At 52.1% G+C, this 70,192-nt stretch overlaps 1 protein-coding gene, 1 long non-coding RNA gene and 1 pseudogene across 4 annotated transcripts; 1 reads left to right on the top strand and 2 right to left on the bottom strand.

Moving 5' to 3' along the window:
• The first annotated feature begins 11,562 nt into the window (after nt 1-11,562).
• NEURL1B (neuralized E3 ubiquitin protein ligase 1B) lies at nt 11,563-46,263 on the top strand. 2 transcript variants are annotated; one of them, XM_040630289.1, is made up of 5 exons: nt 11,563-11,707; nt 29,215-29,760; nt 41,828-42,547; nt 44,665-44,790; nt 45,175-46,263. In XM_040630289.1, the coding sequence occupies exons 1-5, from the start codon at nt 11,677-11,679 to the stop codon at nt 45,417-45,419; spliced, it is 1,668 nt and encodes a 555-aa protein (XP_040486223.1). In that variant the 5' UTR covers nt 11,563-11,676; the 3' UTR covers nt 45,420-46,263. The 2 variants fall into 2 exon arrangements, with proteins under 2 accessions (XP_040486223.1, XP_040486222.1); XM_040630288.1 differs by lacking the exon at nt 11,563-11,707 and having other exon boundaries at nt 29,060-29,760.
• LOC121102745 lies at nt 36,843-37,526 on the bottom strand (annotated as a pseudogene).
• Nucleotides 42,461-51,428, bottom strand: LOC121102746. 2 transcript variants are annotated; one of them, XR_005834827.1, is made up of 3 exons: nt 46,381-51,367; nt 44,347-44,451; nt 42,461-43,179 (listed from the first exon to the last, which is right to left on the bottom strand). It is a non-coding gene; the product is annotated as an uncharacterized LOC121102746 (long non-coding RNA). The 2 variants fall into 2 exon arrangements; XR_005834826.1 differs by having other exon boundaries at nt 42,542-44,451; nt 46,381-46,487; nt 50,908-51,428.
• Nucleotides 51,429-70,192: the final 18,764 nt, after the last annotated feature.

The raw sequence follows: 70,192 nt of genomic DNA, 5'->3' as shown, positions 1-70,192 counted from the left end.
TTCCTCGGTGTGAGTGTATCCCAGCTCACTGACCGTCCTACTGTTGGGGCACGCGCGGGTTGTTCTCCGTTTGGGGCTATGGTGAAGAAAACCGCTCCGAGCAACCACAGTCTCCGGGGTCGTGCAAATAGGCATTTCTTTGGGTGTTTATCTAGGAGAGCTTCAGCTGGACCGTGGACTAGATACATGCTGAACTGTACGATTTTGCCAAATACTTTTCCAAAGTGGCTGTAGGACACCGCATTCCCATCAGTACCGCCGGTTCCAGAGCCTCGCTATTTCTTGGCATTGTCAAAATTTTTAATGTTAGCTAATCTGGCCAGGGTGCCATGTTGTCTCATTGTGATTTTAATTTTTTATTTCTTTGATGATTGATGAGATTCAGTACCATTTTATAAATGTATTGGTCATTGGAACATTATTTTTTTTTAAGATTTTATTTATTTATTCGACACAGAGAGAGAGAGTACGAGCAGGGGGAGCAGCAGAGGGAGGGGGAGAAGCAGGCACCCCAGCTGAGCAGGGAGCCCGATGCGGGACTTAATCACAGGGCCCTGGGACCATGACCTGAGCTGAAGGTAGACGCTTCATCGACCGAGCCACCCAGGCACCGGGGTCATTGGAACATTCTTGTTGTGAAGTGCCTGTTCTTCCCCATTTTTATATTGAGTTGTTACTCTTTTCTCATATCAGTTTGTAGTTGTGTTTACTCTGGAAACAAGTAAGCCCTTTGTTGGTATATGCATGTGATCTATCTTTTGCCACTCTGTACCTTCCTTTTTTATTGTCCTCTTAGTGTGTTTTGAAAAACTTCTAGGGGCGCCTGGGTGGCACAGCGGTTAAGCATCTGCCTTCGGCTCAGGGCGTGATCCCGGCGATCTGGGATCGAGCCCCACATCAGGCTCTTCTGCTATGAGCCTGCTTCTTCCTCTCCCACTCCCCCTGCTTGTGTTCCCTCTCTCGCTGCCTGTCTCTATCTCTGTCAAATAAATAAATAAAATCTTTAAAAAAAAAAAAAAGAAAAAAAAGAAAAACTTCTAATGTAGTTATTTTATCAATCCTTTTTTATGGTCAGCACTTTGTGTGTCTTATTTGAGACTCTTTCTACCGCTTGGAGGTTGGGAAGATACTCTCCTAGCTTACTTTCCAGGAGTTTAATATTTTGCCTTTAACATTTAGATTTATAATCCCCCTAAAATTGATACTGTGAATGGTGTGAGGTAGGGATCAAGTTTCATTTCCACTCTATATAAATTTCCAATTGACCCAGCATTAGTCACTGAAAAGGTCATCCCTCCTTCACTGCTTGGAAATGTCACATTTGTCATAAAACCTGTGTCCATGTACGTCTGGCATCTCTCTTCCAGCCCCTTGGTCTATTCATCTATCCTTGCAAAAAATATCACACTGTCTTGCCTACCAAGCTTTATAATAGGTATTGGTATCCAGTAAAGCAAATCTTCCCACTTTGCTCCTTTTTCAAAAAATGACTATCCTTCACCCTTTGTGTTTGCACATAGATTTTACAAGCTGTTTTCCAAGTTATATTCAATCACACACACTCACACACACACACACACACACACACAGGCACACACCTATGAACATTGTGATTTGGGTTATATGCATTGAATCTATAAATCAGTTTGCAGAGAATGGAATTCTGTACCATATTGAGTCCTGTCCATGAATATATGTCCCTCCATTTAATTTAGCCTTCTTGGATTCCTCTCAATAATGTTTTATACTTTACTGAGTATTTTTAGGTGAACCAATTTTTTAAAAACTAGGAAGGGAGTGGAAGTGCAGACAACATTTGGATATGGCAAAATCATGAAGATAGCAATGTTCCCAGAATATTTTCTTTGTACCCCCAGCCGGCTTGGTATCAAAAGTACTTGGAGCTGCACCTGTGTCTGGGCCCTGCCCCCACACCCACGTCCCATGCACACTCCAGAGAGGGCCCAACGCCCAGGCCTCGTGAATATGGATGGACTGAACGCTACCTGTCACACTCCCATCCCAGATCATGCAACTCATTGCTGGAAAATTGATAATCCAATCAAGGCCAACATGCCAAGAACAGAGCAGGCAGTGTTTCAGCTCCCAGGTAAAACTCTGTTCTTGAAAAGTAATTTATTGAATTCTCTCCTGTTAAAGAAGTTTCATACATGCTCATTAGGGAACATTTAGAAATCGCCAGCAGGTAGACAAAGGGAAAACATACCCCCCGTATTCCTATTACTTAAAGATAATCGCTGGTCATATTTTGGTGCATTTCCTTTCATCTTATTTCTATACACATTTTGTATTTGCTTATTTTGTTTTCACAAGCTTGACATCATTCTGAGTTTGCGGTTCTGTGTTCAGCCTTTCTTACTTAACATGAAAACACCAGCCTGCTCTCCTGTGACTCTAAACTCTTTGGAAACATCACAGCCAGGAGCTCAGTAAGGTTCTGTTAGTGGCACCTAGTTACTAACACTCGCTATGGTAGGAGATATTTGTGACTTTACGCTGGTATATGTAGTGGGAAGTGAACGTCGCTGGGCATTTATTAGCGTTGCCCCTATCTAGCTGGAATTACATCTTCAGGATAGATTCTTAGAAGTGGGGTCCAGACTCAAAGAGTGAGAAAAGGAGCATTTGAGGAGTTTAAAGCAGGAGTGGGAACCTGTGACTAGCTGCTCGGCATGTGTTTCTTGAGGGCTAATGATCGCCAGACACTGGGGTAAATGCCTCAGGCCGTTAGCTCATGTATTCTCACAACCCTCTTAGGGAGTTTGTATTATTTACCTCATTTTACAGATATAGAACCAGAGGCAGAGAGAAGTCACGTGACCAGCCCAAGGTCATAGTCAGCGAGCGCCCAAGCTGGGGAATACTGTTGGCTCTTGGAGATACTCAAATCTCCTCTGGTCGGCTTCTTCTTTTAAACTGAAGGAACCTCTTCTTTCTGCAAGTGAGGGTCAGTGCGATGGAGGGACCCAGCCGTAGGGTCCCCAGGATGGGCCCAAGTCCCCCAGCTATGCGACCTCTGCACATCTTTCACTCCGCTGACCTTCCATTTCTTCGTCTTGAAATGGGCAAAAAGGCCATGACAGGGAAATGGCTCTGTGAACTGGAAAGTGTCCCCAGTGTTGGGTGTCCACAGAGGATTCATCTGCATGAGCTCTGGGGGCTGAAGGAAAAAGGAGGTTCCCTCCCAGTTACTACCCCACTGGCCCAGGACCCCAGCTCTTGCCACCTCACCTTGACTGACCAATTCTCTGGAACCAGCTAGAGTGCGATGGGCAATCCTTGGTGGTGGCTCAGCGGGAGTGGCTGTGCATCCTGGGGTCCCCAGCGTCTGACACTAGGCCTGGCACAGAACAGGTGTCCCGCAATGCTGGTGGGATGGAGTTTTAAAGGGCCCTCCCGAGATTTCCACCCGGGGCGGCAGAGCAAGCAGGGACTAGGACTTGTCAGGCAGAGGTGGGGGAGAAGAGGGCAGTGCTCTTTCTACACCTCTGTGAGCACTGATGGCCCTTATTCATACAGGGTCCTTGTTCCCCAGATTTGGCCTGTCCCCGAGTCCCCATTGCTCTGAGACGTAGAGACAAGTAAGGCACAAGTCACATGGTAAGTAAGAAGGAAAGGCAGGATTTGAACCCGGGTCTATGTCGCCAAAGCCCGGGCTGCCAGCCTGGCCCTGTGCATTCGACTGTGGGGTTGAGATACCCATAGCCTGGATGTCACAGTCCCACTCCAATCTCGTCTGATCCCCATGACAACCCTACAACTCTGATTTATCTTGGCCATTTTACAGATAAGGAAACGGAGGCTTGCCTGAGGCCCCTGCAGCCCCGAGCTGATCGGGGGCTCTTCGAGTCCCAGTCAGTGCCTGAGCCCCTCTAGCACACAGACATCTCCCCTCGAGCTGCACAGGCAGCGATGAACGACAGAAACCTCGGAGCATAAGCCGGCCACACTGAGAAGGTTCCAGCCCGGGCAGGGGTCGTTTTGTGGATCCCTAAATAGAAGCATAGTCTCTCAGCACAGAAAGCAGAGGCCCTGGCCCCTTCTCCTTCTCCTCCTGGGACAGTAGCGGCCGTTCCTGAAGCTGAAGGGCTGCTCTGTGCCAGGCTCCCTGCCAGGCGCTGAGGCAACAGAAGGGCCACCTGGCCTCATTTACTTTTCCTATTAACCAGGGACACAGACCCTGCCACCCTTCTCATTTTTCAGGGGAAGAATCTTGCCAGAGGCCCACATGGCCAAGGAAGGGCAGAGTGGGGGTTTTGAATCCAAGCCAGCTAGCCCCAGGGCCCGAAAGCATAGCCTGCTGCTCCCGCTGTGGCCCCCTGGCTTACGTCCTTCCCCCCACTCATCTTGGCCCTCTGAGGTCTGCCTCTGATCTCCGGCCTTGTAACAGCGTCACCAGCCCCTGGCAACGCCCCGCGAAATGCCACCGAATCTTGCTTTTCCTCCAAAACACGAGCGTTTTGGAGGAAAGGGGTGCTTTCCACTGGCTCTTATGCTAAATATGAGCCTATTCTAACCTTAGGCAGCTGGGGAAACGAGGAACCTGAGGCTCAGAGTGGGCACGTGACATGTTCAGGGACCCCCTAGCTGGGCACTAGCAGGCTGGGTAGGCACTAAGCCAGGGGCCCAGAGCAGGACTTTTCCCTCTGTAGCAGCCCCTGCTGGAGCTGGAGGAAGCCCTGTGTCTGCCCCCCACCTCCGGAGCCCACCTGAACCCATCAGTGGTGCAAGGCACCCTGCGTTCTGAACAAACAGGACCCAGCACATTAAGGTGTGGTCTAGGAGGACACGTATGTCCCAGCTGCCCACGACCCGTCTGCTTCAAATCCTTGCCAGCCTGGACTCCCCAGCCCAGGTTCCTGTTGTGGCTCACATAGCCCTGGGGCCTTTGTGTCTCCTTTGATGCTTTGGGCCAGGGCAGGGCTGGCTGAGGGCAACTGGGACTGCCAGAAAGACCGCAGGACAACAGGCACCCAAGCGTTCCAGTGCCCCAGGTGGGACCCACTCCCCGTGTCAACCCCAGGCTGGCACAACCCCTCCGGTCCCCTGCTCATGTTCCCCAAACCTGGCCCGGCCCGGAGGAGCCGCCCCGAGACATGGAGACACTACAGTGTTCGGGGCCGAGAGAGGCGGCTTGCCCCATTGGGCAGACCCGAGTCCCCTACTCTATTCCCCTCCTCCAGGAGAATGTGCCTCTTTGCTGAGCAACTGACCTCAGGAATAATGATAATCAATAATGAATAATAATGGTGGCTTACTTTCATTGAGTATTGACCACATGCCAGGCACTGTTCTAAACACTGACATATAAGGATTTAATCCTCAAAACCATTTTATAAGGCTAGTGCTATTAGCCCACTTTATGCACAAGCAAAGTGAGGCACAGAGAAGTCGAGTAAGACGCTCAAGGTGACACACCTCTAGATACGAGGGAAGCCAGACAATGCGCCCAGCACCCTGATTCCAGGGCCTGAACCCTTGGCCAACACCTTGTGATCCGTGAGTGAGACCCAGTTCCTACCCTGGGATTCGCCTGCCAGTTCATTCGTTGAACATTTATTGAGCACCTGCTCCGCGCTAAGCACATTCCAAAGACAGTCTCGCTGAAAGTTTGTATCAGCCAGTAGGTCGGCATAATTGCCATCCCCACTTGAGAGATCAGGCAACTGATGTGCAGCGAGGTTCAGGAACTACAAAGACACATAGTCAGACGCCTGGCCGGCTCAGCTGGTTAAGGGTCTGCCTTCAACTCAGGTCACAATCTCAGGGTCCTGGGATCGAGCCCTGCATCAGGTTCCCTGCTCAGTGGGGAGTTGGTTTCTCCCTCTGCCTCTCAGTCCTGCTTGTGCGCTCTCTCTCTAAAATAAATATATAAAATCTTTAAAAAAATAAAGACACACAGCTGACAAGATAGGTGGGTCAGTGGAACTCGAGGACGCTGACGCCTGGTGTGAGCAGGTAGCATAGGCCGGGAGGCAGTGGGCCTCGTGTGCCCGGCCAGGTCTGGCCTGCTTGCAGATGGTGTCTCCATTCTATAGAGAAGGAGGTGAAGCTTCAGAGGGGTGAAATGACCTGCCTAAAGTCACCCAGCCAGGAAGAGGCAGAACCAGGGCTTGAACCCAGCCCACTCTGGCCCCATCTGGACCCTCTCTGCGGTGGAAAGGGTTTGGGGCAGAGAAGGGCCGCAACCAGCTTGTGGGCCTACAGGGGTGAGATCAGGAGTGGGAGAGCAGAGAGAAAGACGAGCCCTTCCCAAGCTCACCTATCCCGATCATTACTATACGCCAGGCCACTTCGATGGACACATCTACTCTTCCAAATACCCTATGAAATATGGGCTCCTATCAGCTCCATTTTACGGATGCAGAAACTGAGGCACAGAGAAGAGATGTAACCTGTCCAAGGTTGCCCAGGTAGTAAGCAGCCAGGCTAGGATCTGAACCTGGACTCTTAAGCCCTTCACAATCCAATATTCCAGTTTTTCTTTGAAAGTCCATGCTCCCCTGGGTGGGTTTGCCACAGGCCTAGGAACTCAGCAGGGAGCGGTGGGCTCTCATGGGGTCAGACCAGGGCTGGGCGCTGGAAACAGGCCTGCAGGTTGCTCTAGGTGGGCTGGGCTGAGCTCTGCAAACTCTCAGCTACCTGAGGGGCCAAGAGGAGGGGCGCACGGACTCTGAGGTCAGAGTGGGCTGGGTCCCCATCCTGGGTGCGAGGCCTAGGCAAATCACCACCTCTCTGAGCTTCCCCGCAGGCCCCAGAGAATGGAGATGAAGATTTTAAAAAGCAACCAATACAAGGGCTGGGATGCAACCCCTTACCCCTTAGCTCCCTTCCTACCTGGTAGGGTTGTTGTGAGGATGACGTAAAACAGGCAGACTGCTCTCTGCGTGTGTGCTGGTGGCCAAGCTACCTACACGCTATGGGCTTTGACTTTCCCCTCCGTAAAGTGGGCATATTAATACCACTCCTGCCCAGGGCTGTTGTGAGCTTCATACATCGAAAGGACTTAGAACAGCATCTGGCACTCAGTAAATACTAGCTATTCTTGTGTCATAATGATCACTGTAACTGCCCAGTGCAAGTCATTGGAATCATAAGTTAATTTCCCTTCAGCACCTGCCTCGCTCCAGTGACATACCCAAAATGATCACGGGTTTCAGAGTGTCTAAGCTCTGTCTGTGTTATGACAAAGCTGAGTTCCAGGCACCTATGACCCAAGCCTCTACCAGAGCGGCCTCTGTTGGATTCCAGGAAATGGCCAGCCCTTGATCTTTTCTGACGGTCAGCATGGGAGCCATCCAACGGAACGTTGCTGATGTGTCTTTGGGCAAACTCAGGAGGAAGGTTCTGCCCATCAGCCTTCCCACGCGCCAAGGAAGAGCTCCCTTCTGGCACCTGCTCCAGCACCAAGTGTACGTCTACCAGGGAACAGGACAAGGAGAGCATGGAATGAGCCTCTTTCCTTTTTTGCCTTGGCTGCCAGGGAATGCGCAGCAGATTCTGTTCCACACAAACATGACTGGTTCGCGGAGTGGCTTCATTGCTCTGAGCCTGTTTCCTCCTCTGTAAAAAGAGAGGACAGAGAACCCTCTGAGTTCTGCCTCCTCCTGGTTGTGTGAACCGGGCAGTTCTTTCCTCTCTCCTCTCCTGCAAGGTGGGAATTGTATCAACTACCACGCTGTTAGATTGCAAGGAGGGTCACTCACAGGGTACAGCCTGGTGCCCGCTCCCCTGTTGGCGCTTTGTAACCAGGAACTAAAAAATGTTGCTTTTGTGGGCGAAGACCTGCTGGGGCTGGGAACTGAGGGTTTAATAGGCAGAGTTTACTGAAAGGTAGAGCCTTCCTGTAGCAATTTAAAAACCCAGGTTTCTGGTTTTATTGCAACCTGAATTTTGTGTTGTGGAGTGCATTGCAGGGAGGAGTGTAGGTAAACACCCTTCGGTTCCCTGGAAGAAGGGGTCTTTTCACACATGCTCCCCCGAGCTCAGTGTGTGCCCTTTTTACCAGGTGCACCTGACTGCTTGCTATTGCACGGGGTGGGGGCGGGGGAGCGCCTGCTAGGGCATGCCCAGTGAGAGTAACACCAGTAAGCCTGGCCAGGGCCTCCCCTCTATACCCACTGCCCTGGGAGGCTGTGCCAACACTGCACGATCAAGAGAGCCAGCCCCACCCAGGGGTCCCTGCAACCCCAGCATGGGTCCTGGTGCTAAGGGAGGGTAGCGGAGTCTGTGGGGTTCTGGGTGTAGTTAAGGGAAAGGGTAGGGGAGCACGGAATTCAAAGCCGGGAGAGGTTATGACAGGAGGCTGCTGCCCAGGTCCAAGGATGCTTCCTCTGTCCCCTGCTTCTGTTTGCACGCCCCCTGTGACGGGGATCTCTCTCTCCCAAAGCCTCCTTCCCTACCTTTGTGGACCAGCTTTGCCTTGCTTCTCAAGTATGGTGCCCAGAGCCAAAGCATCTTCTCAAATGAGCTAATCAGCATGCCGTGGAGCAGCAAGCCCTGCTGTGTTCTAGAGAGTACTTCTGTGAAAGCACCCCTATTCTGCTTGTCTGTTTCTCCCCACACACATCACTATGGATCACACCAGAGTCCAGGGCTACTATCAACTAATTCTCATTCCTTCGCAGCTCTTTTCTCCTCCTCCCTCCCTCCTTTCCTTCTCTTCTTCCCTTTCTTTTTCCAGTTCAGAGGCATGCATCTCTGCAGTCAGTTTAGTCAATGGCGTACCGAGCTTCTGTGTATGCCAGTCCTGCTCTGCGCCCTGAGATTTAGAAATCAGTACTCCTTGGGTCCGGCCCACAAGAGGCTTGCCATCGGCCAGTGGAGTGGCTGGAAGGGTAACGGCTATGGCATGTGCCCTGAGGCTGTAATTGAGGGACAGGACACAGTGCAGACGCCCCTCACAGGGGTGAGCAACGACCACAAATGCATAAATATAAGGCAACCCAAGTAAAGGTTAAGGGCAATCCCTATTGTCCCAATGAGAAGATGCACAATAAGGTTGAATAATACAAACTTTAAAGGGTGGAGATAAAATAGACATCTACTTAATGTTTATTTCTTTAGCGAGACATGCAGATTTCTAATAATTTTTACATAAAATATTAATTTGGAGAGACTGCGTTTGTCTGCTTTCAAATTTCAGGAAAGGTTTGGTGCGAACTCTTCATGGGTGGCTTTGATGCCAGTGTCCCCATCATCTGGTGTGGGGGGGGTGCTTTTTTAGTTTCCACAGATTTTTTTTTTTTAGAGATTTTATTTATTTATTTGACAGAGAGACAGAGAGAAAGAGAGAGAGAGCGAGCGAGAGAGAGCATGAGCAGGGGGGAGGGGCAGAGGAAGACGGAGCCCAACGTGGGGCTTGATCCCACGACCCGGGGATCATGTCCTGAGCCGAAGGCAGATGCTTAACCCGCTGAGCCCCCCGGGTGCCCCTGCACAGCAGATCTTAGTCACAGGGACCAAGATGCTCAAACATGGCGCTTTTAGATATGATGTCCGTTGGCCACAGGACATTGTCTCCTCTGCAGGCACCACGCGAGTGACCCTGGGACAGTTGGGGCTTTATTTGCTGCAGCTGTGCATTTGTGGTCTGCACAACACAGCTGCTTCCTCGCATGCTCTGCAAGTGACCTTTAAAAGGTCTGTTTATCCCAACCTCCCTTGCAGTCACCCTTTGTGACCCTCTCTTTGTGACCCTTGTAGTCACAAAGTCCCATTTGCCCCACATTGCTTTGCATGAGGAAAATGTCCTTGGCTTCTTTGGTAATAATTCTGACCTCTATATGCATCCCAAGCTCATATGGATCGAGGGTGTTTTGAACCAATGTAGCTTTCCCGAACAGGACTTGTGTTTCAAAAATCCAGTAACTGAGAGAGCACCTGTAACAAGAGAAATTAGTAACTCAAATACAAGGCAACCTTATGTGCAGACATACACGAGTCAGGGTGGGTGGGGGAGAGAAAAGCCTTCCCAGAGGCTTTGAGCTAACCTTGAAGAATGAGAACCCTTTGGGTTGGGTCAGGAATCCTAGGCAGAAGACACTGGAGAGACAGAGCTGGGAGTTCTGTCCTAGATACCCCTCTTTCATTCACATAGCTCCAGGCCAGCTCTGCCCCTTATCAGCTGAGAGATCTTGGGCACCTCTTTTCCGTTCCCTGACCCTCAATTTCCCTATCTGTGAAGTGGGGGTAATAACACACATTTCATAAAGGATACAAGAACATGGAAAGTAGAGTTGGAAAAAAAAACTAGTTTAGAATTGGATCTTCCTGGATAAGTCATTGCACTTTCTGAGCCTCAGTGTTCCAATCTGCAAAATGGAGCCCAGTGAAGGCAGGAACTAGCAGACTTTACTTCGCGTTGAGTTTGGTCTGGGTTCTTGTACAGGAGAGCTGCTCGGAATACGTGTGGGGTGAATGAATAAATGGATGAATGAAGAATACATCCAGGAATATGCCCCCAGCTCTTCCCATGGCTGATTCCTTGCTGTTTCTTCAGATGGAGCTGGCACGCCCCCAGGTTCTCCCTGAGCCCCCCCAGACAAAGTTACTATTTCACAGTTATCTTATTTTCTTGTTGGCTTTGATCATTATATTGAGTGATCTAAATTGCTTGTTATTTTGGGGCGCCTGGGTGGCTCAGTCCGTTGAGCTTCCGACTCTAGGTTTTGCCTCAGGTCATGATCTCTGGGTTCTGAGATGGAGCCCCCACTGGGGCTCCTGCTGGGTGGGGAGTCTGCTTGAGATTCTTTCCCTCTCCCCCTCCCCCTGCTCGCCCTCTCCCGGTTCACTCTCTCCCCCGCTCTCTTTCTGCCAAAATAATAAGTCTTATAAAAAAAAAAAAAACCCGAAACTCTAAAAATAAATAAATAAAATTAAAACCAAAAAAATAAAGTGCTTGTTATTGCTGCTTTCACCACTTGCATGCCTTGCCTGTGGCTACGGCGTCCAACACGGTGCCTGGCATGCGCTTAATAAATATTCTAATACGTTCCCTCCTCCCAACCTTTGGAGACCGCCTGGGTTTCTATTTGTAGGTCCGCGATCGCACCCCCACACCACGGTCACCCCGACTGGATTGTCCTCAAGCCCTTTACACTGCCGTAGGGGACCTTCTGCCTGCGTGTACATCCCCCCCCGCCCCGCCCGCACCCGGCTAAGTGCAGCGCCAAGGTGAGGGCTTGGCCCCCGGTGGCCCAGCGCCTGGAAGAGGGCCCGGCACACACCACGCCTTATCGAAGTGCTGGGAGAAATGAGTGAAAGACCTGGCACCCCGAAGGCACCCAACTGCCGGCGCGTCTTCCTGCCCCTGGCGCGGGAGCGCCAAGAGCGGGAGGCTCGGCGGTTCTGCTCCCGCCGCCCGGTCCAAACTTTCAAAAGATGCGGCGGCCGCCGCCCCGCCTCTCCCTGCACGGTTGGAGGCGGCGGGAGGCGGAGGCAGAGCCGGCGGGCTCAGGCCGGTTGGCTCCGCCTCCTCCTCCTCCCGCTGCCACCGCCTCCCTCCAGGCGCCCGCCCCAGCTGCCGCCCGCCGGCTCGCCCGTGCAGCCGCGATGCCCCGGAGCCCGACCCTGGCCCGGGTCCGCGGCCCACCGCGTTATTAGCCTCCGTGCACCCCGAGCGCGCCGCCGCCAACGCCGCGCCCCGACCCAGCGATGGGCAACACCGTGCACAGGACCCTGCCAGGTACGCCGGGGAGCCCTGCCCGGGAGGCGGGCGCTGGGGTTCTCCTCTCCCCAGGGGACCCGCTGGGTGACTTCCGGAGAGCCACCCCACCCCTTTGGAGCCCTCGGCGCGCAGCCGGCTGGAGTCATCGGTGCCTCCTGGACCCCGGCTCCGCGCGCGCCCCTTGGCTGGGCTTTGCGCTCCGGGAGGACGGGTACCGCGTCCTGGTTACCTTGGGGACCCCAGTCCTCCTTCTCCCTGCTTGGCCAGATGCGCGAAGGGGCCTCTGGGGCGATGCCGCTCGCCCCCTCGCCTTTGTTTCAGCCCGAGGGCGCTGAGGAGGGAGCCCGGGGCGCCCTGGGGGGTGACTGGAGTCGGGCTCCCCAGGGCTTCCGACGGCCAGAACCACCCGTTGTGCCGAGACTGCAGCTGCTGAAAGTGGGGGGCGCTTGCAGGGGTACCCCAATTTCCAGCCGCCAGCACCCCCGCGGCACATGCTGCCTTGGTTTGGCCATGTTCCCACGCGCACCCCGGCTGCGCCCCCCTCTGGTGTCCGCTCAATTGGGGGCTCTCTAGTCCCTCGGAGTCACCGCTGCAGAGCGCATCGCCCCCTAGTTAACATCACCCTAGAATTTCCGGGGCCAGAGTAAGGGGATGGGGGTGAGGTGGGAAGGTGGGAATGAGGGGGCAGAGGCGGACTTACTAGAGAATACCTGGTGATTTTGGTAACCGGTCACTGATCACTGTGCTGGGGGCTCTGTGTCGGGCACTTTGCATACCCCAGGGCTAGGGCGGATGCAAAAGCAGCGCTTCCTTGTAAAGATGTTTATCCCAATTTTACAAATAAAGAAATTGAGGCTCAGAGGAGGAGAAATGACTCACCCAAGGTCATACTGCTAATAGAGGGTCAGTCTGGGTTGGGCCCCCTGTCTGCCTGCCCAGCCGTCGCCCACATCCCAAGTCTTTAGAAAAAGTCTTTATTTTGGCTTAAGGCTAGGCATTGGTAGCATCTTTTAGGCAGAAAGTGAGAGATGTGTGTATTTTTAAAGTACAAAGGCCCAGCTCAGCAGGGAAGCGAGTCCACTGCCGTGCACGTCTAGTGTGAGGTTTTAGGAGAGAGACAGATCACTGGTCTGTGCTCTGACACTCCCATATAGCCCCCACTTGTAGGCTTTATAACAAAAAAATCATTGTTTTTTCCTCTGGAGGGGATTAAAATGGATGATGCTGTGCCCGGGGTTCCCAAGCCTGGCCTGTGGAAGAGGAGCCAGCTCCTGCTTGATAAGCTTCTGGGCAGCTTTAGGGCCACTGCATTGAAAACCCCCATATTCTCAGACAGGTGACCCCAGCAGAGGGTCATCAGGTAGTCAGAGGCAGAGGTGGGATTTGAACCCGGGTCCATTTACCGGCCGGTGGCCTCCACCTCCTATTAGCAGGGATATTGGCTGGATGGGGATGGAAGGACCCACCCACCTGGTCTAGAAGTGTCTAGGGCTGTTGGCGAATATGGCAGCAGATACTCTCCCAGCCACAGACACCTGGTGGCAGCCTGGGCCCCTTTGTAGGATTTCTTAATTAAAAATATTTATGCTGTTCTAGTAAAAAAAAAAAAAAAAAAAAAGCCATCCTGCCACCTGTGGGTCAGCCTTAGGGTGGTGAAGGGACAGACACAGCCAGGGAGGCTAAAAATAGCTGGAGCTTTATATATGCTCCATCCCACGGGGCTCTGGCTCTGTGGACTGGGCCACCTGGGCTAGGAGCCGGGGGTTAAGGTTGTTACCCACTGCAGTAGCTAAGTGTGAAAAATTTAAACTCTCCACTGGGGCCGAAGCTTGCCCTGAGTTTGAGGAAGGGGACAGAGCTGGAATTCCTGAGACACATCAGGTTGCTGTGCTGAGACTAGGAAGGGCCTTTTATTGTTTCCAACCGGTGTATAATTAGTTTCTCACACACGCTATGCCGTTTTTTACAACTCTGTGACTAGCACATCATTCTCCCCACACTCGAAATATCCTTCCTTGTCTAGTCCGGTTCTTAAAATTCAGCTTAGTTGTCACCTCCTCCAGGAAGCCTTCCTTGACCACCCGCACCAATCCCACCTTTCGCTATGCTACCTAGACACCTTCTTAAGGCTCTGTTTGTTCATCTGACCACATTGCGTTGTCGTCACCACTCTCCACAACTTGCCTCGGGGCTGCCTGAGGACAGAAACCGTGTCATGAAGATCTTGTATCCCAGGTTGCCCAACCCAGAGCCTAGTGGCTGGCAGGGGCTCCGAAACCAGGGGTAGAGCTCACATGTTGCCTGCATCTTAGGCTGAGAGAGCACTTGGCTCAGCCTTGCCCTGTAGAAATCCTTGTGCTTTCGTTCTCAGGAAAAGGACACATGCGTGGGGTTCCTTCTATGGGACTTGAAATAGAGAGCTGGCATTTGCTGAGCACCTGGATTCCATGCCAGGCTTCCTGCATATGTGGCTTCATTTACATGCCAAGCATGCTTCTCCTTAAGGCTCCTGCACTTGCTGATCCTTCTGCCTGGAACATTCTTCCCCCAGACCTCCACATGGTTTCCCCCTTGCTTCCTTTAGCTCCCTGCTCCAGTGCGGATGCCGCCATCACCCCTGCCCCCTGGCATGCCCCACTTGCTCTCCCCCACTTGGTGTTTTTTCTTAGCATGATCACACATACACCATGGTATGTGTAGTTAGCTGTTTAATCACCTGTCCCTCCGGGGAGGACTTTGTCTTTTTATTCACGGCTGTATATTCAGCACCTGGGGCAGTGACTAGTACACAGATGTTCAGTAAATATTTGTTGAATGAATGAATGAATTGAATGCTCGCAACAGCCCTGCAAAGGTAAGGAGCATCATCTCCATTTACAGATAAGGAAACCAAGGCTCAGAGAGAGAAAATGACTCATCCCAGCTCATATGGCTCATCCAGTTGGTAGAACCAGGATTGGAATCCAGGTTGATTGAGCTCCAAAGTTCTCCGTTCTTCCTCCAACAGGCAGTATCCTCCCAGTCCGTGGTTCAGATAACATGTGTTGGGTGCCCCAAGTAAATATGTCATGGTATCGTGTGCAACAATGACATGTCAAAGAAAGGGAGGGTCCTTTATGATTGAATTGGGAAGCCCCTTGGAAGTCTGCACAAAGGACATCAGCAACTTCAGACGAATGCCCTATAAACAGAAGTGTCCAGGAGCCAGCGTGGAAACTCACCTTTGCCAAGCTCCTACTATTCTCTTTCTAGTTGCAGTTCAATTCTGCAAAGTACGGTGCCATTCTTCTCCGTTTTACGGAGGAGGAGAATGAGGCACAGAGAGGTTAAAACACTTGACTCAATTCACACAGGTAGGCAGTGGCAAAAATGGGTTTAGAAGACCGTGGTCTGTCTTATTCCTAATACCACACAGTCCATTTCTCTGGACTCCCTTTCCCTTAATCTGGGGTTTGTAAGGAAAAAAAATAAAAGTGTAAACAAGTGGGGCCGGGGGAGGATGGAATTCCAGGGCGGTGGGGCTCTTGCCCCTTCTTCTCTCACCAGGGCATTGCAACCCTTCCCTCAGCGCGCCTCTGGGGCTCACCCACAGTTCTGGTTGGAGAAGAGACTGAATTCAAACTGGCAGTTGGGTTTAATCATTAAGTTGGTCCATGCTTGACCAAGTCAATGGCCCTTTTTAGTGTTAGTTCAGTAGTCAGGCATCCTGGAACTTTGAGTGAGGGCAGTATGCTGACCTTGGTCTGTGCCAAGTTCTGAGTCAGGGGCTTTACCTACATTATTTATTTTAAATCCTTGTAACCATCATTTAGAGGGGCTATATTTAGCCCCGTTTTCCAGGCAGGCAACATCTGTGCCCAGGCTCGAGTGACTCCGGGGTCTGTCCTGCCCTGCATTTTCCTGAGTGTGTACCTTCATTCATTTAACTGACATCTTTGGGGCACCTGTCATGTGCCAGACCCTGGGGGTTCAGCTGTGAATGGGATGGAAGCCACTGGAAGCCCCCGTGGAGCTGGCCTCTAGTGGAAGAGGGATGAGATGCACGGATAGAATGGACACACAGCTGGTTATATGACTGGAGGGAACAAGGTGCTGCTGCCCTGTGCCTCAGGGAGGGGGGGTGGGGGCCCAGGGCCCCAAACAAGGCCTGGCCACCAGACCAACTGGTCTGTCTACTGTGGGTCATGCGTGACCAGCTTTTAAAAAAAATCTTTAATGACATAGAATAGAATTAAAAAATTATCAAGTGTGTTGAGGTAGTAAGGAGACTTTTTGCTACGTAGACTTTGTTTCAGTTGTGCGTGCACGTGAGTGTGTTGGGCTCTGTGGGCCCCAGGGGTGAAGAGTTGTAGTGAGACCACTCACTGGTCCACAGCAGCGAGCGGTCTGCTGTTTGGGTCAGAATACAGATCCTGGAGTCCAGTTGCTGGGCTTCAAATCTCAGCTGAGCCATTGCTCAGTAGAGTGACCCTGGGCAAGGTACTTCCCTCTGTGTGCCTCAGTTTCCTCACGGTGAAGTGGGGACGATAAGGGGAGCTCCCTGGTGGTTGGGGTGGCAAGAATGAAATGGAATAGGGCAGGTAATCTTAGCACAATGCCTGGGCCTTTCACAGTCATGGTTATTGTTGCCACTGTGGAAAGAGAGGACTTGAGTCTGCCCCTGGGGTCCCCGGATGGGGACGAATGACAGGTGCCCTTCACTTCCTGCCTCGAAAGCCCGGTCCCAGGTGATCGTGAGCCTTGAATCCAGGGCTGGATTGGGAGGCATCCCTTTCAAGTGTACTGATACCCGCAATTCCCAAGGCTTCTCCAGCTTTGTCTGGGACACAGATTTCTGATGAGAAGACTCTTCTTGGCAGGTTGCATTTTGCCATTTCCATTTCTTCACCAGACCTTCAGGCTGGGCTCTGTGCTGAGCCGGGGTCACAGCCTGGGTTTAGGGACTCAAGGTCTAGTGGGAAAGACCAACAAGGACAGGGCAGTTACCGGAAGTGGGGCAGGGGGGGCGCTGGGAGCCATGAGAGCCCAGAGCAGGATGCAGGAAGGCTTCCTGGAGGAGGTGCTGTCTGGTGAGACCAGAAAGCAGATAAATTAGTCAAGAGAAGGGAATGAGAAAAGCTGTTCAAGACAGACGGGCTACATGTGCAGAGGCCTGAGCAGAGGGAGAGCAGGGCATATGTGGGGAGCTGTGGCATTCTGGGGCTCCCAGTGCAAGCGGGGGTGGTCCTTGGGGTTAGAGTGGTGGGCAGAGGCCATGGCAGAGGAGGGGATGGTTTCTTGCAGGCCAGCCCACAGTCAGGAGGCTTAGATTTCTTAGCTGCCGCGCTCCCTGCCGGGATGATGTGCGGAAGTTGCCAGCAGGGGCCTAGCATTTTCACTGGGCTTGGCTGTGAGAACTGTTTAATCTTCCCTACGGACAAGAAGAGTCAGCTCTGCCCTCTTTTGGACCAAAGGGCTTTCTGTACTTCTCGGTGCTCTATGAGGGCTTAAAATAGAAGCCCAGAAGCCAGGTGTGCGCTTCAAGCGGGGAGGGAGAAGGAAGGAGGCCTGGGTGCAGGCCTGTAGGTAGTGAGCGCTCACCTGGGCTGCCGCAGAGGGCAGAGCGCTCAGAGCTTCCGCATGCTCGCCGCATACCAGGCCCTGTATCTAGCTTGTCCTCTTTAACTGTCAGGATCAGCCTTCCAGAAGTAGTCTCCCATTCCGCAGATAAGGAAACTGAGCTCCGAGGGGAAAGGAGACGTGCCCTTAGCTAGGCAGCCAGGAAGTGGCAGAGTGGAATCTGACCCCCGGCCCGCCCAGCTCCAAAGCTCCTTCTCCTCCATCGCCAAGGGGCATGAGGGCTGCTGCCCCTTGTCCCCCTCCTGAGCCCCACCCCTCTCAGCATGTCCTGCCTGCACCTGCCTCTTCCCACCTTCTCTGTCCTGGGAAGATGAGTTACTTCCGTCCACAGCAGCCAGAACGAAGCGGCCCCTGGAAAAGTTTCACCCCTCACTCCTCCCGACCTCACCCCAGGCCTGTAGACTATAACTCAAAAGGTAGAGGTGGCCTCCGGGAATCCTGCCCTGGAGAAGAGCGAACTTGAACTCTGTACCCCTTCCTGCTGCCTCTCTAGGGCTCAGGCTCCTGATGTTGCTGCCCAGTAAACGCTGGCCTGCGGTTGGCCCCTGCTACCTGCCATTTGCAGGTGTCATGGTGCACCCACAGCCTCTCCCCTGTGCCCACCTGCTCACGGGCCTTGCCTGCCCAGAGCACCAGGCAGCACCCACCCATGCATCCTGTCTCCCTGCTGTGCCGTCATTCTCGGCAGGGCTGCTAACAGCACAGGCTGCAGCCCTTCCTGCGTGGGTCTTGGTCCTGCCCCTTAGGAGCCCGACAAGCAACTTGACCTCTCAATGCTCCCATTCTCTCTTCTGCAGAAAGTGGATAATGATGTTACTTCGCAGGCATGCAGAGCGTCTGACAGATAGTAAGTGCTCACCCGGGGTGCCTGTTACGATTACGTATTCACTGGGGAAGCAAGCCCCTGCTCCGCGCTGAGCCCTGTGCTCCGGAGGGAGACAGACACAGAAGAACGGCCACTAACTTGTATCACGCCACCGGTCTGTGCCAGACGCTATTCTGAGTCGGTCCCTACACTTGACCCTCAGGACAAGCCTCAGGAGATACAGCTACTGTTTTTACCCCCTTACGACTGTTGAGAGAACAGAGAGAGGCACAGAGAGGGAAAGTAACTTGCCCAAGGGCACACAGCTCGGGTAGTCCAACATGATTGCTGCTAGAAGGTGAGGATGTCGGTCTGGCAAGGATGATTGCCAAGTCAGGGTGGGAGGTCAGGTGGGAACTGTCTCACACGTGCACTCGAAGCCTTCGTGGTGTTAAGCAGAAATCTGCAAGCTTCCTGGCAGATTCGGTTTTGGTGGCTCACATACTCCTTAGGTGTTTGACTCACGTCCTGCCTTTAGGCGTGGCAGGGTGGAGACGGTCTCCAGGTGGCCTGTGGGCTCACTGAGGGGACCCCAGCTGATGTTCCCTGAAGTCTGATGTGTAACTCTCCAACTCCCTTTCAAAGCAGGTCAGGGGATAGCTGATGTCCTGGGGGCTTTCTAGACAGCAAAGTGAGGGCCAGGTCATCCCCAGGGGAGCGGAGAATCCCTAGCAATATGGCCTGAGAGCTCTCTGCAGATCCCTGAGGTCAGAGAGCAGACCTGATGGGGAAGGGCACCGTGGACCAAACACAGACATGACCAGTGCAGGGACGTCATGCGGAGGCAGATTGCAGCTCAGTCAAAGGAAGAACTTTCTAACTGTGGAAGCAGTCTGCAGGTGGAACGAGGGCAATGAGGAGGAAGTGCCCTTTGCCGAAGTGGCACTGGTGTTTAGCCCAGCTGGGGCTTGACATGGACATCGAAGCAGCAACTGAGTGAGTGTCAGATGGATCCGGGATGAATTGCTCATTAAGGTGCCTTTTGACCCTGGGGTCTTACGGGGGGTGCTCTCCGGCGTTCATCTGCTTAACACCCACAGGCCCCTTGACAATCTTTCATTTATAACATCCTCCTGCCAGTTTGCAGGTTCCAACCAAAGGCCTTCGGCCCATTTGACAGCTCAGGCACTGAGGCACAGAAAGACGCAAGCACCTGCCCTCACCGGGGTCCGGGACAGTCGTCCTTGGACATCAGTCCCAGCTCACCCTTGCCCCTTTTTCTCTCTTCATTCTTATTACTGAGAGTCCCTGGCCTCTTGCCTCACCTCTGGGCAGCAGGGAGAAAGTGCTTTTATGAGTAAGCCATTTGGGGAAATGGGTGGGGTGGGGGTGTCTGGGGCAGTATTGGCACAGCTATTCACAAGTGTGTTCTGTTTATATCCTCAACATTACACATTGTTTATACTACAATTCTATCCCTTGGCACGTGTTTTCTTTTCTTTTTCCCCTACAGATGATGGATTTAAGAGATGGGTGGGCACACGCATACCCTGTGTCTCGCAAGCTGGGTCTGCTTGGTAACTTTCCACTCCACAGAAGAGCTTCCCCTCCCCTCAAGGTTCGGGGCAATTGAAGGTCAGGAGATGGGACAGCGGAATTTCCCTGACTCTGAGGATGGCCCAGACCCTCATCCCTGCAGACAAGTCCCCCAGGGGCTCTGTTCCTAGGACCAGAGTGCTCGGAACCTAGATCCTATTTGGCAGATGGAGACACTGGGGACCAGAGCGTTGTACCAGTTCACATAGCAATTACAGATGAGGTCTTTGGTCGTGGAAAGAGCGCTGGTTTGGGAGGCAGTCTTGAGTTCAAATAGTTCTACTGTACCTAAGCTGGGTCCCCCTGGGCAAGTCATGTCCCTCTCTGAGCCTCCACTTCCTCATCTTTAAAATGGGGATAACGATGGGACCTCCTTTACAGGGAGGCAGTGAGGTATAAATAGGGAACTCCATGAGAAATCTGAGCCCAACACAAGACGAGGACTCCGTAAGTCCCCTTGAAGACAAGGAATCCGTGTTCCTGAAATGGATGGGCTGGGGTGGGGTGTGGGGAGGACCGATAGTCCTGTTCCTCTCAGGTCCCTGGGGGAGATCACTAAAATACCCACTGGTTGGCTAGAGAAGCCATTCTGAAGAATGGTCAAGAGCATGGATTTTGGACTCACGTCGGAGTCCAGTCCTGACCCAGCGGTTTACCGGAACCGTGCAGGCTTCCCGGAGCATCCTCAAACCTCACTCATTTGGAGGACGGGCAGCGTGATGGAGGAGCTGAAGGGAAACGAGAAAGCTGGGTCTTCAGAGAAGGAAGCAGGGTGGGAGAGGCACCCTTGAGAGTCACTTCTTTGCAGGCCTCAGAGCCAACCATGGCAGGGAAGGAAACATTAGTTGAGGACCTACTGTGTGCTGGTCACCGTGCTCTGATCCTTCCGTGCAGGGATGACTTCCACACTTCGCCTGAAGCGGCCAGAGCCTCTTCTCCCTAGCCTTGTGAACCAGGCTGGTCTGGGTTCCAGTGTAACTCCACCACTTCCTGGCTGTGTGGCCTCTGGCCGCTCCCCCCACCTCTCGGAGCCTCCCTGCCTCACTGGCGGTGGGTCTGGTAGCAGTCACCTCCCCCAGGAGGACCACAGGAGGTCTGGTGAGCAGAGGGCCAGTTGTAGTCTCTGCATCGCCCCCTGGAGGCTCAGTCTCTCGGACCGAGCCCCACTCCCCATTCCTTTTCCGGGCCTTTGGGACATGAGGCCCCGGGGCCTCCATCCCTGCCCCACTGTAATCCGTCACCCACTTTCCTTTTTTAGATGCTGCTTATTGTTCATCTCAAGTTCTGCCAAACTGTGGCCTTTGAGCAGCGCAAAACAAGCTGATTGATGACATCCACCCCCCCACACCTCTCCCCGGACCGAGCCAGGGAGTCCCTCCACCTCTGCCCCAGAAGGTGGCTTAAGCTACTTGGACATAGTCTAAGTTTTTTCTGGCAGGTCAGGAGGCAAGCGAGACACCCTGGGGGGGAGTGAGGCATAAAACAGGAGAGGTGCAGGACCAGATTTGAAAGCAGACGCTGCCCTCACAAGCTGGGTGGCCTCTGTAGGGGTGTGCAGAGAGGGGCCTCAGTTTCATCATCTGGAAGCCACCTGGCGGCGGGTGGTGAGGGGCGAACGGGCCGCATGGCAGGCACATGGCGCGCATGTGGTGTGCCACAGAGGTGGGCTCCCTGCCCCTCGCAGCCAGCAAATGTTGCCCAGCAGTGGGGCTTGCGAAGAACATTGCCTCGGCTCCAGGAGCCAGAACAGCGTAGTTCAAGGAGAGCTCCCTCCTCCAGCGTTGCTTTGGCCCCGAGAAGTAGGACCAGTGGATCGATTGTTACAAAAAGTCAGGATGGAGCCCTGCAGGTTAGCGAGCAGTCAGGCTGCTGGGCCCCACCCAGGCCAGGGGAGAGGCTGCCCTGAAGGCGAAGAGAAGGAGAAAGCTGGCAGACTCGGCCAGCTTATCACCAGGCAGCTGCTAGGGGCTGCCTGGAGGACAAGCAGGTGCCGAGGGGCAGGACTGACCAGCAGTTGGAAGCCACATTCAAAACCTGAACTGGTTTTCTTCCTCCCACTATGCTGGGTCATTTTGATAGGCTGAGAAGAGAGAGAGGGACAGTTTCTACGGGAAGAAACTGGGCTTGACTCTCATTCTTTGGAGGGTGGATCCTCCGGGCTTCCTCCCTGCTCCAAACACTTCCGTGTCCCCAGAGCCTTCCTGAGGAACTTAACCCCCTCTGCATGGCCTTTAAGACCCTTCATCATGCAGCCCCGGACTCTGGCTCCAGCTTCCCCTCTCCCTTCTGCCCTACACTCCTAGTTCCTTAAGTGCATTCCACTCATTCTCACCTCCAGGCCTTTGTCTGTACTATTCCCTCTGCATCAAACACACTTCTCCCTCCCTATCATCCTTCAGCTACTTCTGCCTCAGTCCTGTAGAGCAGCTGCTCTGAGAAGTGTCCCCATGGCCCCGGCCCTCCCCACCGCCCACCCTGCGCAGTGCTGGTGTTGGTGTCCGTCCCCCTTCCGGTCTCAGCTCACAGGGCAGGGACTGTGTGTGGCTTGTCACCAGCCAGTGCAGGCCCTGACATGGAGTGCATGCTCCCTAAATGTTAGATGAAGGAGGAAGTGAGGTACTTGAGAAAGAACGAGGGCACATTTCCCCCCACCCTGCCCCACTAGGGCAGCGGGCCCTAACCGTGGCAGCTGGCACCTGGGAATTTTTTGGGGCTTGGAGTTTCCTGGGCAGTTTATCAGGAACAGACCTCAGCAAAGGGGCCCAGCGGAGGGTCAGAATGGGCTAGGAAATCTTGACTCCGCTGAGCACACTTCAAGGGGGCGTTGGGATGACCTCACCCCCTGGGAACTTGGCGCATCTGAGCCCACTTGAGCAAAGAGGGCTGCCACTTAGGCGTGGAAGGAGTGGGCTTTGCTCCCAACAAGCAGTGTCGCGTGACCTCCGGCCTCCCTCCCCAGCCTCCTCGTAGCTGTTGACAGGAGTGTGGGGCCTTCCCGGCTGCACTGGGGTGACCGGGTTTTGTTTGCAAAGAAAAAGGGAGGGGAGGAGCTGGGTGGCAGTTTCCAACGTGGGCTGGCCCCTTTCCATCTTGGGTGCTGGCCTACGAGGCCTCTGAAACAGAGAACAAAGTCCCATTACGCTGGCGTCTGTCTCCTGGGTGCCTGTCACTGCCCCATTTGGCAGAGGGGAGGGGAGGTTGGTTATTTTTTTTCTAGCCCACTTTCAAACCCACCAATGGCAAAGGTACTTCCTGTTGCCAGAGAAGACCGATACCCTTGTCCTGCTTTGTGTGGGGGGAGGCCTTGCCAATACCAGCCCTGCAGTTTCCTCTCTGAAGGACGTGCTCTCTCTCTCTCTCTCTCTCTCTCACAGTGGGGGGAGGCCTTGCCAATACCAGCCAATACCAGCCCTGCAGAGGACGTGCTCTCTCTCTCTCTCTCTCTCTCTCTCTCTCACACACACACACACACACACACACACACACACACACACTCCATGTTGCTTCCTACTGCCAACAGCATTGATTTGAATTGTGGACCCGGGCAAATGTCACTTGAACCAGCGACTTCTCACCAGAAGTGTACTGAGGTTAGAGGTCACGTGAGTCCAGGAAGCCCCTGAAATTGTATGCACAGAGTGTGGGTATTTTTCGGGGGAGAGACGCCTATACAGCTTTCATCACCCTTAACAAGGGCCACGACCCCTGCTCCCAGGGGTTACAGGGAGCTGCCTTGGAGAAGAGGTGGGGTATGGGAAGAAGGGCCCAGGCCTGGCCCTCTGCTGCTACCGCCCAGCTTTGCGGCCTTGGTTTCCCCCTGTGGAAACGAAAGGTGGTAAAACCTACCCTGCAGGGTGGTTCCAAAGACTAAATCGAATAAACAGAGGCACGCACTGGACCGTAACAGGGGCTCAGTAAAAGGCTGCGTGTGAAAGGAGGGTACAGAATAGACCGTTCTCCCGGCTGGCGATTCCCTTTCCCTGTGGAGCGGAATGTGCTGAAAATTTCAGCCAGAATGCCATCTGCCGAGTGCCAGCACGCTGGAAGCTGTCATCTCGGCGGCCGGCGAAGCTGGAGTGTTACTTCCTGCCATCCTCTTGGCCGTAAATGCCATTTGCTCAGGCTCTTTTTAGATCAATGGAGAGGCTGGGCTGGGGCAATGAGCGAGGCACATATGGGGCACTGCTGGGATGGCTTAAAAATGGGCTTCCGTCCTCGGACACTAAGGGAAGGCGACCCCAGGGTTTTCAAGAGGCCTTTCCTGGCCAAGGTCACCAGCCCTTCATGGAGAAACATGTCCAGATGTATTTCCCCAGACCTACAAGTAGATATCTCTGATGTCAAAGGATGTCAGAAACCTTTTCTTGTCAGAGGAAGGAAGGTGGCGAATGGGAAACCTCGTGTTTAGTGAGCACCTACTGCATGCCATGCGTCATATCGGATGGATTCACCTCGCAAATTCAAAACTCCTCACAGCGGTCTTGCGGGGTGGTGAGAACACCCACCAGTTTTGTAGGTCCCAGTGGGGAGACCCAGAGAACTTAAGCATGGACCTTAATATCACACAGCTCTGAAATGACAAAACAGAATTTAAACAGATCTGACTCCCAGCCTGTGTTTTTTTTTTTTTAAAGATTTTATTTATTTATTCGACAGAGAGAGAGACAGCCAGCGAGAGGGACCACAAGCAGGGGGAGTGGGAGAGGAAGAAGCAGGCTCAGAGCGGAGGAGCCTGACGTGGGGCTCGATCCCATAACGCCGGGATCACGCCCTGAGCCGAAGGCAGACGCTTAACCACTGTGCCACCCAGGTGCCCCCCCGCCTGTGTTCATTTTAACTGCCTCTCACACTGAGATTGAGGAAATGAAACTCTGGGAGAGATGGAGGCGAAGGGCTTACCCAGGAGTTGCATCTGCTGTTCCCACAGGGAAGGAAATAAACGTTTAGTGACCATCTACTGTGTGCCAGGATTTCTGCCCGGATGTCTCTATGTTCTCCCAGCCTCTCAGCTGCCCGAGACAGGGGCCTAAGGTCACGTACCATTCCAGATGAAAAACTGCAGTGCTGGGAGTTGACATGACTGCCCCAGGCCCCCGGGGAAATGAGCAGCAAAGCACAGGCTCGAACCCAGAGCCCGTGAGGGGCGTTCCAAAGCACTGATGTGGGAAAACCACATAGCCACCACTCGAGCTGCTCTTATGTCCACCTGTCTTACTGAAGGATTGTCCAAGGCTGGGCAGTGGCAACATTTACTTAGAATAGAGTCCCGTCCTCCCTAACTGTCCACAGCCACTCAGTGAGCAACCCCCCCCCCCAATCTCTGTCCCTACGTTTAGAGTCCAGGCATTGCTTCCTTGACGAAACGCTGGAAAGACCCTCCCCTCTGGTCTTGGCGGGGCTGGAGCAGCCTTTGGTCAACTGTGAGGTTGGGCCAGGAATGTCTCCTGCTCCCTCCTACGCATGGGATGGGCAACTGCAGAGGTCTCCTGGGCTCCCACCTCACAAGACCCCCTCCGCCCTGCCTTGTCCTTAGAGTCCCCGGGTCAGATTCCTGGCCAGAAGAGGAGGGGGCTCACTGGCCGTAGGTGGCACCCTCACAAGACCAGAGGGTGCTCAGCCTTCCGTGGAAGGAAGGGGGCCTGGGGCCTCTTCCTGGCAGAATTTTCTCACCAGTGACAGCGCGCCTGTTGGAATCTGGTGCTGGTGCCAGCAGCTAGGAACCTCTGTGCCCACAGACTCGGCCATTTGGGGGAACAGCTGAAGTGATCCCCAGGAGGGGAATGGTGGGGGACATTCTGGCCCTCGATGGAATATTCTGCAGTCATGAAACCAAAGCACTGTGAGTGTTCAGAAGCCATGTGGGGAGAATGCTTTTTATGTAATGTTGAGTTAGAAAACGAAAAGGCAGGAAGCAAAACTGGATGTGGGTTCTGACTGCCGCGAAGTTGGAAAAGGGGCTCAGGACTATTTAGTACTCAGTACTCCCGCACTGCTTAGGGAAGCAAGCTGGGACCGGAGGAGAGAATGCTGGTTTGGGATCAGACATCTCTGGGCTTACATCTCAACACTGCTTCTCGCAGCCGAGGGGAAGTGTCCCTGCTGCCTGGAGCTTTGTTTCCCGCCTAGAAAATCCTGCAGGTGAAGATTTTGGAAGTAGCTACACCCCCGTGTCCCCGAAGACATCCGGCAGGAGGCATAGCACACAGGCAGGCACAGCCAGTGGCTCCCACGTGGATGAGGGCCGGGCAGAGACCACGCAAAATGCCACGTGAGTCAGGGTGTGAAGGCAGGGAGAAAGGAGGGATTTTTCTCCTCCTTGCCGAGCTTTCTATAACGTGGCTGTGTTGTTTAAACGTGAGGTTTTCTGTTGACCTCTCCGAACTAGGGTGTTCTGCAGGGCCCTTGGGGCCCACACTCATGTTTCTGTTTCTTGTGGAAGCCGCTTTCACTGAGCTAAAAGCAGATGGTGGTGTACAATTTGGAGACTGCTTACCATTGTTCTTTCATCACAAGCATTTTCAATTTGTATAATTTAATAACACACCCTCTTAGACACTTTCGCGCTGGTCTTTTTACCTCATGTCAGGGCACTGGCCTCTGAGGCGGTAGAGAGAGTGTTTATCCCTCACTCCCTGAAGGAAGTTGGATCATATAATCAAGATTCAACACGTATGTAAACTTCACAGGTCACTTGGCTGTATTTTGTCCTAACATATAGCTGGTTTTACAGGGAACTTCCCCCTGTAGGAACGAAGCAGTGTGACTCCCCAGCCAGCGTTCATGTCAACCGCCAGGTCACTCTGAAAGAACATCTACTTAGGATTCACAAGCGGTTTGGTAAAGACATTCTCCAATTGAGAGAGAAGGATGGGAAACACAGCAGTGATGTCAGGGGAGAGGAAAAAAAATCACAGAACCGTGGCTTGTGGGCTTTGGTGCTCAGAAGGGCTTTTGATCTGTGGTCATATTTAATGTAACCTGGAGAGTTTGCCAGCTGTGGGGACCTTGGGGAGACTTCAGCCTGTGGACCCCGGAGGAAGCTGCGGCCCAGAGAAGCTGGGTGGCTCGCATAAGACTACAGCGTGCCTGGAGAACGTGGGCTCCGTGGTCCCTGGGCGGCCTCTCCTGATGGTTCACACCTGGGTTGTATTTCTCCGACTTGTTTGATTCGTGTCCTCCAAAACAGCTCTCCAGTGGGCCCTTGCTCTTATCCTTGTAGTTCTGGAGATGGCCTGCAGTCTGGCTCTCGGTCCACCCTCCTCGCTGCCTGGGGGGGCCCCTCCCTAGCAGACAGAGCTGGCCCGCTCTGCTGAAAGCCCTCTGTGGCTCCCTCTCCCTCCTGCCCCGTACAAGGTTCCTATCAATCAAGGCAGTTTGGGTTGCAAATGTCAGAAACCTAGCTCAACCTGGCTTATAAGCAAAAGAATGCTCTCCTATCCTCCTTGGGTGGAGCTAACCTCTGCCATTCTGCCTCCTGCCTCAGAGGTGGCCTGCCCAGACCCCTACTGACCTTGAACTTGGCAGGCCCCTCTCCCTCTTTGGGCCCATTTCTCCTCCTGTGAAAGGGGCTGATCAGAGAGGATTTCTGAGGTCTGCTCTAGCTCTGAGATAATAGAGGCAGCAGCTGGCATTTATAGGGTGCTTGGTGAGTTTCTGGCCTTTGCTGAGCGTGGGGGGATCGAAGATGACACGGAAAAGCCCCTGCCCTCCCGGATCCAGCCCTAGTATCTCCCTATCCCTCCTCACCACTTCTCTGCTGCCCTGTCAAGTGTCCATTATTTGTCTTATTTACGGACTATATTTTAACCACCTAAAGCAAGTATACAGAATGTTTCTTCTCTCATTAAAACCTCAATTCTCCAAATCTCTACTACCTTCAATCCAGAATCTGACCCCTTCTCACCACCTTCACAGGTACCTCCCCGCCTCCCAATCTCAGCGATCATCATCTGTGCCTGGAATAATCCAGCGGCCTTGTCCCAGCCCTCAGCTTCCTCCCCCACCCTCCTGCCAGCAGTCCCCTCTCCACACAGCAGCCTGAGCAGTCTCACCATTTCTCTGCTCGAAACCTCCAATAAGGTCCCTCTCACTCAGGGTAAATTGGCTCAAGAAAAGGAAAGCAGCAACCATAGCATCTCCTCCCCACCCACCGCCGCTCCAGCCCTGCTCGCATTTGCTTCCAACTCCCACACCTGCTCACACCATCCCAGCTGGCTTCCTTGCTGTTTCTCAGCCATTCGTTCCCACCTCAGGGTTTTGCACTTGTCGTTACCCCTGCCTGGAACGTTCTTCCCCCAGCTACCCTCATGGCTCACTCCCTTCACCTCTGCTCAAAAGTCACCACTTAAAGAAGCCCTCTGTGAAAATCCTAGTACTTCTCTCTTCCCCACTTCCTGACTGCATTTTTCTGTCCCACCAGGTAGAGCATGTTTTACTTGTTGTCTGACTTTGCCCCCCGCCCCAGAATGTCCACTCCGTCAGAGGGGGAACCTTATCCCTCTTGGTGACTACTGTATTTCCAGTGCCTAGCATGGTGCCTGGCGCACGCTAAGTCCTCACTAAACATTTGTTAAATGAATGAATGATTAAAGTCCCTTAAGATTTTTTTTTTCCTTATGCAGGACCTTAGCTTCAGTCCTTGTATTTTGTCTTCTGCGGACCACTGGCTTCTGTTTGGAGAGGGGCCTCCAGCTTCCTAGCATGGCTTTCCACCTCCTAACTGGGGGATCCTCCTCCACAGGCTTGGGGGGAGCCATGGCTTGCCTGCCTCATCATCACATCTCTCTTCATTTTCCCCTGTCCTCGCTCCCCTTAGTCTCAGTATTAATGGAAGCCCAGCAACGTGCCCAGAGCACAGTGAACCCCATGGCCGGGTGTGGGAGGAGTGGTCCCTGCAGTGGCCTCTCGGTCCCTGGCGTGGCTATTCTTCTGCCCTGACTACAGAGCATTGTGGGCCAGGGGCGGGGGGTTGCCTACGATTTATAAGCACTTGCCACGAAAATTGTGCTCAGCTGCTGTTGTGAGTGAGCAGCAGAGACTCGTGCAGTAATTACCCACCCTGCCATCTCCCAGGCTGCCAGAGCCAGGACCTGCCCCTGGGATGGAGGAGGACAGGTGGCAATGATGAAGCCCCTACCTCAATACTCAGCCACCAGAGTTTGTGGCCAGCGGCCAGCTCCTTTGCAAAGAGACCCTCCCAAGATTCTCCAGGCCCTTTGGGGCGAAATTCCCTTAGAAATGAATCCTCAAAGGTGCATGTTCTAGAAAAGCCCACCTTGCTTATAAAGAATGCTTTCATTTTCTATAGGTAAACGGGAGAGGAAGTCACAGAATACAGTGACTTTGTCATGATAGCCTTAGGGCAGGCTGGCGGGAGCTGGAACCTTCACAAAGTTGATTACGGGTCTAATTAAGATGGAATTTAAAATGGGAATGACTGTTAAAAAACTCATGTGTTCGCGGAGTTCTGAGGCGCCCTCACCCTCCTGCCTCCCTCTCCCCGCAGACCCGAGTCCCCCGGCTCGCCTTCTGGCCACCCGGCCGTGCTGCGGCCCCGGCCCCGAGCGGCGCCCAGTCCTGGGCGAAGCGCCGCGCTTCCACGCACAGGCCAAAGGCAAGAACGTGCGGCTGGATGGCCACTCGCGCCGGGCCACTCGACGCAACAGCTTCTGCAACGGCGTCACGTTCACGCAGCGGCCCATCCGGCTGTACGAGCAGGTGCGGCTGCGCCTGGTGGCCGTGCGCCCGGGCTGGAGCGGCGCGCTCCGCTTCGGCTTCACGGCGCACGACCCGTCGCTCATGAGCGCCCAGGACATCCCCAAGTACGCCTGTCCCGACCTTGTCACGCGGCCTGGCTACTGGGCCAAGGCGCTGCCCGAGAACCTGGCGCTGCGCGACACCGTGCTGGCCTACTGGGCGGACCGCCACGGCCGCGTGTTCTACAGCGTCAACGACGGCGAGCCCGTGCTCTTCCACTGCGGCGTGGCCGTGGGCGGCCCGCTCTGGGCGCTCATCGACGTCTATGGCATCACCGATGAGGTGCAGCTCCTCGGTAGGTCGGACCAGGCACGGGTTCTCTGTGCGCGTGGATGCGTGGTTCTTTAATACTGGCAAACACAAAGGACTCACTTTGCCCAGCCTTGTTCTAAGCAGTTTACGCATTTTAACTCATTTTTTAAAAAATCACAACTGGCCAAACTCATTTTACAGGTGAGAAAACTGAGGCACAGAGAGGTTAAATAACTTGTGTTGCAAAGCCAGGACTGGAAGCCACAAGGGTTGGGTCAGAGTCCAGGCCATGGCCCAGGTTCATTCATACATCAGGTACTTGCTCCGTCAGCCTTTTGTCCATTCCTTCGCTAATTCCTTCACTCTCTTTTTTTTTTTTTTTTTAAGATTTTATTTATTTATTTGACAGAGATAGAGACAGCCAGTGAGAGAGGGAACACAAGCAGGGGGAGCGGGAGAGGAAGAAGCAGGCTCCTAGCGGAGGAGCCTGATGTGGGACTCGATCCCAGAACACCGGGATCACGCCCTGAGCCGAAGGCAGACACCTAACAACTGAGCCACCCAGGCGCCCCTCCTTCACTCTCTTATTCATTTGCTCACTCATTCACTCATTAATGCATGTGTTTGCTCACTCATTCGTGTATTCATTCACACAGGTGCTTATTCGTATGCTCATTCATTCAGTCACTCACACATCTTTACTCCACAATCAAATTGATGCCCCAGTCCTCGAGTATCTATGGTGGCCACCGTTAAGGGGCTCAAGGTCTGCTGGGGACGCAGGCAGACAAGCCTGGCCAGCTTGGCTCTAACAGAGGAGGCAGTCACTAATGCTAAAATCCTGGTGGGGAGAATCCATGTGGGCAGAAGCCCTTGTCTTGAGACCTTTTTTCCTTTTATTACTTTTTAAAATGATTGAAAATTCACATAACGTCAAAATAACCATTTTATTTTATTAAAGATTTTATTTATTTATTTGACAGAGATAGAGACAGCCAGCAAGAGAGGGAACACAAGCAGGGGAAGTGGGAGAGGAAGAAGCAGGCTCATAGCGGAGGAGCCTGATGTGGGGCTCGATCCATAGCGCCGGGGATCACGCCCTGAGCTGAAGGCAGACGCTTAACCGCTGTGCCACCCAGGCGCCCCAAAGTAACCATTTTAAATGTACGGTTCAGTGGCCTTCAGGTGGCAACAGTCACCTCTAGTTCGAAAACATTTTCATCACCCCAAAGGGAAACCCATACCCATTAAGCTGTCACTCCCCATGCTCCCCTACCTCCAGCCCCTAGCAACCACTGACCTGCTTTGTATTTGTGACCTTAGCTCTTGAACTCACAGGTCACATGTGAGCCAGCCCAGCCTTGATTTCCGAGGAAGGAAAGGGAGAACAGGTTTCTCGGGGGATCTGGACACAGGCCTACCTGTCATTTACCTGCAGTAAATACACAGATCTAAAGTTTCCGTGTTTTAAGTTTGAGTTTGGACGGATTTATACACCTGCCGTAACCGAAGAAAGTTCCCGTCTTTCTTGGAGGCAGCCCGTGTTCTGATTTTTCACCAGAGGTTCGCTGCACCTGTTCTTGAACTTCACGTAAATGGAAACATACAGTATATATGCATTTCCGTCTGGTGGCTTTAGCGCAGCACATCCTTTTTGAGATTCCTCCATGTTGTGGCCGTGTGACTCAGCGGTTTGTTCCTTTTTAACTGCCGAGTAGTAGTCCACGATATAGATGTACCATCGTTGGTGTATCTGAATGTCTGGGCTGTTTCTGGTTTTTCTGCCTTGCACCTTGAAGGAAAACTCTGGCCCAGGCTCCTCTCTTGCCACTACCACCCACACCACCATTGGGCAAGGAGGGAAAATGCATGCCTCCTGGCTGTGTTCTCCTTCCCCAGAAGAAGGAAGGCAGAACTTCTAAGTGGTTAAGACTAGAAGGTTGGGAGTCACACAGACTTCTGTTCTATACCTGGCTCTCGACGTGGCAGCTCTGTGGGGTTAGCCAGGTGACTAAACCTCTATATGCCTCAGTTTCTTCATCTGTAAAATGGGTTCGCGGTAATAATACCTCCTGGCATTAAGTCACCTGAGAGGGTATATGAAAGGGACACAGCGCAGGGCCTGGCACATAGAAGGTACTCGATGACAGCTAAGAAATCAGAATCTCTGCCCATTTGCATGTGGGGCTAAGCACATGTCTGAATTCCAGGCTTAGGCAGACCAGACCATGAATAAGCTACCCACCCTGCAAGCTGGGGCCTTACTTGGGCATTTTAACCATGTCCCCCACACTCCTTTTCATAGACGGTTTTGCATTTCACCTCCAGGAGATGTAGGTTTCTAAAGCCTCCTAGATCTCCTGTCGCTCTTTTTTGGAGCTCTCTATTCAGAGCAGGGAAACAATCACACCTCATTCACCTGCTCCCTCATATAGCCCATGTGTTGGGGTAACCGCCAAGAAATCATATCCACCCCGTAATCTGCACAAGTGGGTTCGGGTTTTTTGAAAATACAAACTGAAAGCAGCCTTTGATGACTTAATGAATCTGAATAAACCTGTAAGGAGTCATGGACTCTTCCCCCGTTCATCTGTTCACTTAGCAAACTTTTATTGAGCCCTCTTCAACACCCCAAGCCCCCTGGAGGAAAGGGAGCGAGCCCCCTGGAACACTGGTGCAACTGGTAGACGTGACCCCGTTTCCTTATCTTCAGGTAGTGCTGGAGATGTGCTGGTTGACAGGAAGCCCCTGTTTACAAGTGAGATTCGAAGGAATTCCATTTCTGAGTGATAGGATTCTAAGTGAATTTCACTTCTTCATACCTCTATGAGCTATTAAAAAAAAAAAGTGTGATGAGCTTATAGTGCTTTTACAACGAGAAAGGGCAATAAAGCTATTTTTCTTCCCGAAGGTTATATGAGATGATGGGGAAGTTTCTGGCAGGTGATCAAAGCTTAATGTTTCCTTCCCAGGGGAAGAGTAAATTGCCATTGGGTACATCTGGGTAAAGGGATTATGGGTGATCCCCACCATTGTCACCACTACCACCAAAGTTACTAACAACTCATGGTCAGGAAAAAAAAAAGTATAATAAAAATAAGAAAGCTAAGCTTTTATGATTTTTTATGGCTTGAGTTCAGGCAACAGATATCCTACTGTTGCTAGCAACATGAGAACCACAGAAACCCCACCCTAAATTGGATCTCCCCCTCCCAGTTCTTAGAACTGGGCTTTCTAATGGTGTGTCTAAGGTACCCAGTGGATGAATGCAAGGCAGCCAGTGCTTGTGCAATCCAGAGCCCTCTGATCTCCTTTTCCTCACAAGGAAAAAGGAGGTGACATAGTTCCTTTAGAGATTGTCAGCTGTGAATCTCCAGAATAGAAAACTCCAGAATAGAGACCCCTCACCCCTCCTTCACCTCTCTCAGACGCCACTAGATAAAGATTGAAAACCAACAAGCTCACGTGTCACCCGAGTAAGCTTGTCAAATTGAACAAATAAAAATACAGGACACCTCGTTACATGTGAATTTCAGAAAAATAAGAATTTTAGTACAAGTATGTCCCATACAATACTGGGGACATACTTATTGGAGACATTTGCTTTTCTGAAATTCGAATGTTACTGGGCATCTTGGATTTTATCTGGCACCCCTCATCTGGGAAACATCCCCCATCTTGTGGGACAGGGGGACCCTTTATTTGCCCTGGAACTTGAGCTAAAGTCTCCAAAAGAAGGTTCATAGGCCTCATGTATTTCTTTCAGTTGATGGAATTATGTTCCTAGCCCAGCCTCCTCCTTCAAGGGGGTCCAGCAGCAGACCCCTGTGTCTGGTGTGCCTTCTCTTGTGACCTGCTCATTCTCTCCTTAAGACAGGGGGTTTTAGCCCCTTTAGATAAAGAATTCAGGACTCAGAGAAGGGAAGTGACTTGCCTAAAACCACCAAGCTTGTGAGTGGCAGAGGCAGGATTAGAACCCAGATGGCATCCGTCTGTCATTAGTTCAGTGGTTCTCAGCTGTGGCTGCACCCAGACCAATTCAATCAGAGCTTCAGGGAGTGGCCCCCCAGGCATCTAGATCTCTTAAGGCTCTTCAGGTGATCCCAGAGTGTAGCCAGGCTTGTGACCACAACAGTCCCCTTTGCACTGGTGCCTGTCTCTCCTCCCTGCTAGGTGCTGAGCTGAGTTCTTCAGACATGTCAGTTCAAGGCATGGGGTCATCCCAGGACAACAAAAGCCCCTCCTGTTTGACTTTTCTGCTTCATTCCCAAACCCACTCTAAATTCGCATTCACCCCACCCCTTCCCCTGCCCAGATAGGCACCACTCTGGTGTTTAGTATATTTTTTTAAATATGTAGAGTTTTACATGCATAGAAAGATGGGACTGTGCAAAGAATCTTACCCGTTCTTTTTTCACTTGTCCCATTCTTAGATTAGTCTGTGCTGCTGCAGATCTGTCTGGTTTCTTGTTCCCCAGCAGCTTCTGTGCTGATGGACTGGGGCGCCACCAGTTCCCCCCAAGCCCCCAAGCAAACCACATTGCAGTGCACACTCTCCCACAAGGCTGTGCTGTGGCTGCTGGGGTTTGCCATCCTCTGGGGCACAGACCACGATGGCCTTGCTGGATCCCGGAGTGGTCCATCTTGAGAACCTGTGATTTTTCTCGGTGCCCCTTTGGGCCAAAGAGAAAGGGCTGAGCCCAGGCATATGATTTTGTCGAATTTAGTAGTTCCTGGACCCAGGAGAGGCAGGTATGGCCAGGTTTGCCCCTCCTCTCCTTGGCTCCTCTGAGAAGCTCTTTCCTGGAGCTCTGGAGTTCAGGCCCCATGTCCTGAGGCCCCTCTTTCCCTCTTATAGACAACTCAGTAGTGGTCACTGTCATATAGCCCCTTTGTCCTTCCTCTGCCCAGTGGTGGAAGGCTGGTCAGACCAAATAAGCTACCCCAGTCCAAGGCCATGGCATTGCAGGCTATGTTGTCAGAAATCTTTTAAGTGGCAAAAACCAGTTCAGTCTTGCTTAAGCAAGGGTAAAAAAATGTCTCATGTGACTGAAAATTCAAGGGAACAGTTGCCTGTAAGGTTGGCTTGATGCAGGAGTTCAGTGAACAGCCCCTGAAATATCAGCCTGCCTTTATTTCTTGCCCTGCTGCCATCTTTATTAGCATTATCTTCAGCTGGGCTCCCTTTTGGAGGCGGGGGGAGGCCACTAGCAGCTCCATCTCCATGTCCCTCGTCCTACCAGATTAACAAATCTAGCAGGATGTAGCTTTCCTACAAGGTCTAGCTAAAGTTCAAGGTTCAGCCTCATTGCTCTCCATTACCAGGAGGATGGGATAGAGTGACTGGCCAAGTTAAGGCCTCCTCCTCAAGGTAATCAGTGGAATTGGGAGTGGGTGTGGGGCAGTTCTCTGAGAAGAAAAGCTGGGTGCTGGGACCTGAAGAAGGGGGACTGGATGCCATACAACCAGAAACAGCTCTACATAGGCCTTGTAGGGGAGTCATTTACCCTTTCTGAAAGCCTTGAGCCCCTTCGTTAATTTAGTTACCTACTATGCGCCAGGCACTATGCCAGGAACTTTACCTGCGTGACGTTTTCCAGTCCTCACTAGAACACTTGAGGCAGGAGATAGCATCATCCCCATTTGCAGATCCTGCATGGACGGATAACTTGGCCAAGGTTACCTGTCAGTTGGTAGTGCTAGAGTTGGTGTTTGTTATTTATGAACATTATGAACAAAGTGTTTTACAAAGACTTAAACTTATGGATCCAGACGCAGGGCCTGGAGGTCAACTGCACCACCCCATGCTTCAAGTGAGGAAATTGAAGCCCAGAAAGAGGCAGGGACTTGCCCAAAGTCACCCAGCTGATAACTGGTCATGACAGGGGAGGGTGTTGGGCCCAGGACCCGGGGGGGGAGGTACCTCAGCATGGGACCTGTGAGCACCCCATATCACACAGGGAGGAATGGCTGCAGGTGGCTTCATCCAGAGCCTCAGTGGGGAGCAGTACAGGGTAACTGGTTTTTGCAGTTAGTGTATTCTCTCCAAACGGTCCAGGCCAGCACCCAACTCCCTGCCCTGATAGTAAGGCATTTGCCCAGCAGAGTGGCCTGAAGGACTGTCATTTCCCAGGCTCCCGAAGGCCTACTCTGTGCCAGGCACAATGCCAAGAACATTGTTATTCCACAGATCTACCATTAACCTTTCCCACGGACCTAGGAGATAGGGGTGAAGGTCCTCACATTGCAGAAGGAAACTGAGGTCACATCCAGGACCAGACAGTGTCCAGGGGACGTCTGTCTCCCCTGGTCCAGTCTTCTTCGGTTGGAAAAGCATGGGCTCAGTGGCCCACAGACCTGACATCCACATCTTTCCTTCTTAAGCCCCAATACCCCTGCCCTGCTGTGAGCCCTCCTGTGCCCATGGCTGAAGGAGATCTGCTCCTGTAACCTCCTGCCTCTTTGGAGACATTGCTCCTCCTATCATGTGTCCCTTTCTCCAGCCTCACTTTCTCCCTCTCCACAAAGTCATTCCCATGAGCACACAAAAGAGGTCTGGTTTCCATTAAAAAAAAAAAAAAATGGCCCTAGGGGCGCTTGTGTGGCTCATTTTGTCAAGCTTCCAACTTTTGATCTTGGCTCAGGTCATGATCTTGGGGTCATGTGATGGAGTCCCACGTTGGGCTCTGTGCTAAGCGTGGAGTCTGCTTGAGATTCTCTCTCCCTCCATCCCTCTGGCTCATGCTTTTTCTCAAATAACTAAATATTTTCTTCTTTTAATGCCCTTGGCAATCTCCTCCACCAGCTACTTTCTCATTTCCCTGCCCTTCTTCAGAGCAAAATTTTCTCAAAAATATCTTTGCCACCCTCTCCACCTCCCTCTTCGGCTCGTCCCAGTCCTCTTTAGCTCATCCCAGTATATGGTTTTTTTTTTTAATTTAAAAAGTTTAATGTGAAATTTAAAAGAAAATACAAAAAGAAAGAAGTCCACTTTCTTTAATGTACAAAGTATGAGTAGAAACAGTAGTAAATTATATATTTGTTTACACCATTTACACATATGTGTGTATGTGTGAATGTATACATGGCCACAGATAGAGTGGTTCTCCACATTAACTCTACTATTCAAACAGTAGAAAGTGGGTATCAATTTAGGGAGTGGGAAAGAGATAAACCCCAAAAGACTTTCCTACCATGTTTATTCTACACTGTGTATGGCTGTGTGCTCATTTCTCCACAGCACAGAATTCAGCTGTTTATAAAACTGAACCTGTTCAGAAGTTGAAGGAGACAAGATATGATGGGCCCGTGGCCTGGTGCACTGTCATACAATTCAAACAATGGTATAGCTACCAGCTTGTAATTTTTAGGGACTATAAACAAGGCTTCCTCTTGAAGGTGAACCAAAAACAACGTATGTTCCTTAGGCTCTGTAACATGTACAGGAAAAAATGGATACTGAGGAGGTTCAAAATTTGGTCTTTACCAGTTGCCAATGCAATTAGCAATGACCCAGTCCGGCAGGACTTGATCTTGACCAGTATCTCTGCCAGCATTTTAGTCCTTCAGTTTCATCCTCTCCTGGGTTAAGTTCACCACCAGAGACGTTGAAGACAGTTGTTCCCAGCTGCAGCAGTGACACGTGGGGTAGCCGGTGCTCACGCACCTCCTCACACCGATTTTATCCAGTTCCTGCCTCATGCACTGAAATCTGGCCGCTCCCAAGCTGTCCCCACTGTTCACCGGACTCAGCCTACAAGCTCTCCCTTCAGCCCCATGCTGCCAGATCCAGAGCCCAGCCTCGTCCTCTTACCTGGCCTCTCACTTTGGCACAGGTGGTCTCTCCCTGCCTCTCTGACCTGCTCATGCCTCCTGGCTTCACCAACTTCTGGTTTTCCTCCTGCCTCCCTGGCTGCTCCTCCTTGGCTTCTTTTCTGGCTCCTTTCCTGCCTGTCTCCATATGCTGAGAACCCCAGGGTTCCATTGTCAGCTTTCTTCTCTATCATGTAACACAATATGCATGTAGAAAAGTGTACAAAACATCTGTGGAGTTTAACGAGCCATCACAGGGCAGGACCATTTCTCCATCTACCCTTTCTCCAGATGATGATCCAAGCCTGTCACCAGGCCTCGAATCCCATCTTTAGGATGTTGGCTCCCAAGTCCGTATTCCCAGACCTGATGCCTCCCTTGAAGTCCAGACGTCCCTCTACTTACTCTCATCCCCTCCTGCCATCCAAAAGGCATTCTACACTGAGCACACTCAGGCATCCATCCCCACTGTCTTCGAAGGGCACCACCCATTTGGCTGACTGGTCCAGAATCTCAGGAATCATTCCTGATCCCTCTTTCCTTGCCTTACATCCACTGCCTCAGCGTGTCCTACCCCTTCTGCCTCTAGTGCGCGTCCTGAATCACCTCTGGAGACAAAGTGACTGATGGATGACCCTTTGTCTCTAATTCTTCTAGGCTTCCTTCTTCTTCACACAGATGGTTTCTCTTGAGACATATATTCTCCTTTACTTCCAGTCCCAGACATATTTGACCTGAGAGAGCTAGGGAAAGGAAAGAATCCAGCTTTCTTCCAGATCCAGAGCCAGGCTCTGGACATGGCCCAGGGAGAGTGGGAGGTTGTGGAGCCAATCCTAGCCACCCAGTCTCCCTATGCCTGGCCTGGGACTGCTATTCAGTAGATGTTTGGGGCAGGGGCAGAACTGTCAGACTCATTCTCTCAGGGGATATTAGGCTCATGGGGACTGCAAATCCAAGAGCCACTTGGCCTGAGGCTGAGTCCGTGTGCTCTGAGAGTGGAACACAGACAGGTGAACTTTGGAGGTAGTATTGCTAGTTGTCAGGGGATCTGGTTTTGGAGTCACTTAGCCTGAGATGGAATCCCATTTCTGTCACCCCTGGCTGTGTGACCTTAAATAACTCACTCCACTTCTCAGAGCCTGGGTGCTCTCCTGCTGTGAAAAGTGCCCACTTTACAGAGCTCCATGAGATAGTGGCGAGGACTGATGGGGATAATGCACAGAATTGCATCTGGTAGGCAGGGTCTCAAAAAAATGTCTATATATACTTTCATCAGGTCGAGTGAGTTTGGAGGCAAATTAGAAGTTAGGAAGTTAGGAAGTCCTGATAAGCTCCCTTGGGGGCCTCCTGGTATTGTGGGATTTCTGGTTCTCCACAGAGATTCTGAAGTGTCAGGCCTAGGCCAGCACTGTGTTGTCTTGGGCCTGTCTCACTCAGGGACAATGCCTGATGGAGACAAAGCTCCTTTCACAGAGATAAGTGAGGAGACCCAACCTTTTCTGAGGGGCTGCTGTGTGCCAGTTATCAGGCTAAATGCTGTCTCATATGTTGTTACACCAGCCTCACAGACTAAGCTTTCCCCTCAAAAATGCTGTTCCTTCACACAATCTATGCCTTCTGCCCGGAATGGTTATACCCCACTTCCCAGGCACCACTCTACTCCCTTGGCCTTCAGGTCTTCACTCCATCTTCACTGTCACAGAGGCCTGTTTTGGCCTCACTTCTGACCAAGTCCCCCTTTCACACACTCTCAGAGAACTCCAGTTCTGTCACTCCCTGGTTGTGTGACATGGAGTAACTCACCTTGCCTTTCAGAGTCTGAGCCCCCCCACTGAAACATGCTCATTTTACAGAGCCACACAGGACAGTGGCTCTTAGTAACACTCATCACACTTTGTACTTATGTCTGATGCTTCATTAAAGTCTGTCTCTCCCACTAGAATGGGAGCTCCATGGAAACAGGAGTCTGCTCGTTCACCTCTCTTCACCCAGTGCCCAGCACAGCGTTTGGCACATGGCAAGTGCTCTATACATTTTGTTCAAAAAATATTGAAGGAATAATGATAATAATTAACATGTTTTAAGCACTTACTTTGTCCCGTGTTCTGTGCTACATTATTCATAAAAACATCTAATTTCATCTCTATAACAACATGAGGGAGGGAGACCAGGATTATTCCATTTTAAGCGGAGGAAGCCGAGGCTCTGAGAGAGTAAGTGACTTACCTAAAGTCACACAGCCAGAAAGGGCTGAAGCCAGGAACTGAACCGTCTCCACAGGCCATGCTCCTAATTAGAATGCCGCATTGAAGGACGGACTCCTGTGTAGAGCTGTTGGGGCAAGAGGGAGGAGCACTGGGATGGGGGACAGAAGCAGACGCTGGCAAGGGCAGAGGCCCAGGGTGAGCCAGGGCCAATGCCTTTAGGCTTGGCCTAGCAGGATGGGCGGGACAGAGAGCCCTGGGAAAGCGCATCACACCAGGAGGCCCCACTAGAAGTGCATGCTACACCAGAAACATCCGCTTACCTAAAATGCCTTTTCCAAAAAAAAAACAAAAACAAAAACAAACAAACCCAAAACCAAACTTGTTTTAGTCTTTTATATGTGCCTTTTTTTTTTTCTGATTACAAAACCAATACATGTTCACTAGAGAAAAGTGAGAAAATCTAAAAACTGTAAAGAAGCAAATTTCCACCCAGAGACAACCACCCTCAGATTGTTATGTATATCCTTCCTGTATTTTTCCTATGCACCCTATACATACATTTCCCACACAGTTGGAATCAAATAATATATTCAGTTTTGTATCTTCTTTTGTTCACTTAATGTTGTATCATCAGTGTTTTCCCACATTATTAACTATTAATTGGAAAAGATTTTTTAAAATATTGGGGGGTTCTGATAAGACTTGTAATACACATATTTATTGTAGAAATATCGGATAACACACCGGATGGCCAAACAAACAGGTCTGTGAGCCAGGGTCAGAACTTGGATGGCCAGTTTACAAAATCTGCCCCGTAGATTTCTGCAGGTGGGGCAGGGAGTAACATACCAGACTCTCACTAGGGGCTAGGGCATGCTTTTTGAGAAAGCATATTCATTATTATGACTTAATTTTATGTTTGGAAAACTAAAGAGGAAGAAACACTTTTTACCATGATATAAATTACAGAATGACAAATCTTAGCTAGAGGGATCTAGTTAGAGAAGTTTGAAAAACAGTTTTTCTTGCTTTAATAAGAATATTTTTATCACTAAAAAAAACTTCCCAATACTTTAATGACTGTTTCTTTCTTTCCCTGATTTGTTACTCAAGAGTAGCAGTGTCTTCTAGAAACCTCATTCATTCATTTATTCATCCAATAAAGAATGACGGTTCTTTGCCCAGCACCCTGCTAAGCCCTGAGAAGGGGGTGGTGAACAGACAGGCAAGGACTCACATTCTAGTCGGGGAGGCAATTGACAAGTAATCTGCCAAAGTATGAAAACCTGTATTACCTAAACGAAACACTATTTTGTTTTTTTTACTTAACTGTAACATGTAGTATCAAGAACATATTTCCATACCACTAAAAATTATTCAGAAATATGTTCATGACGGTGACTTAAAACTCTCCTTAGTTTTCTGTCCTATAACATGAGGCCACCTCTTGCAGAGGGCTAACATATTCAGTGTGCAGCACCCAGGCACTAGGCTCTGTGCTGCGTTCTTTCAGAGTCAGCACATGTTGAAGAGCCTGGGTTCTTGTTGTAGCTTTGCCAGTTGCTGTGCGACCTTGGTCGCATTCCTTAACCCCTCTGTGCCTCATCTCCCTTCTTTGCTAAATGGCTGGTAATAACGAGACACACCTCACAGGTTGTGTGAGGACTCAGATAACACGCGAAGGGAGCTTAAAATAGCACCTGTCACGTAAGGCCACAAATAAAGAGCAAAAGGAATCACTTCTTGGAGATTATGTTCTAGCTGGGGAGGCCAGGAATAAAGGGTTTGCAAATCTTCCAAAGGTGGAGAAAACCTTTGCAGTGGGGGAAGGAAGGGAGGAAGGAAGGAAGGAGGGAGGGAGGGAGGAGGAAGGAAAAACGGAGAAGGGGCCTTATCTGCCCTTTCCAAAGAGAAGTCAGCGGGCCGTGCTTACTCAGATTCTGTGCACCTGTAGTGCTTGAATCAGTACACACATGAACTAGAAAAAAGTGAGGGGCTGTGGGGAGACGTGGGGGGACAGAGGCCTGCGGGTGGCCGGGGCTCCCCGCCGGGGACCCGCACCCTCACCGCCCCCCTTCTGCCCTGGCGCAGAGAGCGCGTTCGCCGACACGCTGACGCCCGCGCGCCTCACCCAGGCCCGCTTCAGCGCCTGCCTGCCGCCCAGCAGCCACGACGCCGCCAACTTCGACAACAATGAGCTCGAGAACAACCAGGTGGTGGCCAAGCTGGGCCACCTGGCTCTGGGCCGCGCCCCGGGCCCGCTGCTCGCCGACGCCTCGGCCGCCGCCATCCCATGCGGGCCCCGCGACCGCCAGCGGCCCGCATCGTCGCCGGCGCTGCTCGAGGCTGACCTGCGCTTCCACGCGACGCGCGGACCCGACGTGAGCCTGTCCGCCGACCGCAAAGTGGCCTGCGCGCCGCGGCCCGACGGCGGCCGCACGCTCGTCTTCTCCGAACGCCCGCTGCGACCCGGCGAGAGCCTCTTCGTGGAGGTGGGCCGCCCGGGGCTGGCGGCGCCCGGAGCGCTGGCCTTCGGCATCACGTCGTGCGACCCGGGCGGGCTCCGGCCCGCCGAGCTGCCGGCCGACCCCGACGCGCTGCTCGACCGCAAGGAGTACTGGGTGGTGGCACGTGCCGGGCCCGTGCCGAGCGGCGGCGACGCACTCAGCTTCACGCTGCGGCCGGGAGGCGACGTGCTCCTGGGCATCAACGGGCGCCCGCGCGGCCGCCTGCTGTGCGTGGACACCACGCAGGCGCTCTGGGCTTTCTTCGCCGTGCGCGGCGGCGCCGCGGGCCAACTGCGCCTCCTCGGTGAGTTTCCCCACCGCGCGTGCGCGGGCCGCCGCTGGGTAGCTCGAGCCAGGGCTGAAACCCGGGGCCGGCTTCCCAGGCTTGAGCGCGTGCTAGCATCCTCTTGCCTCCACCTAGAGTTTCTGATTCAGTAGGGGCAGCCCCGAAATGCAGTTCTAAGGAGTGTCCTAGGGATGTCCATGTTGCTGCTCCCAAGCCCGCATTTTGCCCACACCGACCTAAGTTCCCACTGGGGTCAGGGCCTGGAAGGCTTTATGCAGTCGGTAAATGGGCAGTGCAATTTTTATTTCTGTTGTTATGACTTATTATATCACGGATTTATTTTTTACATACATGAGGCATATTATGTTGTAGGAAAAAAAGTAAATACAACTGCACATAAAAGAGTACATCAGAATAACAGTGTCCACAGAAAGCGGGATAGAGGCTTGAACCATCTTATTTTGACGTGATTTTGCCTTCATTCATGCCACCAATAGACACGGAGGACGCACCAGCTGTAGGCCAGGCCCTGGGCTCCAGGATGGGGCACCACAGAGGACAGGACACAGGCCATGCACAGGAGATGCTTACAGACCACCTGAACAGAGAGCTGCACCGTGTGGTGTGGGCTGCTGAAGAGCGGCTTCTCTCTAATTTGGTAGAAGGGATGTGGTGGTCAGGACAGGTTCCCAGAGAGCACAGCTCCATTTTCATGATTCAAGAAGTCAGTCCAAATGGTAACAGAAACGATGAACATTTCCTGTTATCTCGTTCAATTTTGTACTTCTGATGCCTCTATGAAACCAATATCACTATCCCACCCACAGATAAGAAAACTGAAGCACAGAGAGATTAACTGACTGTCCCAGTCACACAGCTGGTTAGCCATGAAGATGTTGGGCAAATCACAGACCCTCTCTGAGCCTCTGATTCCTTCTGTGTAGAGAGGGAGTAATTACCTGCATCCTGGCATCGGCATGAGGATGAAGTGATGAGGTGCCTGTAATGCTTTCGGCAGGTGCCTGCCTCCTACAGCGTGTTTAATACACAGTAACAACAATGACTGCTGTTTGCAGGCAGAGGAGGAACACAGTGGTCATCGTTTTTGGGGAGGTGTGTGTGTGTGTGTGTGTGTGTGTGTAAGGGATGACCAAACGTAGTCATCATTTACCCTGAGATGAGTTTTCTAAGTTCCCACTGGGGCTTTGGCAAGAACTAAGCCTAGAATCAGTCTTCCTTACCCTCCTCCCCAGCACCTCCAGAGGAACCAGGATGAGTCCCTGAGTGGTCAGGAAGAGTAGGTAGAACGGAAGCGACTTCCTTCAGAGGCCAGGGACTTGCCCTCCTGATTTCTACCTGACAGCAACCTCAGCACTGTATTATCTGTCCATCCATCCTCAAGTAGGGTAAGGGAAGGAACATCTCTCTCAACTAAGAAATAACCCATTATTATCGGAACCAGCAGTGAACACAAGGAAGAAAACTCATTCGTGTTGCATACTACTAGTCAGGAATCTTGTAGTTGTAAGTGACAAAACCGCATTCGAAGTGCCCTAAACTGAAAGGAAAATGTATGAGTACACATACCTCAAAAGTCTGGGAGTAGATCGGATGGATTCAGGAATAGCTGGACCGAGGTTTTCAAAGCATGTTATCAGGATCCCATCCCAAAGCTCACTTTCCCCTGTGTTGGCTTCACTCCCAGGCAGGCTCTACAATGCTGGACCTACCTCCCAATGGATGGGCCCTTTCTTTCCCAACAGTTGTAGTGTTCTCATGAAGGCCTCTTTGACCTTTACTGGGTTATGTAGCCTTACCTAAACCGTCACTGAGATCAACAGGTGGAAGTTCTTCTTGGCCTGGCCTGGGTCATGTGAGTGAGGGTGACGTAAGTGCCCCAAAACAAAATCCTGGTGCAGTTTCTGAAATAAACAGGAATGCAGGCTGAGCAGGCAAAAAAATAGGTGTCCACCACACATGTGCGATTCCATCCGTCCTTAGCAGAAACCTGGGAGGTAACTCCTATCCCCCCATTAGACAGAGAGGGGAGCTAAGGTGCGAAAGAGTGAAGAGTCAGGGACTAGCAGAACAGGACCCACCTCCCACCGCCCCTGATGGAGTCTCTTTGGTCTCAGGCACCCTGCAGTCCAGCCCTGCGACCACGTCCCCGTCAGGGTCCCTCAGCGGCTCCCAGGATGATAGCGATTCTGATATGGCCTTCAGTGTCAACCAGTCCTCCTCAGCATCTGAGTCATCCCTGGGTAAGGAGGTATAAACCCCAGGGGGTAGGGGCTGTGGCTGGCCTGGCTCCTTCAGCTGTGCCAGAGCCTTCCTGAAGCTAAGCTAGGATGGCCACCTTTCCCCCCTGCATCCTCTCCTTTCTCGGCTGCACATTCATCTAGGGGGAGGAGGAATCGTCGTATGGTGTCCCAGAGGGCGATAAGGGTGCTTGAATCAGTACACACATGCTCAGGGGAGGGAGGGGGGGGAAGGGGACAGAGCCCAGAAGAAAACCCCAAGTTGGTGTCTCTCAAAATTGTTTCCCCACAAGTTCGGCCACAGAAGCTCTGCCTTCTTGGGGTTGCCCCAGCAAAGCCCACTGGAAAACCACATTCTTAAGACTGTCTTGTTCTCCCTTTCTGCAGTGACCGCACCCAGCTCCCCGCTGAGCCCCCCAGTGTCCCCTGTGTTCTCCCCACCGGAGCCGGCAGGCAGCAAGAACGGCGAGTGCACGGTGTGCTTTGACGGCGAAGTGGACACCGTCATCTACACATGTGGACATATGTGTCTGTGCCACAGCTGCGGCCTGCGGCTCAAGAGGCAGGCCCGCGCCTGCTGCCCCATCTGCCGGCGGCCCATCAAGGATGTCATTAAGATTTACAGGCCGTAGCCTGGCCCGTCATCGGGCCTTGGCCAGAGCAAGGTCACCTTTCTGAAGGCCCCCAGGGCCAGGCAACCGCTGTGGCCGCCAGGGAGTCCAAGGGCAGTGGCCATCCTGTCTGCCACTCTCCAACGGTGGGCAAGGCGTGACAGTCATGGAGATGAGGCCTTGGGGGTCTGAGCCCAGGCAATGCCTGCTTCTGGCTCAAAAGGGCTTTGCCCCCAAAAGGCCGTCCCAACAGCAAGCTCAGGACCTGCCTAGCAGACCACCCTGTCCCTCGGTGACCTCTCAGCTGGGAAACAGCACTCTCTGTGCAATGCTTTTTGCTGGAGTGGGGTTGAGTGTGTGAGAGAGGGTGAGGGGACGGAGTGGCCAGAGAAGAGAGAGGGAATGTGTGTGAGAGGACGAGTGAGAGAACGCATAGGTATTTATCCAGGGAGCCTGGCTCGGGAGGGTTATTTAACACTAAGGAATGTGCAATCCAGAGCCCAGACGGTAGCGTGACTAGAAATTGTTCACTTTCTGGGGCTGTAACGTCAGCTGGGTTTGAATGTATGAAGCCTGCACCTAAACAGAACTCCCTTGGATGGTATAGAAAAGGGACACTCGGATTTTCTAAGGGAAGGAAAAAATAGCTCATTGTTTACAGCTCCAAAGCAGCAAAGCCTTGGGGGGAAGGTGGGTGGAGAACAGAAAAGAACAATTTGCTTTTTTAGTTTCTTCCTCAGTCTTGGAGAGGAGTTTTGATGGGTGCTGCGGCCCACCGAGAGCTCTGGGTGGTGTCAACCCCAGAAGCCTTTTCACCCCTTCCCCCCCACCCCGACAGCCTAATAATAAGCATAGTGCACCTCGACTCGGTCCCTCTAGATGCTTTTCGTCTGTCCCACCCCTTGCTGTCCCCAAGAAGAAGGCAAGCAGCAGGTTCTCTTTTCCTGAGGGAGGGAAAGAATCCTGGAGGCTGGTGACTCACCTGCAGTTGGAAAGGCCGCCCCATCGCGCAGACGGCTCTCCAGATTTCGTTTTGTCACCCCGGGCCTGGCGTTCACCAGCGGCAGTGGGCATCACCAGGGCAGCCTGCTGGGGAAGCGGGAGGAGGAAAAGACTTTGCAACGGGTTCTGATTCTCAGCTTCTTTCCCTGCTGATTACTAAGATGTTAAATGATCATTAAGATGTTAATAGCTGAGACATTAAAATGCTGACCTTGGGACTCTCCCCCCCCCTTCCCAGGGCCATCTGCAGGCATTTCCTGGGACGTGGCCCTGTCCCTGACTGCCTCACCCCTGCGGAGGCCCATGTCTGCAGGCTCCCAGACCACCCCTGGGCTGATAGACTGGCCCAGGCCCGCTCCTCCTTCTGCCCCCAGTTCCGGTCCTACCCTCTGCCCTATCTTGCGCTGTACCTTTAAGGAAGCCCCTGGGCCTCTCTGATTCTCAGTTCCTAATCCGTCCAAGATGAGGCCCAGTACCTGCCCACTCCAGAACCCAGACCAGCATAACATCTAAAAAGCCCAAGACACTGCAAAGAACAGATAACATTTTTACTCCAATTCCTAATCTGTTCCTCTGCTGCACAGATGACGGCAGGGAAAGGAGAGCATTCAGAGAGTTTCTAGAACTAATGTTTGCTGGGTGTCTGGAGGCCCAGAGCCCAGCCCAGCTGGGCCCTCATCAAATCAAATCCCGTAAGACCAGTTGGTCATCGCAATGCTCTAGGTCTTGGACCGCCTGCTTCTTCTCTGCCTAAAGTGGTCATAGAGTTCTGACCTGATCTCAACTTCAGAACCCCCACCCTTGCCCCTGCAAGGGCCCCTGATTGGTTATTTTCCCCTAGTGAATCTGGGAAACATGCCCACCTTTAAATTTTGTGACAGAGGTTTTTGGGGAGCAACTGGAACCTCAGGATAAGAGCTGGAGAAGCTCGGTAGCACTCAGTGGCCAGCAGGAGCCTTCCACTTCCCCCATGGGAGGCGTGGGCACAAACCTTGTGGGAGAGGACTCGTGCCCTCCTCCCCACCAGAGCTGGTTCTCCAGGCAGCAGTGCTGCTGACCGGATTGAGCCAGTCACAAGCTCCGGTGGTCTCAGAAGCCCACGGGAGGCAGCTGGTCTCCCCTGCCCCCTGCCCTTCCTAACTGTCCCCACCCCTGGGTGCCAGCCACGGTCATGTACAGCCACCACCAGGAAGCCAGTGACCGAGGGCCTGGACCCACGTGGACCAGGCCGTGCTCCTGGTGACCTGTTACCTGGAACAAAAGGAGCTGGTGGCCTGTTTAACTTGCTCCGCAGCTGCTATAAATAGCCTCCCTGTTTCCAAGAGAAATGAGGGGGGTGTTTATCTTCTAAAAACCAGACATTTCCTGATGCTCTAAACTGATTTATTCAGAGCTGTAGAGGAGCTGCTCCCATGGCCCTCACATGGCGGGAGAGAGAGGAAAGGGAACCCCTCTTTCTCACTTCACGCCATTACGTGCCTCGGTGCTGGGCTGGAGAGGCCTCTCCACGCACCGATCCTGTGAGGCTGGCCTTCTGACCCCACTGAGTCAGATCTAAGACACCACCGATTATAAAATACACCATTTTATGTACCACTAGGGGAAAAAAGGCGAATTTTAACTGCTAGATGGCACAGCTACACAATCCGTTCTAATCAGAGACTGGAAATGTGGAAGAAAAAAAAAAAGCTGTGCTATTTAGAACTGATAAAACACGGTATTATTCCCGTGGGACAGGTAAGAGAGCTGAGGTCCTGGGGGTGAAGTGATAGGATCACATGCAGTATGTGGCAGGGCTGGGATTCTAACCCAAGAGTGTCTGGTACGGAATCCCACTCTCTCCGCTGCCAGGCCCCAAGCCCTGGAAAGCTTGAGACTGCCTTGAGTTTTCTTTCTTGAAACTTCTCTGGGCAGCCCCTAGAGAGAGCCTGGGCACCTGCACCTGTATGGAGGGTTCCAGCCCCAGGCTGCCGTCCCTCTGTCACCCATACCGTGGAAGTACAAGTGTCTTTCCTTTCAGGCTCGCCTTCCCACTGCCCACATTCTCCTGGCAGAGCTGAGCTATGTGAGATCCTGAGGCCAACCTGAAGGCCTCCTTTGGTGACACAGGGGTGTACATACGGGGCAAACCTCGTGGAGGGGCCGAGAGCGTTGCCCCACCACCTTCCTGGGCCTCAGCACCACCACCCCCTTGGGCAGGGACTCCGGGGCTAAGAAGGAGGAGACCAGAAGATACTCCGTTGTTGTGGTCTTGTGCCTGTTTATTTTGAACCACCAGAGAAACTGGGCTGTTTCCAAGTCAGAACAATCTCCTTTTTCTAGTCCATTCCCAGAAGTGGGAGTCTTCTGGGCTATAGCCACCCAGGGCAGCTGCTCCCCGAAGTGCAGCAACACTTTGCTCAACACCCACTCATCAGCATGGCCTGTGTTCTGGACACAGTGCTGGGAACTGGGACTGAAGACAGAGCCCACAGGGAGCTGACATTCTGGAGCCGGACAGATTTGCACCTTTTCTTTGCTCGCTCTGGCGCTGGGTCCTGTGCCAGCACATAGTAGGTACACCGTAAAGGTTTACGGGAGAAATCAGAAAGCAAGTCCCGAGCGCTCAGGGGTTTGGTAAAACACCACATACACGTGCACACAAAGTCATTCGACAAACTGCGTGCCTACCAGGTGTGGGTGCTGGGGATTCGGAGCTGAGAGGACAGTGCCCTAGCTCTGCCTTCAGAAATAGAGACATTAGAGGATGATGAAACACTGGGGACAGAATCCGTTGGGCTGTCTTGGCCATTCTGTTGCCTTTGGGGATCTATCCTGGTGAGTGCCCACGACCGCTTTCCCGACCCAGAGCCCCCTGCATGCTTCGAGAAGCCTCCTCTGCATTAGAAATGCCAGGCACCTTGTAGTCAGTGAGCTGTTGCCAAAATGGTCTTGGGCAGAACCCTCAAAGGCCCCACCACTTGATGATCACCCTCCAGTCTCACCAGGGAGACCCATGGGAAGGTGGCTACCTGCTACTTTCAGGCTTGGCGCTGGTCGCTGGAATCATCCCCAGGTCCCAGAGAATCCCATCAGTTCCAGTTGGCAGTGGGCTTGTGCAAAATCTTGGAGAATGAGAGGCAGTAACCTCCCCCCTGCTCAATCCCATCTCTGCCCCAGTTTTGGGAGAGGGACGCCTGCTCAGGAACACGTGGCCGCCTGGCATTTCTTGGTATTTAACTGTCTTTCCCAAGCCCCTAATGAAATGACTTGTACAACAATCTGTCTGTGCCTTATCAAAGTGTCTGTGCACTTTTTATCCTTTTTAAAAGCAACTTTAACAAGTGGTCAGGGGACTAGCATACATGGTAGTATTCTAGAAATATGTGCTAATCACCGAAACCCTTCTGCATTATGTTTTTGATGTAGGAGTGATGAAGTGTACGTCTCTCATCCCATCCCTTCACTACCTGTGTACAGACCTTTTTAAAAATATCTCTTATTCTTATTTTTCTGATTCAATACTGTGACTTCTCCAACACAATCTAATCTTTGGGGATTGTAATAAAGGTTTTAAAACTTGGGGGGAGTGGGTTGGGAAGGGTTTGCACTGGTTCTGTGTGTTGTGCTTTTGTGTGTTGTGTGTTTTGGTTTTTGTCTATTTTTATCTGTTTTATATTAACATAATTTTTCTGTTTAAAAAACAAATACAACTTTGGCTTGTTAAAAAAGAAATCTTCTTCAGAAGTCAATTTTAAAAACCGCAGTTGCACACACTGTTGGGGAGTGAAGGTGAGGAATACAAAGCATTGCCAACCTTGAGGGAACAATTTGCAAAATGTTCGCAGAGTCCTGATAATGTTTGATCCTTTTGCCAAGTAACTTTTGCAAAAATATCACAAGAAATAACTCTAATCAAGGATAAGCTCTATATGCAAAGATGTTCATCGCAGCATTATTTATAATGGTAAAAGAAAACTGTATAAGCCACCCTGACGTCCAACAATCAGGGTGACCTTGCCAGAACTCTTGGTTGCAAGTGACAGAAACCAAACCCAAACTGGGTTAAGGGGACTGAAAAGCTCAGCTAACTGCAAAGTCCAGTATCATGAACCCAAGAACCCACTTCAGGTGCAACTGGATGCAGAATCTTAAATGCTGCAACAGGACTTGTTCCCCCCCTCCCCCTTCTCGCTCTGCCCTCCTTCCCTGCGGCCAGTTCCCGAGCAGTTTCTCAAGACACCTGGCCACAGCACAGCGCAGGCGCAGCCTACAGCCTCCTCCCTGTGCCCTGTGTGGGCCCACCTGGATCACGTGCCCCTTCCTGAGCCAATCACAGAGGCCAGGGAGATACAGACCTCTGATTGGCCAGACCCAGCATAGGCGCTCAACTCCACCCAATAGCTGCTCTCCTAGAACTGAGAGTAGGGAATCGCAGTCTCAGCGAAGAACTAGTGCTGCGCAGGCAGGAGCAACAGGCATCTATCTCTCCAAGAAAGGATGAACGAACCATGATACAGATGTATACCTAGTTAGTAGTATGACCCGTGAAGCCAGACGGCCTGGTCCTCACCACGACATTGGACGAGACACTTAACCTCTTTGTGCCTCCGTTTGCTCATCTGCAAAGCAAGAATAGAAAAGTTTGCTGATTTTAGGATGGATGCGAGCATTATTGAGATCATGCTGGTGATGTGCTTGGCACCGTCTGGCACTCAGCAAAGAGTTTATAACACGGGAACATGTTTATGTCAAAACATGGTGGGAAAATCAAGATATAAAACTGCACATACACTCTGATCTCGTGGGTGTAAAAACAAGCAAGCAAGCGAGCAAACGAACGAACAACACCCCCCAAACCAGACTTGTGTTGGAATGACCAACAGGAAGGAAGCAAAAATCTCCATGGGGGCTGTGTTGGGATAATGGTATGATTGGACTTTTCCCCCTGTGTTTTCTAAATTTTCTGTAATGATAAATTATTACTTTTAATTTAAACTTGTCATTTGGAAAATAGTATCTCCCGTCTCTGCAAAAACCGATGAAAACAGCTAGCCCTTGCTGGAATTCGTCAGGAATTCCCAAGCTGATTGTCTGAGTTTGAGATCCAAATTTAGTCACAGTGGAGATAAAGGCCTGCAAGCTTCCAGTGGAGGCCAGGCCCGGCTGACCAGTTTGGTTGGGCTTCCTCCAGGCCAGGCTGTAGGGCCCAGATTTCTGGGGGTGGAGCCCTGCAGTGGTATCAGGAGTAGCAGGGGAAGGGAGAAGGTGGAGCTGCTCAGCCCTGCTTTTCCTGGCTTGCTGAAATAGCCTGGTTTGGTGCACTGAGTTTGGGGAGCAATGGGGTAAAAGAAGTGAAGTTGCATTTATGAAGCCAAAAGCCGAAGAAACCATGATTTTCCTACTTCTCTCAATGAATCTTCACAACAGTGTTGGTCTCCTTTTACAGGTGAGGGAACCAGGGTCCCTTCAAGGTAGAAGACGGACTGGACCCTAGATGTGTTTGTTCCAGAGCTAAGGCAAAACATGCCTCTGAAAGATAACGCTCATTTCTAGTAGGCCAGGGGATGTTTTCATAGATACCATCTGATAATCAAGATTTTTTTTTTTTTAATAAAGAGAGGTGAAGACTATACTAATATAGACTCTTTGGGTTTTAGGAGACTGAAACCCAACTCAAGAAAAACAACTTAAGTAACAACTCACACAACTACACTGGTCAATCCTCGCTTCAGGAATGGCTGGATCCAGGTGTTCACATGATGTCATGAGGTATCTGTCTCTGTCTCAGTTCTGCTTTCCTCTGGGTTGACAGCACTCTCAGGCAGGCTCTCCCTTTGTGATAACCAACATGGTCTCCAGTGGCTCCTCACTCATACCATACCAGCTTAGTAACCCTTTGGAAATCTTTCAGGAAAAGTCCCAGGGCATCTATCTTTTGACCTCTTGGATCAAAAAAGCCCAATCCCTACATCAGTTTCTGTCACATACCCACACTTGACACAAAACCAAGGATAACATGGCCCTTGCCCTCAAGGACCAACCAATCTAGAGGGGAAGGCAGACTCATAAACAGACGTGTTCAGACCAGTGTGGTCCTGAGGTTGCTAGGACTGGTCGAATTCAAGGCATAAAGGCTATCGATCATTTAGTGATATGATTTAAACATCCTTCTTTCTCCTGGCTATTCAGGATTTCACGAATGCCTGGGTCATGCTTCCTTGTACATCATATTTCTCTTCTAAGGCTTCAGTGGATGAAGTCTGTGCCCTAACCCTCGCCACCCCGCTGCCTGAAGCACAGCTAGCCTCAGAAGAGTTCCATATGGAGACTTCTCTTTCCCTTATTCCCTGGGTCCCTGCAGGACAAACAATCCTCTGCAAAGATAATAACAAATCATCTCACGAACACTATGTGCTAAGGACGTCCATGACATCTCTGACTCCTCACTCTAGTTCTTTGAAGTAGGTCCCATCATTACTTCCATTTTATACGAGGGAAAACCAAGACTCAGATTAAGTAACTTTATACATTCCATATGGCCTCTCAAAGACAAAAGTAGTTCCCAGGATCTAGACCCAGTGTTTTTCAAGGGCCAATGGTCCCGGAACATAGGCACTTGTGATTTCACTGATGCCACCAACAGTCTGTCAGATAGATATTATAGTCCCATTCTACAGACAAGGGAAGAGAGGCTCAGAGAGGGCAATGACCTGCCCCAAATCACACAGCTGTGAGCTGTGGAGCCGGAACTTGAACTAGGTCTGGCTCTTTCCACAGCATCACAGCTTGTCTGTGGGTAAATTGTCAGAAGTGAGCTGAGGGGAAGGAGCAAGAGGAGGGGAGGAGAAAAGAGAAGAAAGGTGGGGAGAGGTGGGGAGGGAATCAGACTGTTCGTCTAGGAGGACAAAGATAGAAAGCTGCCTAGCTGGGTCCCTGACTTACACAACGGCCATCAGTCCAATTCCAGGGCCGGAGAGTCTTCCCCTCTCCCTTCAGGCTCAATTCTCTTGGCTCTTGGAAGCTGGTTTTGGCTCCCACACAGGGATGTGGAAAACATGAATATTCCAGGCATCCACAGTGGGAACAGAGCCCCGACCTTGGCTGTTAAACGCACCCAAGGGAAGCTTCCAGAAGCCCAGGGGCAGCTACATCCACACAAAGTGCCTGGGGCGGCCGGTCAGCTTTCCTCAGCCCCCTCCCGTTCTGGCCTGGCCTGCCCAGGTGTAACCTTTCTCCCGGAGTAGAGCAACTCAGAATGCCCTCTCCTGCCTCTCCCCAGCTGCCCGGGGAAAGGCTTGAGCCATCCTTCCAGAGGTCCAAAGGGCCTGCTTAGGAGTCCGCAGAACTGACCTGAGTTCACGTCCACGCTCTGCCCCAACAAGCAGGGGTACTTGGCGTCCCCAAGGAGCCCCTAGGGGTGCTGTTCATCCGGAGGCTTGCATGGATATGGCCTCTGGAGTCGCACAATGGGAAGCCCCCTTCTCTATGCCTCACTTCCCTGCCTCCAGGTGGCGCCTGCTGAACCATCCCCTCAAGCCCGAAGTGGGAGGAGAGGAGGCTGATTGTGGGAGAAAGAAAATGACTCCTGGGGACCTATGCCCAGAGGAGGCTGCATCCTGGCTTCTCAGCTTGGAGTAGCTGTTTCCAGCGTTTTGGTGCCTAGCGGGGAGGGGGTGGCGGAGGTGATGGGGGTGATGAGAGCACAGCAGAGAAGACAGATGAGCCTGAGGGCCAGGCCGGCCTCAGCTGTGGGATCTTGGACAAGTTACTGACCCTCTTAAAGCCTCAGTTTCTGGATCTTTGAGGTCTCAGCCCCCTTGTGGATTGTGTCAAGATGAACCGAGTCAGGAAGTGGCTGGCATTTGGGAGGTGCTCAGGAACGGCAGTTGTTCTTTTTACCAGTGTTATAGGCTGTGCTATATCACTTCCCTGCCTCGTCCCACTAGCCCCCATCTCCCTGTCCCAGCTGGGCCTCTGTCCTCCACAGTCCCCTGGGCCTTCCTACAGGCCCTGAACTGCCTCAGGAGTTGGCCCAGTGATGCTGTTAGCAGCACTACAGGTGACTGGCACAGGGTCTACCAAATGGTAGAACCTTGGTATTTCTGTCCCGCTCCCCCCAGGGTGGAATTTCTGGCATTAGCACACCTCCTTCCCATGAGGAATGAAAGCTGGGGGCAATCAGATGGCGGGGGCTTGCCAGGCCTCTGAGTTTGCCCCGGCCCCTCGCCCCTTGCTTGCTTTGGCTCCCCATCAAGAATGCTGGACCAGGCCTGGGAGGCTGACTGACCTCAGACTCCAGAGGGAAAGTCACACTTGTGCTCAACTCCCAGGAGCAGCCCTACATTCCAGGAGGGGCGTGGGAAGGGCCAGGCCTTCCCCCAGCTCAACTGAGCGGGGAGCTGCCTGCAGCCTGGCCATGCTCACAGCCTCGGCACTGGCCATGCCCACCTCCACGCCCCCCAGGGAGATGTGCCCCACCATGGAGGGATGGAGCGGGGAGGTAGAAGATACCCATTGCCACCATAGGACAGAAGTGAAAGAAATTTCCCAGAGAGATGTTTCTGGCTTTCGTCATCTAGTCTCCTTTGCTAGCTAATGCTCTTCTCCCTTTTCTGGTACCAACCCCTACCTTCAAAAAAACCAGAACCCTCTCCATTATTCTGAGCAATTCTAGTCTCCCTTCAGCCTCTGCCCCCTCTGAGAGGTAGTTCCAGGTAGTTCTAGGACTGTCTAGATTTGACCAGGGGCGTCCCTCCTGGCCCAGTCTTCCTGTCTTTCCACCCTGGTTTGGGGGCGAGGGGGGTGGGTGGTGTAGGGGCGAGGAGGGGGGTTTCAGCTGGAGTTGTTCTTAACAGAGGCCTGGGTATTGGGCGAGGTTTCCCTGAGCAAGTCACACAAGAGCTGGGCCTTGGAGGGTGGACAGCAGACGGCCAGCAGAGACAGGCCCAAGCACACTGCGCAGAAGGGAACTACCCAAGCACAGAGGACGCGGGGCAGCCTGCTGGAAGAGCAGACCAGGGCCCGGACAGAGGTCCCCAGGAGACATTTTCCTTCTGCTACAACCAGCCTCTCTTCCTCCAAGCAGATCCCAGCACTCTGCTGGTTAGTTGGCTCCTAGGCAGGCTTCCTCCCACAGACCAGGCTTCCCAAGCTCCAGACAGGACGGCTCCAGATAGGGCACAGGGCAATGGGGTAGCCTGGGCAGGGGTCAGGGAGCAGCTTGGCCTTGGGAGGGCCCCATCCCCTTGGAACAACGAGCTCTTCCCTTTTCTCACCTTCCAGGCCGTGAACCTGGAAGTCCTGAGGTCCAGAGAAGAGGGTTTTCTGGGCTCCTCCTTAGACGGGGCTGGCTGTTTCTTTGCCAAAGATGGAGCACGGTCGCCCTCTCTTGGTCTTGGGAGAGTGTGCGATGCCTTGAGTAAAAAAACTGCAGGGCAGGCCGTTAGGGTCCAGGTGCCAGATGAATCTACTGCCCCCACCCCACCCCTAGCAGATCCTCGAGATGTCCCCAGATGACCTCGGAATCCCGGCTCCTGCGAATGGCCTTGTGGGTCCAGGGAAGCTTGAGGAGGACAAGTTAGAGTGACACTGGGGCCGGGCTGAGGTTACATCAGAGTCTGGGGCTGGGCTGAAGCTTTGGTTGGGAAGGACTGGGGCTGGGACCAGGACAGCTTCCTTGCCCAGACCCTGCAATACTAAGAGGATGCTACCTGGCCCCTAACTCTGGTCCCCACCTCAGGCCACTGATCTGACGGGCTCGGTCTAACCCACACATACAACCCTGTGTCAGACACATTAAAATTAAACAAGCAGGAGGAAATGCAATAAAAAGAAAACTTCAAGACATGGTGAGTGAGATAAGCCAGTCACAAAGAGACAAATACTGTATGATTCCATTTACATGCAGTCTCTAGCGTAGTCAAATTCATAGAGGCAGAAGGCAGAAGAGAGACTACCAGGGATGGGGGGAGGGGCGTGTGGAGTTAGTGTTTAATGGGCACAGAGTTTCTGTCCAGGAAGATGAAAAATGTTCTGGGGATGGATGGTAGTGATGGCTGCACAATGAAGATGTCCTTAATGCCACTGAACCATATGCTTACAAATGGTTAAGATGGGGGCGCCTGGGGGGCTCAGTCAGTTGAGCGGCTGACTCTTCATTTCTGCTCAGGTCATGATCTCAGGGTTGTGGGATCGAGCACTGAGTCAGGCTCCATGCTCAGCAGGGAGTCTGCTTGAGATTCTCTCTCCCCCCTCCCTCTGTCTGTCCCCTGCTCACTCTTGCTCTCTCTCTCTCTCAAATAAATAAAATATTTTTAAAAAATGGTTCAGATGGTAAATTTTATGTTATATGTATTTTACCACAATTTTTTTACTTATTTTTTAAAAGATTTTATTTATTTATTTGACAGAGAGACAGAGAAAGAGAGAGAGAGCACATGCGCACAGAAGCAGAGGGAGCAGCAGGCAGAGGGAGAGGGAGCAGCAGGCTTCCTGCTGAGCAGGGAGCCCACTGTGGGGCTGAATCCCAGGACCCTGAGATGGTGACCTGAGCCAAAGGCAGCCACTTAACCAACTGAGCCACCCAGGCATCCCACCACAATTTTTTTAATTGGAAAGAAAAAAAAATCCTCAAATATAGATGAGGGATGGTGGTGCTGCTAAAATTGCCGCTCTGGCCATGGCGGGGGCGGGGGGGGGTGTGGGCTTCCCTACACTCGTGTCCCAATTTGCCAGAATACCACAGAAAAGAATATTCTCACAGTTCTGGAGGCTGGAAGTCCAAGGTTAGGGTGCTGGCAGGGTGGTGTGTTGATGACTCTTCCTGTCATCAGGCCCTGGCATGGCTTTTCCTCTGTGCACATGTGGAGCAAGAGATCTCTGGCGTCTCTTCCTCTCCTCATGAGGACACCAGTCCTACTGGACAAGCCCACCCTTTTGACCTCATTTAACCCTTCTGACCTCCCCAAAGGCCCCATCTCCAAAGGCAGTCGTTCTGAGGGATCAGGGTTTCAGCATATGAATCCTGGAAATGTCATTATCATTGTTTAACGCAAGAAAGGTCTGGACAGTGGGAAAAGAGATCTGACGAGGTGAGGCCGCCATCTAGAGAGAGTTGTCCAAGGGGAGCCCAGCCCAGGGAGCAGGTTAAGCTAACAGCACACCTTCGCCTCACCAAACTCACCACTAGGGGGCGGGACAGAGAAGGATGCCGATGGCACAGCAGAGGGGCCAAGGTAAACCCAGGAGGATGAGAGCCCTGGTCTACCCTGAGAGGGTCAAGGGAGACTTCTGGGAGGAGGCACCTCCCGAGGGGCATCTTGAAGGGGGAGCAGATGGTCTCAAGCTGGAGAAGAGGAAGAAGGGTTTTCTAGGGAGATGGAGCAGTGGGTGCACAAGTCCCAAGGCAGCTTCACTCCAGCCTGGATGATTTATCAGGCCAGTAACAATAACAACAACAAAAGTATAAGAAGCAGCTGGTTTGGAGAGGATGTGTACTGCACCTTGAAGATAGCTTTTGAATATTTCTTTGTAAATAGCCTTTGTTATTTTCCCTTCCTCCTTCCCGTAAAATAGAAAACACTTATGCCCTGATTCACCATTTAAGCCTCTGCCCAGAGCTGTGGTTTTCCTGATAAATTGAAAAGTTGCCCAGGTAATGCTAAGCAAGCAGTTAAATCAGATTAAATTAGGACAGTGAGTATCCAAGGGCTGTTTATCATTCCCCATTTGTTTGCAAGGGAGACGGGCATTGTGCCCTGGGAGGGGGCTGAGAAGTAGGCTCTGCCAGCTCCGTGACCCCAGGAAAGTGATGGGCATTTGTGTGTTACCCTTGGTTTCTATAGTAACACAATAGGTAGGCGATAGCCCCAAACTACCTAGAAAACCTCTCACTGCAGGATCGGGGAAGAGTGAAATTGTGAGACCCCCAGATGGCCTTCAAGAGCCCACCTACTGCTGCTGGAAAGAAGAGTGACCCTGTCAGGTTCAGGCCACCCCCTCCTTCGTGGATAAAAGAGTGAAGATGTGTGGGGTCCACCTCAACCCTTCCCCTCTCTTGCTTCCTGCTTCCCTAGAGTTCCCACGTCCCATCACTCTGACCCTGCACTTTGTTATGCCCTAGCCAGAGTAAGGCAACTTTATGAGAGTGGAAGGCTCTTAGTTTTTAAATATTAACTGAGTCTCCTTGACCCCTGGCACTTCCCTCCCTGACGTGGGACGTCTCTTCCCCTCAGGGCAGAAAGCAGAAAGGGCACGAGGGCTCAGCACGTACTGATGTTCTAGGACCAGGCTGGATCGGCGTGTGGGTAGAATTGAGGATCAGCTCCTGAATTCTGCAGCTGCTCCCCATCAACATCTTGGCCTGATACGAGCCCCTGGGACTTGGACCGTGGGGGAAAGGGAGGGAACCCCAGTGACATGGGGTCTCAAAGTAGAAATGAAGTTGTGAGGAAAATAGGCTCATTTCATGCATGTCCGGGTTTATGGATTGAGATGCGTACCTGTCGTGCCCATGCTTCCCTCTCTGCCCCCACTCCAAGTACATACACTACAGGTTGCCCAGGTCACTCCTACTCACCTGCTCTCCATTCAAACCTCACGGTTTGCACATGACCTCCTCCAGAAACCCTTCCCTGGCAGACGCCTCCCTGCACCCCTGCACCACCAGGCTGGGTTCATCTGCACTAACTTGCTTACTTCTCGGTCTCCTTGGTAAACCATTGGCTCCTCAAGGGGAGGGATAAGATCTAGTTCGTTTTTGGATCTCCGGTGCTCGGAGCAGTGCCCACCTCTTAGCAGGCACCCCCAGACGGCTCTCCACTTGCACAAAGGACTACCCGGAGGTGCTCGAGTGTGCCTGGGAGTGCCTGGGTCAAGTGTGAGTGCAGGAGCATATGTGACAGTGTGTTCGTGGGAGCATGCGCAAATAGGTGGGTGAGTGAGTGTGCGAATATGTGCGTGGGAGTGATGTGTGTGTGAGTGTGTGGGTGGTGTAAGGATGTGTTGAGTGTGAGTGCAGGTGTGAAAGTGTATATGTTAGTGTGTGAGTGCATCTGAATATATGGTGGCTGAGTGTTCCTGGGCATATGTGTGAGTGTGGGTGGGTGGGTGTGAGTTTCTGGGAGGGTTAAGTGTGTGAATGTGGGCGGGTACATGTGAGTGTGGATATGTGCAAGAGAGGGTGTGAGTGTATGTGAGTGGATGCGGGAGTGCGTGTTGTGGAAGAGAGAGAGAGCAGGGAGGGAAGGAGAGAGAAGAGGGGGATGGACAGGATCCGGCCAGCGGAGGGGTTGTATAGGGGCTACAGGCCCGAGTGAAAGTCTGGAAGAAGGCAGAAGGCCCAGAGGGCTGGGAGGCATGGCGGGGTCACCCTGAGGGTCTCCCAGGGACGTGGGTTCTCACCCTGCTCTACTCCTGTGGCCCTGAGGCTTCCTCAGCTGAGCTGGCTTCTAGGGCAGCTCCCCAGGGTTCACGCCATGTATTGGCAATTTCCAAATTGCTACCGTATATTTTTCATCAGTAATTCTAAGAATTGCACAGGATGCCGTTGATTGGATGATCCATAATGTATTCATCGTTCCCCTCTCAATACACATTTTAGTCGTATGCAACATTTTCTGATTGTTCTCAGCCCTATCTTCCAGGTCCTTGAAGCTCTTTTTGCTCATCTCACAATTTCCATAGGAAAATTTCTATAGGACTTTCTTTTTTTTTTTTTTTAAAGATTTTATTTATTTATTCGACAGAGATAGAGACAGCCAGCGAGAGAGGGAACACAAGCAGGGGGAGTGGGAGAGGAAGAAGCAGGCTCATAGCGGAGGAGCCTGATGTGGGACTCTATCCCAGAACGCCAGGATCACACCCTGAGCCGAAGGCAGATGCTTAACGACTGTGCCACCCAGGCGCCCCTCTATAGGACTTTCTATAAGGAGGAATTCCTTAAAGAGGAAGTGTTAGGTCAGAAATGAGGCAAAGATCTAAGACATCAATTAGATCTCTACTGCCAAACCGCTCTCCAAAAACACTGTAACAACTCACAACTTCCCAGCAACGTGGAACAACCTACTTCCCTAGAACCTCACTAACTCTGGGTATGATTCATTTTTCATCCGTAATCAATGAGACACTTTAAATATATAGCCTCTCCTTGATGTTACAATCACTGTTTATTATTATTGGCAACGACTACCTCTTATTGTTTGAGTATTGCCTATCTTCTTGTGAGTTGCTTTTCCCTGTTCTTTGCGGATTTTTTGGCAAAGTGTTATTGCCAAAGAGTGAGAATGCTAGCAAAAACAATAACCCTTTGTTGGCCAGATATGTTGAAAGTATTTCTCCTAGTTTCTTGTTTGACTTTCAATTTTGCCTAGATGTTTTGTATGTAAAGAGAAAAAATGGTAATTCATGTAGCGAAGGCTATCAATCTTTTCCTTTGCTTTTTGCCTTGGGGGTGAATCGTTAACTTTTCAACCCAAAGATGATATAAATATTCACCTGTATTATCTCCTAGGACATTTACATGGTTTTAACAAACATTTAGGTAATGGAGTCATCTAGAATTTATTTTGCTTAAACTCTTGAAGTACAGATCTAACTTCACCTTTCAAGGTGATTGTTCACGCTCCCCCCTGCATGCTCCCTCTGAGGCCTCCCACCTCTTGCCCAGTAACCATTTATTGAGCACCTACTGTGTGCCATCCTTGTTCTTGCCTCTGTACGGGAGTTACCTGGGAACCAGCCTGGGGGCTCCAGGAGAGCAGAATCTCCATTTACGGACCTCATTCTACCTTGGTTTGCTCTCTAAAGGCTCTTTCTCCAAATACAGTCCCGTTCTGAGGTACTGGGGGTTAGGACTTCATCGTATGAATTTGTGAGGAAAGGACACAATTCAGCCCAGAGCACATACATGAACTCTGTTCTCAAAGGAGAGAATGATGAGAAAAGTGGAAGCAATATTCAAAGAGATAGTGGCTAAAATTTTACAAAGGTTATGAAAGACCTCAAGCCACAGTTATAAGAAATGCTAAGAACCTCCAAGCAAAACAAACCCAAATAAAAACTCACCTAGGGAACATTATAGAAAAATGACTGAAAACCAAAGACAAAGAGGAAGTCTTATAAGCAGACAAATGGGAAGCACAGAGAGGAGCTGAGGGTGTGGGGCATTTGGTGAGATCTTTACTATGTGGGCTGATTGGGCCGCACAGAGGAGGGAGAGTGAGAAGCAAAGGAGTAGAAAGTATTACAGGAATGACCTCGTGGTGAAGGCTAGGCAGCGTGGGGAGGGGCGTTTAAAAGAAACAGGGAAGGGGCACCTGGGTGGCCCAGTCGGTTAAGCTGTTAAGCGAGTCTGATTCTTGATTTCAGCTCAGGTCATAATCTCAGGGTCCTGGGATCCAGCCCCATGGTGGGCTCTGCGCTCAGTGGGGAGTCTGCTTCTCCCTCCCCCTCTGCCACTCCCCCTGCTTGTGCTCTCTCTCAAATAAATAAATAAATAAATAAATAAATAAATAACATCTTTTAAAAGAGAGAGAGAGAGAAACAGGGAGAATGCACATGGTGAATCGAGCTGAACAGGCCCTTTGAGGAAGAAGGCTCAGGCCCGTCAGACAGAAATGTGCCTTCCTGGGCCAGCTGCTGCTAGGTCCAGAAACCCCAGCCCCAGGGGTCTTTTCCAGCTCACCCTTCCCTAACCAGCCATTGCTGATGGGCTCTCCTTGGTGCCCAGAACCAGGCCTCGCCTCCTTCACATCGGCATCCTCTCCATCATGGTGGCACCCTTGACCTTGGCTTTAATAATGGCCTTGACGCAGGTGCCCCAGAATCCCTCTCTCACCTGGAGCACTGTGCCTCGCAGCCATCCTCTGCCAGACACCCCCTCCAGGCCACCACCCCGCAGCTGCGCACTAGCCCTGGACTTCCTGCATACGCCAGCCCTGGACCCATCGGTCAGTTACTTAATACCAGTCAATCCAATAACAACCCCCGGTGCTCATCTTATGTTCTACCCAGTTGTGTGGTCCTGGGTCTTGGGAGTCATGTCGGACCTGCTCTCTCCCTCACGCCCCCGACCTCACCATATCTAATCCATCAACCAAGCCCCGTTGATCTTCCTTCATTACGCGTGGAATGTGTCCTCTCCTCCCCACCAGCACCCGGCCCCTGTGACCATCATCTCCCCTCAGGTGCTCTGCAGCGGCCCCTTCCTGCTCTCCCTGCTTCCATGCCCCTTCAAGCCACCCTCCTCAGAGGCCAGAGTCCTCCTGCCACTGGGATTCGGATCCTGTTGCCCCGACCCAGAACCCTCCAATAACTAGAACAACAGCAATAATAACCACCAGCGCTCACGGGGAGCTTCCAAGGGCCTCCCACTGTTTTCAGACTCATTCCTCACGGGAGCCCAATGAGGGGAGCTCTGTTTACATCCCAATTGCCCAAGTGAAGACACCAAGACACAAAGAGCTTCAGCAACTTGCCAGAGGTCACCCAGCCAGTGTAAGACAGAGACAGGATTCTAACCCACATGGCCTGGGGCCAGAGCCCACACCTTAACCACAACGCCATCCTGGTGCACCAAGGAGACAAGCAAACTTCCCATGGGGGCTCAGAAGGCCCTGTGAGGTTGGGTCTGACCCCCTCCAGAGCCTTTCTTCCATCATTATCCCCCTCCCATCTGCCCCACTCAGCCCAGATGCCGCCAGCTCACTCACAGACTTCCTCCCCCCTCAGGGCCTTTGCACCTGCTGAGCCTACTGCCTAAAACTCAGACAAATTCCCACTTCCGTCCCCACCCCCTTCTCCTTCCATATCTTTATTTTTTTATTTTTTTAATTTTAATTTTTTTACTTTTTTAAATTATGATTTGTTAATGCATCCTTAGTTTTTGAGTAGTGTTCCATGATTCATTGTTTGCATATAACACCCAGTCCTCCATACAATATGTGCCCTCCTTAATACCCATCACCGGGCTAGCCCACTCTCCTCCCCTCTAAAACCCTCAGTTTGTTTCCCGGAGTCCATAGTCTCTCGTGGTTCATTTCCCCCTCTGTTTACCCCCCCTTCATTCTTCCCTTCCTTCTCCTACCGATCTCCCTGCTATTTCTTATGTTCCATAAATGAGTGAAACCATATGACAATTGTATTTCTCTGCTTGACTTATTTCACTTAGCATAATCTCCTCCAGTCCCATCCATGTTGATGCAAATGTTGGGTAATCGTTCTTTCTGATGGCTGAGTAATATTCCATTGTATGTATGGACCACCTTCTCTTAGCTCCTATTCAAGCCTCTCAACGCTAGGCCTTGCCTTTGCAGGCTGACCACTAGAGGGCGCCATAACCTGAAAAATCGCCAGGCTGACCCTGTCTACACTAAGCCCCACGCAGGGAATGGAGCCGGGCGCCTGGGGTCTTCTTCCGCGTGAGCGCAGTGGTCTCCCTGAGAAGCTCTGCGGGCAACTAGACACTGAGACCCAGTTTGATTCCCTCCCTTGCCATTCCCCAGCTGTGTGCACAGAGGACGCTCAGCCACCACGAGTATCCCCATCTGTCAAATGGGGTTGTTGAACCGCCAGCACCTGCCCCACAGAGCTAGTGCTTTAAGTCCCACAGAAATCAGAGTGATGGCTAACATCCCAAGAGCCTCAGGGGAGAAACATGTATTTGCTCAGAAACATTTGTGGAAGGAACCAGCCTGGAAAAGACTTCTGTGTGGGAAGGAAAAGCAGATACTGGTCCCTTACTCTCCTGTGCCATTCAGATCTCAGCACAACTCTGAGAAGCGGGTATTCTTGCTCTCCATGTTGGTCACTGAGGAAACTGAGGCACAGCTGTACAGGGTAGAAAATGGTGGCCCCCCTCACCCCCTGCTACTGGCTGGCCACCCTGTATCTCACGTCCTCTGGCTCTGTGGTGTTCACGGTGTGGCCCTGAAGCTGCTGCAGCGTCACCTTAGATTCAGGGTGGCGCCGGCCCTGGCAGTCTACTAGCCCTCCAGGGCGTCCTGCAGTCTACTAGCCCTCCAGGGCGTCCTGCCGGCCACAATCAAGCCCTTCCTCAGGTCTGTGAAATGTGCCTGCGCGTAGGGAACGTGAGACACAGGGGAGGAAATCTTGGAGGATCCCCTGCAGGACCCTGAGGGAGAAGGGCAGTGAGAAGTCAGGCTGTTCCCTGGGAGGTGGTCTCCGGCTGAGAAGATCCCTGGGCGGGTAGAGCCTGCTGGCTGGAAAAGCCCCACAGGATGAAGGCTTACAGTTTCCGACACAACCGGGAGTCCATCAGCCAGCCCTGGTGACCACAGAGTGTTGGGAAGCAGAGGTGCTCAAACTCTGAGGGCAGAGATCACTGACAATGCAGATTCCCAGGCCCCTCCCTGCATCTCCCAGGTTGGGTCCAGGAAGCTGATATCTGAACTATCCTAACATTTGGGAACCTTGGGCGTGGAAGGCGTCGGACCAGCCACACCTCAGTGTGAATTCTGACTCTCTCCCCCAGTAGTTCTGTGGATCTGATACAAATTCCAACCCCCCTGACCATCAGATGCCTCCTCTATAAAAGGTGGTCATTGTGGAAAAGATGATGGTTTCCAAAAACAGCAGTGGCTCAATACATTGAAAGCAGGAAAGCCGACTGGGGAGGTGAGGGCAGCAAGGAATAAAGGGCATAGAGTGTCAGCCTCAGAGCACAGACTTTTGTCCCTGGGGCAAAGGGGAGCCACGGAAGAGGGGTTTGCCCAGGAGAGACACGATCCGATTTGCATCTTCCCACCCTGCAGTGACAGGGGCTGAGCTGGTGAGAAGGCTGTGTGCGCACACTCAGGTTGAGTCCCTGCCCTGCCCAGTCCCCACTGCTGCAGGGATTTGGGCGACTGATTGAGCGGGCCAATAGCTCAGTCCCCTCATCCGGCAAAGGAAGGTAAGAGGATTGTTCTGGAGAATTAAATGAGGACTCACGTGAGGCACTCAACCCGTGTTAATCAGTGAGATGGAGCGTTGTCAATGTGGGCGCGGTAGCTGCAGGAGACCAACGGGGGTGCAGTCACTGAGGGCCCTTTGTAAGTGCCTGGGAAACAGTGTGACCCTGGGGGCACATTCTAATGCCAGCCCCTGGCTCTCCCCAGGGGCCCCGGCCAGGTAGGCACTGGCTGGGAGCTGATGCCTGGATTGGGCACCCGCACCCCCCCTGCTGCCTCGCCCCAACCCACCCACATGACCCAGCTTCCTGTTTGTGATGCCAAGGCTGGAGGGAGGAAATCAGTGCCCCCGCCCTGGGACTGGAGGGCAGGAATGTGGACGTGTTGACGTCAAAGCCTGTCCTAGTTCTGGGGAAGTCGGGATGGGAAGGGCTTCCTGCAGGGCTGCCTTTGATCCCAAGCCTGAGCTGGGGGCTTCAGCTAGCCCTGAGGGAGTCAGGCCACCCAGAGCGTTCTCTGATGGATGCCTCTGGGAGGCTGATTCAGGGTGCTACTGTCAGCGTCCTACCCCAACAGAGCTGTGTGGCCCCGAGCAAATCACCTCCCTCCTTCCAAGCCTCAGTTCCCCCATCTGTAAGGTGGGGATAAAAATGTGCATTTCAGAGCATCATTCATTTATCAGATACGTATTTTGAGATGCGCCTGCCCTAGCTGGTGGGCTCCTTAACATTCCCTAACGGGCGGGGAGGTGGGGCGGGGAGGGAGAGGAGGCCCTGTGGCGGACAGACAGAAGCACAAAGCATTTCTGGAGGCTGCTGCCTGGAGGCTTCCCAGCATTAGCACTCACGGTGGCTGGGCGGATGTCCTGAGGAGGGCTCAGAGCAAGGTGTTGGGACAGCATGGGTGCCCTGAGAGTAACTGTGAATGAACCTTCCTGGGAAGGACATCAGGAATAGTTTCTAGAGCCTTCTATGGCCTTCCACTCCACTCCGTTCTCCCTCTTTCCCGCCTGCTCTCTCGTTCCCTCTCTGCCATTCTCCAGGACACTGCTCAGCTCCCCTTTGGGGCCAGAGAGACCTGGGATAGAATCCAGACTTGGCCATTCACTAGCTGTGTGACCTTGCCCATTCTTTCTCTCTGAGTCTATTTCCTCAATTCTCTGTGTGACATGAGGATAACCCCAGCCACATTACAAGGTTGTTGGAGATTAAGACATCATGTCTTTAAAGCACCTGGTACACTGTCTGACAAGGAGTAATCATGGCTGCTCCTCTTGCTGTTGTTGTTGGCGTTTATTTATAAACGCCCAGATGTCAGGAGGGGCTCTTTGGGTGATGTAGGCGCCCTTTCCCCCAGATGCCCAGGAGGTGGCGACAGAGGCCCCTTGGTCAACAAAATCCCCATTCACTGATGAGAAACCAGATTTACGAGTTTTGGGCTTTTTTTTTTTTTTTAAATTAACATATAGTGTATTATTAGTCTCAGAGGTCGAGTTCAGTGATTCATCAGTTGTATATAACACCCAGTGCTCATGACGTCATGTCAGCAGATGCTTCCCAAGCTGAGTGCCAGTGGGAATTGGGGGGGTGGGGGGAGTGACTTCTGCCCCACAGACACCTGGGGAAGGAGAGCACTGACCACTTCAAGAGCAAGCTTGGTTTCAATTCATTTGGATACATATGACCAGAAGTGGGATTGCGGGATTATGGATTGTTTGATTTTTAATGCCTTGAGGAACCTCCGTACTGGTTCCCGCGGTGGCCGCACCAGCGTGCATTCCCACCAATAGTGTGCAAGGGCTCCAGTTTCCTGGCATCCTCACCAACACCAGCTGTCTTTTTTTTATTATGTATCTAATAACCATCCTAACAGGTGTGAGGTTTCGATTTGCGTTTTCCTGATGATTAGTGACACTGAGCATCTTCGATTATCTGTTGGCCATTTGGGCACCTTCTTTGGAGAGATGTCTATTCAAGTCTTTAGTCCGTTTTTGAAGGAGGTTATTCATTTTTTTGCTATCGAGCTTTAGAAGTTCCTTATATATTTTGGATATATATCCCTTATCTGACATATGATTTATAAATATTGTCTCCCATTCCGAGGGGTCTCTTTTCACTGTTTACTGTCTCCTTTGCTGTGCAGAAACTCTGGTCTGATGTTCATTGCGGCATTAGTCACAATAGCTAGGATGTGGAGGCCACCTAAATGTTCATGGACAGATGATGGATAAGGACAATGTGGTATAGACGTACAACAGAATATTATTCAGCCTTGAAAAAAGGAAATCCTGCGATAGGCAACAGCATGGAAGAACCTCGAGGACACTGTGCTGAGGAAAATCAGTCAGTCACAGAAGGACAGATACTGCATGATTCTAGTTATATGAGGTATGGAACTCATAGAAGCAGAGAGGAGAATGGTGGGTGCCGGGGCAGGGGGGAGCAGGAAGGGGAATTATTCTTCAACAGGGATAAAGTTGCAGTCACACAAGATGAGTAAATTCTAGAGATCTGCTGTATAACACTGCCTGTAGTTAACGACGCTGTTCTGTGCACCTAAAATTCTGTTGAGGTTGGATCTCATCTAAGTGTTCTCACCACATAAAATAAAAATTAGAAAGGAAGCAAGCTCAGGTGAAAGCCACCACAGAAATCTGAAATAGGATTGTGTGGAGAAGCAGAGGAGGAGACGCGGGGCTCCCCACCCCCAGCCCCTCCTCCTTGCCTCCTTCCACAGGCATTGCCACCCTCCTCCTCTCCTTCATCTCTTCTACTCCTTCCCTTCCTGCCCTCCTTCCTTCTCCCAGCAAATACGCACGTGGACCTGGCCTTGTACTAGGAGCTGGGATCGTAGCAGGGAGCAAGATGTAGGCTATGCCTTCTAGAAACTCCAAACCAAAGGGGACAAATAATAAGCAGATAAACGGAAGCAATAAAAAAGACATCCTTTCAGACCCTGGCAAAAATAAGACCTTGGAGAAAAAAAAAAGGGTGATACGATAGAGTGCTCAAGGACTGGGAGTAAGGAGAGCAGCAGGGAGTTGGCTAGAGGGAAGCATGAGCCAGGCAGAGGGAGCCACCTGAGCAAAGGCCCTGAGACCTTAAAGTCTATGAGACCAGGGGCAGGAGGCAAGAGGTGGCCGTGGGGTCAGGGGCAGATGCAGTGGCCAGACTCAGAAGGGGGTGTGCAGGGGGCAGGCTAACGGGTCATCTGGCTGCTGAGGCAATCACAGCACCCACTAACTTTGACCGAGCACTCACTATCTACCAGGCATTGTTATTACCCCATTTTACAGATGGGGAAACTGTAGCAGGAGCCACAGCCAAGCAGGGTCTTCAGGGTTCCGGGAAATCTTGCGGGCCACTGGTGAGAAGAAGGAAGAGAGTATGCACGTGAAAATTAACACGCATTTGGCCCCTCCTGGACGCCAGCACCCTGCTGAGTTATGTGCTGTTACTTGATGGGTACTTATCATTCTCACTCCAGAGGACAGAACTATCATGATTCCCATTCCAGAGATAATAAACGAGAGGCCAAGAGGGAAGGTGATTAGTCCAAGGTCACGCAGCCTGGGAGTGGCAGACCCAAGGCTGGAACCCAGGTCCCCACACTGGGGCAGATGGTTCCCTGTGCCCAGAAGGCTCAGAGCCACCCGGAGGGCCAGCCAAGTGCTCTGGCTGCGGCTCCTCAGGATCCCTGGGGCCCACCCTTCAGCAAGCCCAGTCCACGTGCCCCCTGGGGCCTTGCTCTCTTCCGGCACCCCAGCAAACCCCACCATCTCTCCCTGGAGGGCCCTATTTCCTGCCTTCCTGATACTATGACAGCCTAAATGATCTTGTTTACCTATGTGCAGTCATCTCCCCGCCAGCCTATCCCCCAACTTCTGCAGACCTCTCTCCAGCTTCGCGATTTCACCCCCAAGTTCTGAACCCCACACTGTCCCACCCTAGCATGCTTCTGTTCTCCTGAACGAACCCACCGTGCGTGAGAGCAAGTACGCACCCGTCTCATTCATCCCTCTCTCCCCAGAGCTTAGCTTCGTGCCTGGCACGCAGGAGGGGCTCAGGGAAGATGAGTGGATGCACGGAGGTTGAATGGAAGTGGATGGTGGGTGGGTGGGTGGGTGGATGGGTGGATGGTGGATGGGTGGATGGATGGATGGATGGATGGACAAAAGACTATTTGACCTGAGCCTCTGTTGTCCTCCTGACTCACAGGAAGGAGGTCAGAGCACAGATGGCAGCAGTGACTCTGGTAAGAGGGTCCTCTAGTGTGGGGCCATCCAGGGCAGGGGCAGGTGTCAGTGCTGGGGATAGGCCATCAGCAGGGCCTGGCGACCTCTGATGTGCACAGAGCATTGATGAGCGAACCCTGAGACCTGACCTAGAGCATCCGCTGGAAAGGACAGGAACGGGTGGAGTGCCTAGAGCTGGGAGCAGGGCAACAAAGCACGTTGAAGCCCTGACTCAGCCAGGCGCTATGGGAGTTTCAGAAACTGGGTGCAAACACCCTCCCCGTGCACAGCCATGGCCCTGTACAAAGCACGAAGGACTCTCACTTATGGTTCCATGACTGATCGTCACTGTGCCCCTTGAAGCAGGTGGGATTCTGCCTGTGGTGCCAGTGGAGGAGGGAAGTAGCTTGTTCAAGACCGTCCAGCCGGACAATGGCAGAGCTGGGACAGGGTGATGGAGCAGGGTGACCCCGTCTTTGCGTTAACATGCTGGATGAGGCCCCTCTGTTGGGAGCCAGGCGCACAAATTTCTCAGGAGAGAGTGCGTCCAGATGCCTCTGGAGGGGGAGAGGCATGGGATATGCGGACTGTGGGGTCAGACTTAGGAGACTCCGCAGGTGCCGACTCCAGGCCTGCCCCTCCAACCGGGCTGCCGGCATCTGTATGAC

Source organism: Ursus maritimus, unplaced genomic scaffold, assembly GCF_017311325.1.
Source record: "Ursus maritimus isolate PB19 unplaced genomic scaffold, ASM1731132v1 scaffold_15, whole genome shotgun sequence".
Lineage (NCBI taxonomy): Eukaryota > Metazoa > Chordata > Mammalia > Carnivora > Ursidae > Ursus > Ursus maritimus.
This window is presented reverse-complemented; position numbering and strand designations above follow the sequence as displayed.

Bases quoted from the DNA above. Each gene is read 5' to 3' on its own strand.
- NEURL1B (XM_040630288.1), top strand. From the start codon at position 29,124: ATGGAATTTAAAATGGGAATGACTGTTAAAAAACTCATGTGTTCGCGG. The intron at 29,761-41,827 runs GTAGGTCGGACC...GCCCTGGCGCAG, and splicing joins CGATGAGGTGCAGCTCCTCG to AGAGCGCGTTCGCCGACACG. The intron at 42,548-44,664 runs GTGAGTTTCCCC...CTTTGGTCTCAG, and splicing joins GGGCCAACTGCGCCTCCTCG to GCACCCTGCAGTCCAGCCCT.